This window comes from Lepus europaeus, chromosome 5 (assembly GCF_033115175.1).
Source record: "Lepus europaeus isolate LE1 chromosome 5, mLepTim1.pri, whole genome shotgun sequence".
Classification (NCBI taxonomy): Eukaryota; Metazoa; Chordata; class Mammalia; order Lagomorpha; family Leporidae; genus Lepus; species Lepus europaeus.
In genome coordinates this window covers 123,189,114-123,261,202 of record NC_084831.1, presented here as the reverse complement: position 1 = coordinate 123,261,202, position 72,089 = coordinate 123,189,114, and the positions used below count along the sequence as shown (strand labels likewise).

The 72,089-nt window shown below is 43.2% G+C and overlaps 1 protein-coding gene and 1 pseudogene across 1 annotated transcript; one reads left to right on the top strand and one right to left on the bottom strand.

The window, feature by feature from the left end:
• Positions 1–31,326: 31,326 nt before the first annotated feature.
• Positions 31,327–35,367, bottom strand: CD1D (CD1d molecule). The gene is made up of 6 exons (XM_062193677.1): positions 35,133–35,367; positions 34,189–34,455; positions 33,618–33,896; positions 32,452–32,730; positions 31,589–31,685; positions 31,327–31,487 (listed from the first exon to the last, which is right to left on the bottom strand). The coding sequence occupies exons 1-6, from the start codon at positions 35,191–35,193 to the stop codon at positions 31,466–31,468; spliced, it is 1,005 nt and encodes a 334-aa protein (XP_062049661.1). The 5' UTR covers positions 35,194–35,367; the 3' UTR covers positions 31,327–31,465.
• LOC133759216 (synaptosomal-associated protein 29-like) lies at positions 35,192–57,893 on the top strand (annotated as a pseudogene).
• Positions 57,894–72,089: the final 14,196 nt, after the last annotated feature.

Sequence of the window (72,089 nt, the reverse complement as noted above, 5' to 3'; positions counted from 1 at the left end):
AACAACAACAACAATAACAAATACTAAAAAGGATAAAGTATTACATTGTACATCTAGAGCCAGGACAAGTCAACTTTTATAGGTCTAACTCGTTAATTTCAGTGACTGTCATGGTTCTGTCTTATTTCTGATAATCCTTCAACATGGGAAGAAAGGAGATGTCTTTCTCCATTCTGCCTTAGAAAGCTATTGTGAAGGACAGAAATGTAACATTCATGTTGAAGCCTAACGCTGGGTGACAAGGGCAAGGAACTTGAAGAAACTTGGATTCCAATTAGCATCATGGAACTGGCCTTTGAATACCTATCTCTGCACTAGTATTGTGTGAAAAATAAAGTTTCGACTTTATAAGCAATTATTATTTGGACCATTTCTGCTTTATGCAACTGCACCTAGTCCTATTTAATGCATATCTTAGTTTTTGCCAATGCAAAATACATACAAATCTCCATATGCACTTCAAGAGCTGCAGCAATCATCCCTATAAATGCATCCTTAAATTCTGGTGCTTTCATAGTCAAACATATTCCTAAGAGTGGAATCTCTGTGTTGAAGAATCTGTGAATTTTTCATATGAAAAAGGTTTTCCCAGCTAGCTTTCCAAAAAGCTAATTTTAAAATGCTTTATTCTTCTCCTTTACTATTGCTGATTTTATCAGTTACAATGAAAAGCTCATTGTTTCATTTTCATGTTTAGACTATAATGAGGTTGCTTATCTTTTCTAATGTTTATTAGCCATTGTTGATTTTCTGCTCATGAGCTATCTTTTCATAATCTTTACCCATTTAATGTTCAAATGTTGACATTTTTCTTACAAATTGGCAAGAAATCATGATCCTTATTAATATTAGTTAATACTATCTGTTAGTTATATTTTCAATCTGAATATTTTTCCAAATTTATTGTTGATTTATGTCCTCTATTGCGTATATCTTTTCAAGCTTTGTAATACACGCAAATTTGATTTCATAATTTCTGATTATCTATTTTGGTAAAAAGAACATGTTCAAAACTTTCAAGTTTTTAATGTATCTGGAATTATTTATATTTATACTAGGAGATCAGTTCAAATATTAATTTTACTTCTAGATGCATATCCAGTTCATCTCTCCATTTTTCTTTGTACTGAAATAACAACTAATGTATGTATTAGTTACCATGTATATTGAGATCTATTTCTTAACTTCCTATGCTACTCCCACACTTTTCTATTTGTTGATTTTTATTTTATTGGCATAGTGCTTCAATGTAAATGGTTCTGGTTTTAATATTTGGTGTGTCCTGATAGATCTAAGAGTCAAAGGAATCACACAAACAAGATTAATGTCTGCTAATACTAACTGATAAAACCAAAAAAAGGGAGAGAATGATCCAACATGGGAAGTGGGATACACAGCAGACTCATAGAATGACAGATGTCCTAAATAGCACTCTGGCCTCAGAATCAGCCCTTAAGGCATTCGGATCTGGCTGAAGAGCCTATGAGAGTATTTTAGGCATGGAAAGCCAAGACACTCTGGAAAAAAAGAAGAAGAAGAAGAAGAAGAAGAAGAAGAAGAAGAAGAAGAAGAAGAAGAAGAAGAAGAAGAAGAAGAAGAAGAAGAAGAAGAAGAAGAAGAAGAAGAAGAAGAAGACCTAAATGAAGGATCTCAGCGAGTGTGATCCCAGTGGAAAGAACGGGGCCATCAAGGTAGGAGGTACCTTTCTCTGAAGGGAGGAGAGAACTTCCACTTTGACTATGGCCCTGTCGGAATAGGATCGAAGTTGGCGAACCCTAAAGGCTTCCATAGCCCTGGCAACTCATGTCTAGAGCCTAGGGAGATTACTGACGCCATACAAGAGTGTCAAATTGTTAAATCAACATCAAGAGTCACTGTGTACTTACGTCCCATGTGGGATCTGTCCTTAATGGGTTGTCCAAGGTGAAGTAATGATATAGCTAGTACTGAAACAATATTTTTACACTTTGTGTTTCTGTGTGGGTGCAAACTGATGAAATCTTTACTTAGTATATACTGAAGCAATCTTCTGTATATAAAGATAATTGAAAATGAAAAAAAAAAAAAACAACCTGGTGTTAAATTGGAAATGGCATAGAAAACTAATCAATCTTTTTTAAAAAATATCATGCAGGATCTCTGTCATTAATGTGATGTACACTGTTATTTAATGCTATAGCTAGTACTCCAACAGTATTTTTTCACTTTGTGTTGCTATGTGAGGGCAAACTGTTGAAATCTTTATATATACTAAACTGATTTTCTGTATATAAAGAGAATTGAAAATGAATCTTGATGGGAATGGAAGGGAGAGCGAGTGGGAAAGGGGAGCGTTGCGGGGGGGGGGGGGAGTTGTGGGGGGGAAGCCTTTGTAATCCATAAGCTGTACTTTGGAAATTTATATTCATTAAATAAATCAATATATATATATAAATAAATATTAAAGTAAAAAAAATATATTTGGTGTGTCAGATCCTCCATTCTCATCATTATATTTTTTCATATGCTGGGGTCCTTTTAATGCTGCTTAGAATTTCATGTGACTCACATATTTAAAGGATTCATTGATATTTGATTATCTAAATGTCCTAAACCTGGGATAGAATGTCTTTTCATTAATTCACAACATGTTTTTGCCCTTCAGAGGCCAAATAACACATTTTTATATTTCTAAGTATTTCATGCTTTTGTCACTTTTTTATTTTTTTTTTAACTTTTATTTAATGAATCTAAATTTCCAGTGTACAGCTTATGGATTACAATGGCTTCCCCCCCCCCATAACCTCCCTCCCACCCGCAACCCTCCCCTCTCCCGCTCCCTCTCCCCTTCCATTTGCATCAAGATTCATTTTCAATTCTCTTTATATACAGAAGATCAATTTAGTATAAAGATTTCAACAGTTTGCACCCACATAGAAACACAAAGTGAAACATACTGTTTGAGTACTAGTTATAGCATTAAATCACAATGTACAGCACATTAAGGACAGAGATCCCACATGAGGAGCAAGTGCACAGTGGCTCCTGTTGTTGACCCAACAAATTGACACTCTAGTTTATGGCGCCAGTAACCATCCTAGGCTGTCGTCATGAGTTGCCACGGCTATGGAAGCCTTCCAAGTTTACCGACTCTGATCATATTTAGACAAGGTCATAAAAGACAGAGTGAGGATAGTAACCAATGATCCTAAGAGTGGCATTTACCAGGTTTGAACAATTATACAGCATTAAGTGGGGAAGAGGACCATCAGTACACACAGGTTGGGAGTAGAGCCATTGGTGGTAGAGTAGAGGTTATGATTACAAAGGAATGAGGCCCAAGTGCACTAGACAGGTCCTAGAACAAAGGACAGAGTCATTATTAGAGGAGCTAAGAAAGGTGCTGTCTAAGCTACAATTAAGTTTTCTGATTGAGAGGCAAATAGAACCTGATAGAAGGGGCTTAATAATAATCTGGTGGGCTTTAGGCCTTGTAAATTCAGAGGCCCAGACCTATCTATCTCTTCACATGGGGTATATCCTAAGGGAGGTGTGAACCTCCTAGGGGAAGGCACTCTGTTGACTTTCATTACTTGGCTGGCCTGGGAGGAGAGCTGGCCAGGTAAAGGCAGGGGGCATCTCTAACAAGAAATTGACAGTTCTGCCTGCAATGTTGCTGACCCTACTTGACCATCCCCTCAGCTGCAGTGGTCACTTTGGAAGTTGGGCTGAGTGAAGGGCTTTTCAGCTTAGAGCCAATAAGATCTGTGGCTCTGACCTGGGCATCCTTCGACTCCAGGGCAGGTCCATTTCCAGTGATCCAACTCTTGGCAGAGCTGCCAGGGCTCTTCACAAGCTGACTTCTGCTGAAGCCCAGACTTACCACATTGAAAGCCACTGCAGTGGACTGGTCTGTTGGGTCTCCTTGAGGGCAGATCACTGTACAGATCAGCCATTAATAGGCCTGCCACCCATTGCTTCTGATGCCAAGCTTTCTTTTCCTCCTGGTTTGTGTTAAAGCAGACTAGAGGATGCAAGTCAAGGGAGTGCCCGTTTCCCATCTCTAATCTTCGGTGGCCTGAACTACAAGTCTATAGTCACAGGCATGTTCTGTAGTAGTTTTTCTAAGGTAGACAATGCCCATGAGGAAAATTATATTCTCACTTGAAAACTTTCTTTCCCTTTGGTCTGAAAGGGAGGTTTTTTCTACTTACTGTATACTTCGCTGATGGCGAAGTGAATCTAGCTATGAGATTATTATTTGAGTTCTTATTTTGGCTATGCTATTGCAGAAAAATGTTAGCCATCTCTTTTATAAGGTCTAAAGATTAAATTGTGCATCCTACAGATTCCTTCATAATAGAATTAGTTTCCTACCTTGAAGAGAATAGAGAAATGAAAGAACAAGTTGGGCTTAGAATAGAGAAATGAGGGAGCAAGTCCTAGATCGCTTGCTGACAATAGCAATATCACATGAATACTTAGCAAACCGTTTCAACCATTAGATAACAACTTAAGAAAACATTTACCAGAAGGTCCAATGCCTTCTATAAATTTTAAGAATCATGTATTTGAAAACACCTCTTAAATATCTAACATGGTGTAGTTTGTTTAGCCAGTAAACTTAAGCACAACCATCTAAAATGTTTTTAGTTTCTTTCTACCAACAAGTCTAAAACCTATGATACACAGATTCAGGTCCCACAAATTAAAATGTATCTTTGATTGATTTTAGCAGCTTAAATTTATGGACAATCTTATCTATAAGCCATTTAAAATAAAACTCTTAATAAAATTTCCCCATGTGGACATACAATATGTACACACATATAATATAGCATAATAGACCAATATAGCAATTTTAATAATAGCTTTTAAAATCTTTAACTCTTTTTGTAGATTGCCAATTGATTTGAATTGCTTTTTCTTTTTAGTAACCTCAGTTAACCATACTTTCTCTCAGTTGGTACTGTTAATACATTATTGGCTTCATCTGTTTACAGAGCCATCCCAAAGTACTGAATACAATAAAAGTGGCTGGAAAAAGTCCATAGGAACCTATAGGAGGACAGCTAAACACAGAACCAACAACGCTTTAGTTTTATGAGCAGCAGATCATATATAACTGTGGATGACAAAAGACTTTAAGTTGCCATGTTTAAAATTATAAACTCATCAACCAACAAGAGGCACTTGCTTACTTCACAGTATTTTTGAAAGCACCTGTAGGATTTTACAAGTATTTAACCCTTTAAGCCTCTGGGGCTTTCTCATTAAGATAACTATCATGTCTAGTAACACAAGATCATTAGACTTTTTAATTCTCAAACATTTGTATTAATAGCATTTTCCATTATAGAAACTTAAAGTCTGGTACCACATCACATCTTGACAGTCCTTCTAATATACTCCAAATAGACTGATTAGTTGGTGTCTCTATAAGATGAGAGACATAGGTCCTTCGATTTTTTCAGTTGGGCCCAAACTGGAAAAACCAAAGTCCAGGATTTACTGGAAATTTTAGAGACCAGATTGTTTGAAACTTTGATTTTTTGAATGCCTGTCAAGAATGCCAAGAAGGCTCAAAATCCAAAATATCTGGTTGAAATAAGATTCCTTAAAATCATGACATAACATAGACCAAATTTGATCATTGTTACAAGGTGATTATTCAAATTTTTGAAAAAAGCACATATTTAAATAACCCATAGCTCTTAATAAAAATTCAGCTGTTTTTGAACAATTAGAATTTAACAGACATCAAGAGAACATAATAGATTACTTTAACACATTGCTTTAACAGAGCATCAGAGTTTAATTCTATGTCAAAGAGAAATTGAGCTTCCTGTGATCTTTTGCTGTGAGGTTTCCTTCCTTTACCTTCTTTCATATTGGTGACCATGTTTCTGTGTTTCTGTGTGTAAGACATCTTTAAGCATCTTTTGCAGGGCAGGATGAGTGGCAACAAATTCTTTCAGTTTCTGTTTGCTATGAAAAGTCTTAATTTCACCTTCATTCACAAATGAGAGCTTTGCAGGATATAGTATTCTGGGCTGGCAGTTTTTCTCTCTTAGTACCTGGGCTATGTCTCGCCATTCCCTTCTAGCTTGTAGGGTTTCTGATGAGAAGTCTGCTGTGAGTCTAATTGGAGATCCTCTAAGAGTGATCTGACGTTTCTCTCTTGCACCTTTTAGGATCTTTTCTTTATGTTTCACTGTGGTGAGTTTGATTACAACATGTCGTGGTGAGGATCTCTTTTGGTCATGTTTATTAGGGGTTCTATAAGCTTCCTGTACTAAGATGCCTCTGTCCTTCTCCAAACCTGGGAAATTTTCTGCTAGTATCTCACTGAAAATGCCTTCTAATCCTTTCTCCCTCTCCATGCCTTCAGGAACTCCTAGAACCCGAATGTTGGGTTTTTTAATAGTATCCTGTAGATTCCCGACAATATTTTTTAGATTTCTAATTTCTTCTTCTTTTCTTTGGTTTGCCTGTTTCCTTTCCTGTTCTCTGTCTTCTAAGTCTGATATTCTCTCTTCTGCTTCGCCCATTCTGTTTTTAAGGCTCTCTAATGTGTTTGTCATTTGTTCTATTGAACTCTTCATTTCATTATGATTTCTAGTTACTATCAGAGTTTCTTGTTCCACTAGTTGTTTCATTTCATTTTGATTCCTCCTTAATATTTCACTTTCACGAGAGAGATTTTCTATCTTGTCCATGAAGGATTTCTGTAGTTCAAGAATTTGTTTTTGAGAACTTCTTAATGTTCTTATCAATTTTTTGAGATCTGCTTCTTGCATTTCTTCGATCTCATCATCTTCATAATCTTGAATTGGGGTGTCTTTTTCATTTGGGGGCGTCATAGTTTCTTCCTTGTTCTTGTTAGCTTGGTTTTTGCGTTTGTTGTTTGGCATGTTGGAGATATTTGGTTTCTTCACTGTGGTGTTGTTTCTTGTTACACTATGGCTCTATATTAAGTGGACTGTCTGCTTTCAGTGGAGCCTTAGAGGCGTGAGATGAGTGTGGACTGAGAGCTGTGTTTGGTTCCTCAGGGTTGAGGGTGTGTCAAGGATGACACTCCCAGGTTAGGTGTGGTAAATCTCTCTTTCTTTTTTTGATTTAAAAGGGAAGTAATTCCGCACAGCTGAACGTAATTGGAGGTAGTTAGCAGGCAAATGATATACCCACAGGAGCCAGAGATCAGAAGCTCTTTCCCAAGGACCACACAGGGAATCTCTGCTGCCCTCAGTGTGGGCTCCAATTCTCCTGCAGTCTCCCACTGGGTTGCCAAGTTAGATGCTAATCTCCTGTTATTTCACCCCTCCCCACAGAGTCAGGTTTTTCTGCTAGGCTCAGGGCCGGTGCAGACCTGAGGTCGCCCTGCTTATGACGTATGTCCAAAATGGCGCCTGCTCTGTCTTGCTCGCCTTTGAGAGGTGAGCGGAGAGAAACTTGTGTCCGTATCAGTCACTTTTTTTATTTTTTTTCTCTGTCTTCTAGTTAGCCTGGTGAACTTTTCCCCATGGAGTTTCAAGCCTCGTTCCCTCTAGCCTCCTCTTTCCGCTTGCCTGCTGGTATCTCGGGCTATGGAGGTTCGGCTCACCTCGCGTTCCAGCGCTGGTGCGTTGAGTCTGCCGCTGGTGTCCCGAACTTGGGCTCCCACGCTCTCCACGCAGGTCCACTGTGAATCACTAGTTCCGGAAGAGTTTCCTCTGCTGTTTCATCCCCTACTCTTCCTTGACCCTGCAGTATCTCCACTTATATTAAACTTTCTCTCCCCCCGGACTAAGTGTGCTTCCTGCCTATTCCGCCATCTTGCCGCCTCTCCCTGTCACTTTTTTAAAAGACTATTTATTCTCATTTCCATTTCTAGTTGGTCTAGTTATTGAATAAATTTCCTTTATTTTTTTAAAGATTTATTTTATTTAATTGAAAGTCAGAGTTACAGAGAGAGAGAGAGAGATCTTCCATCTGTTGGTTCACTCCCCCAGATGGCCACAGCGCCGATCTGAAGCCAGGAGCCTCCGCTGGCTCTCCCACACAGGTGCAGGGGCCCAAGGACTTGGGCCATCTTCTACTGCTATCCCAGGCCATAGCAGAGAGCTGGATTGGAAGAGGGGCATATGAAGCTCCTGGCTCCTGGCTTTGGTCTGGATCAGTCATGGCCATAGAAGCCATCTGGGGAGTGAACCAGTGGACTGAAAATCTCTCCCTCTCTGTCTCTCCCTCCTTCTCTGTAACTCTGATGTTCAAATAAATAAATAAATCATTTAAAAAGAGAGAGAAAATTGTAGCTCATTCTAAGAAGGGATGAAATAATGTTGAAGGTAAAGCCTACAACAGCAGGCTATCATCAATGCATGAGGGAAAAATCAGTCTTGTGCATGCCCTAAATGAAAAGGACTGATGTTTAACAGCAGAAATAATAACCAACACCAGAAACATCTCACTGGGTTCAGCTTAAACAATTTGGACCAAAAAGTTGCAGTGGAGTACATTTGCTGTCACTAGATGCCAAATCTGTTGCATACAGAACAACTGCAGATAAAATAAGAAATTTTGATGGAAGTTTTAAGGAAATGGGGTCAAGGTTGTGAAGGATTTCTTCAAAACATTGCAACAAGTGATGAACAATGCCTTTACCAGAACAATCCTGAAGACAAAACAGACTCAAAGCAATAGCTGCCAAGACATGGAATCAGTCTAGTCAAAGCAAAAGCAAACTAGCCAAGAATGAAGGTCACAGTTTTTTGAGATGCTCAAACTATTTTGTTTGTTGACTTTCTAGAGGGCCAAAGAATGAAAATATCTACTAATGTGCCTGAGAAAGCAGTGAAAGAAAGTCCCAAGTGCTTGGACCCCTGCATTCATGCGGGAAACCAGGGACGAGCTCCTGGATCCTAGCTTCAGCTTGGTCCAGTCCCAGCCATTGCAGCCATTTGGGAAGTGAACCACTGATGAAAGATCTGTCTTTCCCTCTCTCTCTGTACCACTGCCTTTCAAATGAGTAAAATGAATCTTAAAAAAAAAAATACCCCCCAGTGAAGCTTCACCAGAGGGTCTTTCTCCACAATGATGATGCTTGTCAAGCAAGAGTAATTTTGCTAGAGATTCAACAGGAAACCATTAGGGGTCCACCTTACAGTTCTTTTCTTAATTTTATTTAAGGTATACACATTTCATGTATTTCTTATATATAAATCTAAGAACTTAGTAATACCTCTCACCCTAAGCTTCCTCCCACCCAAATCCCACTCTTCTTTTTCCTCCCTCTCCTATTCTCACTCTTCATTTTTACATATATATTTTCAGTTTACTTTATGCTGATAAGATTAACCCTACACTAAGTAAAGAGTTCGACAAATAGTATGAAGAAAAAAACACTGTTCCTCAACAATCACCAAATCTCAAACTGTCACTTTCACTCCAATATGTTACATTTTAGGTACTCTATCAGTTACCACAGATCAAAGAAAACATAATGGTGGCCGGCGCTGTGGCTCAATAGGCTAATCCTCTGCCTGCGGCCCCGGCACCCCAGGTTCTAGTCTCAGTCAGGGCGCCGGATTCTGTCCCAGCTCTCTGCTGCGGCCTGGGAGTGCAGTGGAGGATGGCCCAAGTCCTTGGGCCCTGCAGCTGCATGGGAGACCAGGAGAAGCACCTGGCTCCTGGCTTCGGATCAGCGCAGTGTGCCAGCCGTAGTGCGCCAGCCGCGGCGGCCATTGGAGGGTGAACCAACGGCAAAAAGGAAGACCTTTTTCTCTGTCTCTCTCTCTCACTGTCCACTCTGCCTGTCAAAATAATAATAATAATAATAATAATAATAATAATAATAATAATAAAACCAATTCCTGGAGCAAGGACAGTCTATTCAACAAATGGTGCGTAAGCTGTAAGGTAGAGGACTGGTTTCAGCTTCTGCACATGGAAATCCAATTTTTCCAGCACCATTTTTTGAAGAGACTATCCTCGCTCCAGGGATGATTTCAGCTCCTTTGTCAAAGATAAGCTAGTTGTAGATGCATGGATTGATTTTTGGAGTTTCTATTATGTTCCATTTGTGGACAAATTTATTTTTTGCTGGTACTAAGCTGTTTTATTTATAATTAACCTGCAGTAAGTCTTGAAATCTGGTATTGTGATGTACCCAACTTTGTATTTGTTGTATAAGATATTTTAGCTATTCAGGTCTCTTGTGTTTCCATATGGATTTTAGCATCATTTTTTCTAGATCTAGAAGAATTTCCTTTGTGTTTGGATTGGGATCACATTGAATCTGTAAGTTGCTTTGGGTAGTATTATTATATTAATTCTTTAATTTCTTTAATTAATTTTTTATTTCTTTCTTTATTGTCTCTTTTTAACAGATTTTGTGTTAAAGTATATTCTGCCTGATAGGATGACTACACCTGCTCTTTTTTGTGTTAGCATAGAATGTATTTTTTCGTCCTTTCACTTTCAGTGTGTGTGTATCTTTGCTGGTGAGGTGTGTTTCTTATAGGCAGCCAACAAATGGGTCTTATTTTTTAATCCATTCAGCCAGACTATATCATATCCTTAAGCATCTTTTGTAAGGCTGGACAAGTGGTGATAAATTCTTTCAAATTCTGTTTGTTATGAAGGATCTTTATTTCACCTTCATTCATAAATGAGAACTTTGTAGGGTACAGTGTTCTGGTTGACTGTATTTTTCTCTTAAGACCTGGACTATATCTCTCCATTCCTTCCTAGCATGTAGAGTTTCTGATAAAATTTCAGCTGTGAGCTGAATTAGAGATCCTCTGAAAGTAAATTGGCATTTCTCTAGTGCACATTTTAGAATCTTTCCTTTATGTTTTACAGGGAAAGTTTGACTACAATGTGTCATGTTGAAGATCTTTTCTGATCGTGTCTATTAGGAGTTGTATGTGCTTATTGTATTTGGATGTCCCTTTCTTCCTCCAAATTGGGGGATTTTTCTGTAATTATTTCACTAAATAGGTCTTCTAGCCCATTCTCTCTTTCCACACCTTCAGGAACTCCTAAAACCCATATGTACAGTCATTTGAAAGTACCAACACTGTTTATTGCTTGTTTGTTTGTTTGTTCTAACTGAAAAATTTCCGAAGATTTGTCTCCTAACTCGTATAGTCTTTCTTCTGTCTCACCAAATCTGTTATTAAGACTTTCCACCACGTTTCTTATTTGATCTACTGAATTCTAAATTTCTAATATTTCATTTTGATTTTTCTTTTTTTCATTTGACAGGTAGAGTTATAGACAGTGAGAGAGAGAGACAGAGAGAAAGGTCTTCCTTCCATTGGTTCACTCCCCAAAAGGCTGCTATGGTCGGTGCTGTGCCGTTCCGAAGCCAGGAGGCAGGTGCTTCTCCTGGTCTCCCATGCAGGAGCAGGGGCCCAAGCACTTGGGCCATCCTCCACTGCCCTCTTGGGCCACAGCAGAGAGCTGGACTGAAAGAGGAGCAACCGGTACTAGAACCCACCACCCATATGGGATGCCGGCACTGCAGGCAAAGGATTAACCAAGTAAGCCACAGTGCCGGTCCATTTTTTACTTTTCTTTAAAATCTCAATTTCATGGGAAAATTTTTATTTTTGCCATGTATGGTTTAATTCGTGAATTTTCTTCTGATGGCCTCTGAAAAATTCTTGATTAATCTTCTGAATTACATGTCCAGTATTTCATCAATCTCTTCATCTTCATATTTTAATATTGAAATGTTGTTTGGTTCCTTTGAGGGTGGTCATGGTGTCTTCCTTATTCTTGTTTCTTGAGTCTCTGCATTTATTTTTAAACATTCGTGTAGATACTTGTTGGTTTTTTCCTTTGATGGCTTTTATCTTTTTTCTTATTTTTACCTTTTTTTTAAACTTTTATTTAGTAAATATAAATTTCCAAAGTACATTTTATGGATTACAATGGCTTCCCCCCCGCCATAATTCCCTCCCACCCGCACCCCTCCCATCTCCCGCTCCCTCTCCCATTCCATTCACATCAAGATTCATTTTCAATTCTCTTTATATACAGAAGATTGATTTAGTATATATTAAGTAAAGATTTCATCAGTTTGCATCCACACAGAACATAAAGTGTAAAGTACTATTTCAGTACTAGTTATAGCATTAATTCACATTGGACAACACATTAAGGACAGAGATCCTACATGAGGAGTAAGTACACAGTGACTCCTGTTGTTGACTTAACAATTTGACACTCTTGTTTATGGCATCAGAAATCTCCCTAGGCTCTAGTCATGAGTTGCCAAGGCTATGGAAGCCTTTTGAGTTCGCCGACTCTGATCTTATTTAGACAAGGTCATAGTCAAAGTGGAAGTTTTCTCCTCCCTTCAGAGAAAGGTACCTCCTTCTTTGATGGCCCGTTCTTTCTACTGGTATCTCACTCACAGAGATCTTTCATTTAGGTTTTTGGGGTTTTTTTCTTTTCTTTTCTTTTTTTCTTTTTTGTTTGTTTGTTTGTTTGCCAGAGTGTCTTGGTTTTTCATGCCTAAAATACTCTCATGGGCTCTTCAGCCAGATCCGAGTGCCTTAAGGGCTGATTCTGAGGCCAGAGTGCTGTTTAGGGCATTTGGATGGCTTTTATCTTTAAAGTATTCCTCTGTGGCTTAGTGGAGTGTCTGCTCTTTCAGTGAATACCCAGAGGTATGAGCCAGGTGTGGCCAAGGAACTCAGGTCAGTGCTCCAATGTGAGTTGAGTATCCATGGTAACACCCAAATCGGGGTGTTAGATCAATTTTTTGGCAGAAAAGAGAGCCTGATAACCTCTGTTGGTGTAATCAGACCCTCACATCCTCCCCTCCAAAGTGATCAATGCCTGGGTGTTTGCCCACAGTGGATGCAATACTCAGCCCTGCTGCCATATGAATCACACAAAGGATCTGTGCAGTCCTCAATGTGAGCTCAGAGCCCATTGAAATGACCCACTCTGGGCAATAGGGAGCTCTGAGCTTCTGGAGCCACTCCCACTGATTGCTCAGAGACCCAGCTACACTCTGTACCCTCTCATGCACTCACAGGGTTCCCACAGTCATGCGGTACCGAGGATCCACTCCACCCCTTTAGCCTGTCCCATCCACAGAGAAGCAGAGAATTTCCCAGAGAGAGCTGCCTATGGGTTCTCTGCCTGGGCAGTTTGAGCCCCGGAGCCTATGACATGTTGAGCGGCTAGGGACACCTCCCAATTCTACATGGGTGCCTAGCCTCTTGTCAGTCCTTCCAGCCAGATTCAAAGTCAGTGGCAAATACAGATTTTTCCCCTCTGCTAGAATCTCTGAATCACACACATGCAAAGAGCTGCTGGCTGAATGTTGCCTTCTCCCCACTGGTTGCCAGGTGTGTGCACCTGAGCTGCTGCCCCTGGTACTGTTGATAAGATGGTGTCTTGTCCCAGCCGGATGTGGAGCATACCCACAAGAGTTTTGCAGCTGCTGCTTCTCCCCAAAATGTCACCTGCTCTCTCATAGCCAAATTACCAGGCCCTATTACTGGAGGTATGGGGAGAGAAAAATATGCACCTTTTTTTCCACTGGGTCAGTGGGTACACTATCCCCCTTATGGCTCCAGGCCAGACTCACACCACACTCTCTCTCCAGCTCTATCACCAGTGTTATGGGCTGCTACAGTCTGATTTCACCTCATTCTCCAAAACTGATGCTTTCTTCAGCTCTCAGCTGCTGGGGTCATGTGTTGTGTCTGTGTTTGTGCTGCACGTCTGCACCTTCCACACCAATTGATGGTGTTCCTCTCCCCTCTGTAGAATTTCCACTGTGGTTTTCTGACTCTCCCCTGAGAATGTACTTCCTACACTTTTTTTTACTATTTACCCCTAGCTTAGAGCAGTTCACCCTTCCCTATTCCACCACCTGGAAATCTCCACCTTACAATTCTAATTTGTCTCCGTCTAACTTCTTTTTTATTCCTAATTGTTAAAAATATTAAAAGGTTTTCTTTGCTTAAGTATAAAAAAGACTGCATTGACATAGTTAAATTCTCACAACAATCCTTGTTTTAGCAATGAATTGAATGTCTGATATCTTCTTTTCCAAAAGTTTCTTGAATTTAATAGATCTTATCTTAAAAAAAGTTATATTTTTAATTTTTATCTGTAATTCCATGAACACGTTGAAGGCCCCTCCACCCCAGAATATTTCACTTCCCTCCATTTGTATTTGTTTTCCTGGAACTCAAAGAAACTCATCTCAGAAAACTCTAACAATACTGTTTTACCCTCTGTTACTTCCATCTGCTAACCACTTTATAAATCACTCTGTAGTCATCTTTCAAACTGAGTTCATTTTAGTCCACAGGAATTCTTAAAGTCAATTTTAAATTCTGAGTCTGTCCCAAGACATTGAATTAATTTTACCATACAATCATGGCAATGGCCTCAAAATGCATTGGTGTCAGCGCTGTAAGCTTTAATTTATTCAGGATGCAGATGTGTGCCGCAAGATGAATCCTGCACAAAACCAACAGGTAGTAGGTATATGTTAAACTTAGGTTATGGATAATCAAAGGTATGAAATATCACTTTATTTTCTGTATTTAGTATAATAAAGCATCATTCTACAATATAGTGAGGCAAATATAATCTTAGTTTTCTCTGGTTCCTGCCTCCAATCTCCTGGAGTTACAGTTCTTATATTGTAGCTCTGCTGCACATTCATTAAGCACACAGATTATTGTTAAAATATCTACATCACTTCCTGCACAGCCTCTTAAGAACCAGTATTCTTTCTTTATCTGTTTTTAATTTTTTTAAATTTATTTGGAAGGCAGAAAGATAGAGAAAAACAGGAACATTCAGAGATCTCTCACCTGTGGTTCACTCCTTAATGCCCACAACAGCCAAAGCTGGCCAGGCTGAAACCTGGAACCTGAATCTCAATCGTGATCTCCAATGTGCGTGGTAGAGACTCAACTACTTGAGCCATTACCTGGAAGTATAGTACACTTCTAGAATGTACTATAACAGGAAGCTATAATCAAAAGTGAGGCCAGAACTCAAACCCAGGCTTTCCAATATAGGATGAGGGCATCCCAAGGGCTGTCCTACCTTCTATGCCAAACATCTGCTCATCAGTATCCTTTCTGACATTTGTATGATACAATTATGAGTATCAGGGGCCAGCAATGTGTCATAGCAGATGAAGCCCCTGCCTGTGATGTCAGCATCTCATATGGGAGCTGTCTTGAGTCCTAGCTGCTCCACTTCGGACCCAGCTCCCTGCTATTGGCCCCGGGAAGGGCAGTGGAAGATGGCAGGTTTCTCTTGCCTCTCACATGGGAGATCTGGGTGATGCTCCTGATCCTTGGCTTTGGGCTGGCCCAGTCCTGACTATTGTGGTGATCTGGGGAGTGAACCAGTGGATAGAAGATCTTTCACTCTCTGTGTGTCTCTCCCTGTCTGCGTGACTCTGACTTTCAAGTGAATAATAAATCTTTTATATATACATATATATATACATATATGCATTATACATATGTATATACATATATATATATATATAAAAGATTTATTTATTCACTTGGAAGTCAGAGTATATATGAGTTTTACATCTGTGGTCCAGTAACATATCATAGTCTTCTATCTGGGATCTTGCCACCTCCCTGGCAGTGCAGCTGGACTGAAAATAAGGCATGTAGCATGTTTATTCTCTAAGAACTTACAGATATCTATATCCCAACTAGAAAGGCCTAGTTTCTAGTCCAGAAAAATTATTTCCTGCTCTCTGCTTTGTCAAGACTTTCTGTTTCTGCCTTAATATCCTAAACCCACTGTAATCTCTAAGGGTTGAAAACATAACTCAGAATGACTGGAATGCTAAATCTGTTTTCTATCTTGCCACATCTCCTTCTGAGGAAAAGAAAAATGTGTAGTTAATTTGCATCACGTATTGGCCAATTTTTCTTACTTTGAAGAAATACCCAACATAGGCTACTTAGGAAGGAAGGAGATATATCTTGTTTATGGTTTTGAAGGTTCAGCATCCAAGATCAGGTGGGTTCCACTGATTGTCATCTGGTGAAGCCAGCAGATGGTAATGCCAGAGTGTGTATGAAAGAAGTATCACATGGTGAGCCAAGAAACATAGGGAACAAGTAAGGTGCACCCAGGCTTTTATAGCAACTCTCCAATAAGAACTACTTTTTCAGGGCATGCCTCCAATGATCTAAGGCCCTCTCAGTAGGCCTACCTCCTAAAGACCTCAATCAGGCTAAATTTCTGCAGTCTTACTGCCATCAACTTAATGACTTTCGCATGAGTTCAGGTGCCATATCCTGTTCAAACCACTGTATTCAGTGCCTGGATCCCTGAATCCCAGGTCCTACTCACATACAACATACACATGGATAAGGGGAAGAAAAGTTCTGGGAGTAATGCTCCAAAACTCCAGTAGTCACAGGGTGCAGGAGATCTGTCCTGTGCCACACACATTGCCCTGACCCTAACTATGATACTAGTAGAAGCAGAATACAGGTGCCCTCCATGACTTCACTGCCAAGTATGGTGCTGGGTGCTGGAGGGGGAGGAAAGGAAAGCAATGTGGCTTCCCTGCTCCAGGCCCAACAGTTGCTTAAGCCCCAGTCAGCTCTCCAGGCTGAAGCAGAAGTCACTGGGTGTCAGCCGGCGCTCGGCTCAATAAGCTAATCCTCCGCCTGCGGCGCCAGCACACTGAGTTCTAGTCCTGGTCGGGCGCCAGATTCTGTCCCGGTTGCTCCTCTTCCAGTCCAGTGGAGGATGGCCCAAGTCCTTGGGCCCTGCACCCGCATGGGAGACCAGGAGAAGCACCTGGCTCCTGGCTGCGGATCAGCACACCGGCTGCAGCTGCCATTGAGGGGTGAACCAATGGAAAAAAAAGTCAGTGGGTGTCTATGGAATTCCCTCTCAGCTAAAATTGCATGGCAGTTTCTTCCTACCTTGAGATGCTAAGATGACGGTTCACAGTTGGCAGCTGGCTACACAACTTGGCTGGCTGAAACTGTATCTCTGTTTTCTCTCCTCTTGTCTCATGGAGTTTTTATTGTTGTTTTATTTGTAGTTGATTTTGTTTTTTGCTTCGTCACTGAAAATTTGCATCTGTCAGACCCCAAGGAACATACTCTTTCATTTGGTCTTTTCATATCCCAGAGCAGTTAAGTTAGTGTGGCTATACCTATTCAGCCATCTTGAATTCTCTTTTTTTAATTATCTAATTTTTTTTTTTTTTGGACAGGCAGAGTGGACAGTGAGAGAGAGAGAGACAGAGAGAAAGGTCTTCCTTTGCCGTTGGTTCACCCTCCAATGGCCGCCGCGGCTGGCGCGCTGTGGCTGGCGCACCGCGCTGATCTGATGGCAGGAGCCAGGTGCTTCTCCTGGTCTCCCATGGGGTGCAGGGCCCAAGCATTTGGGCCATCCTCCACTGCACTCCCTAGCAAAAGCAGAGAGCTGGACTGGAAGAGGGGCAACTGGGACAGAATCTGGTGCCCCGACCGGGACTAGAACCCGGTGTGCCGGCACCGCAAGGCGGAGGATTAGCCTAGTGAGCTGCGGCGCCGGCCCTAATTATTTAATTTTTATGAGGTGAACACATTTTGTACATTTCATATTTGCAGATTTAAGAGCATAATGAGATATTTCTCATCCTTGGTTAAATTTATTCAAAGGTACTTAAATTCTTTTAGATATTGTGAATAACACTGATCTTACAAGTTCTTTCTCAGCCATGGCATTGTAGGTCTATACAAAGACTACTGTTTTTGTGTGTTGATTTTATACACTGCAACTTTACCAAACTCTCTTATGATTCCAGTATTCTCTTGGTAGAGTCTTTTGGATCCCCTATATATAGGGTCATGTCATATGCAAACAGGGATAATTTGACTTCTTTCCAATTTGTATCCCTTTGATATTTTTTTTTTTCCTAATGGCTCTGGCTAAAACTTCTAGAACTATGTTGAATTGCAATGGTGAGAGTGGGCATCTTTATCTGGTCCTGGATTTTAGTGGAAATGTTTCCAACTTTTCCTCATTCAATAAGATGATGGCTGTGGGTTGGTCATATATTGCATTGATTGTGTAAAAGAATGTTTCTTATACATCCAATTTACTTAAGATTTCATCATGAAAGTATGTTGTATTTTAACAAATGCTTTCTCTGCATCTATTGAGATAATCACATGGTTTTCATTCTTTAATTTGTTAGAATGATGTATCACACTTATTGGTTTACATATGTTGAACCATCCCTGCATACCAAGGATAAATCCTACTTGGCCCGGATGAATGATCTTTCTGATGAGTTGATGTATTCATTTGGTTAGCATGTTGTTGAGGATTTTTGCAGCTATGGTCATCAGGGATATTGGCACATAGTTCTATTTCTTTGTTGTATCTTTTTCTGGTTTTTGAGTTAAGGTGATGATGACCTAATAGAAGGAATTTGGGAGGATTCTCTCTCTTTCAGTTGTTTTGAATAGTTTGAGAAGTTTTGGAATTTTTTCTTCTTTGCAAGTTTGGTAAAAGTCAGTAGGGAAAAAGAGAAAAATATCATTTGTTTTCCCTGATCGGTGACAACTGAGCACCAAAGGGGAAACCTGTTAAGTGAAATGGACACTATAAGCAACAATGAACTGATCAGCTCCTGTCCTGACTTTAGATGTACAATGTAATACTTTATCCTTTTTAGTATTTGTTGTTGTTGTTGTTGTTCTAGTACTATTGGTTGAACTCAGTAATTAACACACAATTATTCTTAGGTGTTTAAATTTTAACTGAAAAGTGATCCCTGTTAAATCTAAGAGTGGAAAAAGAGAGGGAGGAGATGAACAATTTGGAACATGCTCAATCGGACTGGCCGCAAATGGTGGAGTTAGAAATGTGCCAGGGGATTCCAACACAATCCCACCAAGATGGCATGTACCAATGCCATTGCACTAGTCCAAGTGATCAATTTCAGCTCACAATTGATAGCTCTGATAGGTCTAAGAGTCAAAGAGATCACACAAACAAGACAAGTATCTGCTAATACTAACTGATAGAATCAAAAAGGGAGAGAAAGATCCAACATGGGAAGTGGGATACACAGCAGACTCATAGGATGGCAGATGTCCTAAACAACACTCTGGCCTCAGAATCAGCCCTCAAGGCATTCAGATCTGGCTGAAGAGCCCATGAGAGTATAGCAGGCATGGAAAGCCAAGATATCATGAAAAAAAAAAAAAGACCTAAATGAATGATCTCTGTGAGTGAGATCCCAGTGGAAAGAACGGGGCCATCAAAGAAGGAGGTACCCTTCTCCGAAGGGAGGAGAGAACCTCCACTTTGACTATGACCCTATCGGAATAAGATCAAAGTCAGCGAACTCTAAAGGCTTCCATAGCCCTGGCAACTCATGACTAGAGCCTAGAGAGGTTACTGACGCCATGAACAGGAGTGTCAAATTGTTAAGTCAGCAACAGGAGTCACTGTGTACTTACACCCCATGTGGGATCTGTCCCTAATGTGTCATCTAAAGCCAAGCGATGCTATGACTGGTACTGAAACAGTATTTTTATACTTTGCGTTTCTGTGTGGGCACAGACTGATGAGGTCTTTTCTAATTATATACTGAAGTGATCTTCTGTATATAAAGAGAATTGGAAATGAAAAAAAAAAACAACCTGGTGTTAAAATGGAAATGGCATAGAAAATTAATTAATTTGAAAAAAAAATTATGTAGGATCTCTGTCTTTAATGTGCTGTACATTGCTATTTAATGCTATAATTAGTAATCCAATGGTAGTTTTTTCACTTGATGTTGCTATATGGGCAAAATGTTGAAATCTTTACCTAATATATACTAAACTGATCTTCTGTATACAAAGAGAATTGAAAATGAATCTTTACATGAATGGAAGGGGAAAGGGAGCGGGAAAGGGGAGGGTTGCGGGCGGGAGGGAAGCTATGGGAGGGGGGAAGCCATTGTAACCCATAAGCTATACTTTGGAAATTTATATTCATTAAATAAAAGTTTAATAAAAAAAAAAGTCAGTAGGGAAGCTATCCAGTCTTGAGTTTTAGGAAGGTCTTTATTACTGATTCAATCTCTGTCTTGATTACTGTTCTATTTACATTTTCTATGTCTTTATGACTCAATTTTGGTATATGATATGTTCCAAAAATCTATCCATTTCTTCCAGATTTTCTAATTTGTTGGCATATAATTTTTTGTAGTAGTTTCTGATGATTCTTTTTATTTCTGTGATATCCATTATAAAATTTCCTTTTTCACCTCTGATTTTATTAATTTGGGTCTTCTCCACTTTTCAGTTAGTTGGGAAAATGGTGCATCAATTTTGTTTATTCTTTTCAAAAAACCAGCTTTTCATATCACTTATCTTTTGTAGCATTTTTGTTTCAATTTTGTTTATTTCTTCTCTAATTTTAATCATTTCTTTCTTCCTACTAATTTTGGGTTTGGTTTGCTGTTGTTTTTCTTGGTCCATGAGATACATTTTAAAGATATTTATTTATTTATTTATTTATTTATTTATTCGACAGGTAGAGTTACAGACAGTGAGAGAGACAGACAGAGATAAAGGTCTCCCTTCCATTGGTTCACTCCCCAAATGGCTGCCATGGCCAGCAAGCGCTGCGCCTATCTGAAGCCAGGAGCCAGGCACTTCCTCCTGGTCTCCCATGTGGGTGCAGGGGCCCAAGCCCTTGGGCCATTTTCCACTGCTATCCCAGGCCACAGCAGAGAGCTAGACTGGAATAAGAGAAATCGGGACTAGAACCAGCACCCATATGGGATGCCAGTGGTGCAGGCAGAGGATTAACCCAGTGAGCCATGGTGCCAGCCCCAAGATGCATTTTAAGTCATTTACTTGGTGCCTTTCCAATTTTTTTATATAGGCACTAACTGCTATAAACTTCTCTCTTAACACTGCTTTGACTATATCTCATAAGATTGGATATTTTGTGTCATCATCTTCTTTCATTTCTAAGAATTTTTTTGCTTCTCTTGTGTTTTCTTCTATTACCCACTGTCCATTCAGCCAAATGTTGTTCAGTTTCCATGTATTTGCTTATTTTCTAGAATTTCTTAATTCATTAATTTCCAGCTTCATTCCATTGTGGTCAGAAAAAATACATAGTATGAGGCCGGCGCCATGGCTTAACAGGCTAATCCTCCGCCTTGTGGCGCCGGCACACCGGGTTCTAGTCCCGGTCAGGGCGCCGGATTCTATCCCGGTTGCCCCTCTTCCAGGACAGCTCTCTGCTATGGCCCGGGAGTGCAGTGGAGGATGGCCCAAGTGCTTGGGCCCTGCATCCCATGGGAGACCAGGAAAAGCACCTGGCTCCTGGCTTCGGATCAGCGCAATGCGCCAGCCACAGCGGCCATTGGAGGGTGAACCAGCGGCAAAAAGGAAGACCTTTCTCTCTGTCTCTCTCTCTCACTATCGACTCTACCTGTCAAAAAAAACCACATAGTATGATTTTGATTTTTTTAATTTACGAAGACTTGCTTTATAGTCTAGCATTTGGTCTATCCTAGAGGAAGTTCTATGCACTGATGAAAAGAATGTGCATTCTGCAGCTGTGGGAAAAAATGTTCTGTAGAGATCAATTAGGTCCATTTGGTCCATAGTGTAGATTAGCTCTGTTGTTTCTTTGTTGATTTTTTTTGTCTAATTAATCTCTCCATTGATGAAAGTGGGCGTCCAAGTCCCCCATTATTATCATATTGGAGTCTGTTTCAAGATGATGTAGATAAGGAGGTAATAATTTTTTACTCCAGGTTCTTGTCATGCACAAAGAAAAATATTCCAAGGGCTGACACAAATAAGGTGCACAAAGTGATCAAACTTATTTAAAAGGTGAGAAAATGAACACACACATATACACATGACCATGGGTTGTACCACACAGAGAACTACCCATGAGTGGGGAGCAGGCCAGAATATTTGCCAAAAGGAGAAAGGTGGAGGAGGAGAAAGAGAGAACATCTGGCACTTCTCCAGCCATGGTCTTTCTCAGAAGAGAGCAAGAGAGAGAATGCTGGCCTCCTTTACAAGGTCCTAGCAGTGCCTCTCCAGGCTTCTGGCAACCTGGAAATTATATGGCACCTCCACAAGTTTCACAGGGGTCCCAATTTTCCAATTTTCATGGTGTTCCTCCTTAGGTCCTGGATGAAGCAGGTGCATCTCAGGAAAGGAGGCATTTTGATTGACAAGTAGAAGGATAGAATTACATGAGGGCATGTGACTTCCAGCTCAGCAATCATAAACTAACTTTGCCTATTTATTTCATCAAAGGTAGACAAGCATACTGATGCAAGCATACTGATTATGTAGTTCTCACTATTCAGGTTCATTGACTCATGTGCACACAGATTGAGAAACACAAAGGAAGGGTAAACAGAGGAAGACAAAGTTTACTGAAATAAGCTGAGGGAAAGCTTCCAGGAAATCAGCCAGGAGGGGCTTCTTCAGCAGATAAAATCCTTTGAAAGGAAGTGAGCTGGGGGTTTTATACTCTTGGCAAAGTACGTACCATGCCCTTTAAGAAAAGTTACCCAGGGTTCATATCCCATATGTTTGTTGGTTTTATCATCCTGCTGTCTTGCCTTCTTATCTCCCATTTCTTCCACTTGTTCTGTCTCCATGCTCGGGTGTTCTTATCTATGGTGTCCTAATTTATGATCCAGGGCCAGTTTCCCTCTATCTTGTTATTTACAGGTCTGGGTTTTCATACTTTATCATGTTAATTTTCAATTCTTCTGCCTTGTCTTTAAAAGACCTGTGTCTCTAGACATAGGCATTTTTTGTCCCTGGCTAGTTACCCCCACCCCAAAATTAAAATTAACCATTCCCTGTTTCTATCAATACTAAGAATAAAACAAGTCTCAATGATTTCAAAAGAATAAAATCACAGTTTTCTGACCATAAGGGAAATAAATTCAAAATCAATAACAAGGGGTAGGTATTGTGGTATGGCATGGCATGTTAAGTCGCTGCTTGGGGAACTTGCATCCTGTATTGGAGTGACTGGGATCTAGTCCCACCTCTGCATCCAATTCAGCTTCCTGAGGCAACAAATGATGGTTCAAGTACTTGAGTCCCTGCCACCTATGTGGCAGACCAGGATGGAGTTTCTGGCTCCTGGCTTCTACCTGGTCCAGTCCTGGCTGTCGTAGGATAAACCAGTGCATGAGTAAACTATACATGGAAGAGTCTCTCTCTCTCTCTCTCTCCTTCCTTCCCTCCCTCCCTCCCTCCCTCCCTCTCTCTCTCCTCTCCTCTCCTCTCCTTTCCTCTCCCCCTTTGTGCCTTTCAAATAAGTAAATAAAAAGACATAAACTTTAAAAAATTCATAATTGAGCTATACATGGGAAACCACCAAATTTTTGGAAATTAAATAATATACTTTGTACAATTTTTTTTAATTTTGTTTATTTATTTGAGAGGCAAAGAGACAAGCACAGAGCAAGCTCCCAAATTCCTACAAGACTCAGGCTGGGCAGAGTCAGAGCCATGCAGACCTCCAACATGGGCACCAAGAACCCTATCCCTGGAACCAGCATCACTGCTTCCTGCATTAGCAGGAACTGGAGTCAGGAGGTGGAGCTGAAAAATGAACCCAGGTGCTCTGATGTGACACAGGTGTTTTTATTACTCAGTTAATCACCTGCTCTCAATGCATACTATCAAACAACTTATGAGTCAAAAAGCTAAATATGCATTCCAACTTATAAATTGCACTCCTAAATGTTTACTCAATATAAATAAAAAAGACTTTTGTAAATGTTTTTAGCAGCCTTGTTCATGACAACTTAAGAGCACACACACCAAATTTCATGAATAGGTTAACTGATAAATTGCAGTATGTCCATATGAGCAGATGTTACACAAAATGAAAAGGAATGAACTACTGATAGATGTAAAATGGTAAGTCCCAAAAACATTGAGCATTTTCTTGTATATAAGTTATAACTCAATTAAGTTTATTTTATTCAAAAAAATTGTTGAGCAACACTGATAAGATTTTGTGAAGGGGTACTCAAAAACTGAAAAACAAGCACAATTCTGTTTAGATGAAATTCTTAAATTGCTGAAACAGAAAGAGAAAATAGATCGTGGTTGTCAAAGGCAGTGTTGAGAACATTGTTTAACTGCTAGGAGGAACAGTTATTAATTTGGTTTACCTTGGGCATTGGAAAGGCAAACACTGGAACAGTCTTCCGGAGAGAAAGGTTATTGCAAGATGGACAAGTAAGGATCTAGGAGCAATGCTGAAATCTGACTCTCCAAACAGCTTCACAAGAGATATTTATTACTCAGGGAGTGAAGGGCAGGGATTAAGTATGGGAGTTGACTGGTCAGCTAAAGAAAGGGAGTTCTTGAGCTCCCTGTACAGGCACAAGTCAGCTACATGCCTTTCTATACATGAAAGGTTCAAAAACCGGTGGTCTTCGTATGGTCAGTGGGTAGGAATTTTGACTCAAAATATCATAAATTCACCTACCAAGCAAGCAGTAGTACATGTGCCGTTGGCCATCTGGTGGTCCTGACAGATTTCAGCAAGCTTAAAGAATTTCAACAGTTTCTTGCTGTTCTGCAAGGTAAGCTCAAAAAGTTTCCATTAATTCTTCATTTCTTAATCTTGTAGGGTACTATTTCAGAATTTGAGGGAATTGAACAGTTTCTATGTCTTATGGCAAAATGAGTAGATAAATGGGTATATATATATTATATGTATACATATATATTAGTTAATAGTCACTGAACTATATACTTAAACTAGGAACATGCTCTCATATGTAAGTTATTCCTCAATTAATTTTTTTTTAAATTACTGAATAGCACTGGTAAGATTTTATGATGGGGTCCTCAAGAAAGACATACATTCCTTTTTTTTAAGGTTTATTTATTTATTTTGAAAGTCAGAGTTACATAGAGAGAGGAGAGATAGAGAAAGAGAGGTCTTCCATCCGATGGTTCACTCCCTAATTGGCTGCAACGGCTGGAGCTACGCTGATCTGAAGCCAGGAGCCAGGAGTTTCTTCTAGGTCTCCCACAGAAGCGCAAGGGGCCCAAGGAGTTGGGCCATCTACTACTGCTTTCTCAGGCCATAGCAGAGAGCTGGATTGGAAGTGGAGCAGCCAGGACTAGAACCGGCGCTCATATGGGATGCCCGCACTTCAGGCCAGGGCCTTAACCTGCTGTGCTACAGCACCAGCCCCCATACATTAGTTCTTAATGGGTCACAGTTTTCATGGTAGGAGGGGCAATGAAACAATGTTTTAAAAGGATAAGATGTTGGCATCCAAGGAGGTTTAGGGGCAACAGGGAGTCCTCTATCTAAGCTCTCAATGTTTGATATTTAAATCTATGAAGCAAACTGAATAACAGGAGAAAAAAATGCACATCTATTGCATGCATATTTATGTATAGGAATCTCACAAAATAAAAGAATCAAAGGGCCAGACCAGTTGCAGAAGGAAATAGGGGCTTGGTGCGTTCACAGGGAAATGGCCACAAGGCTGTGGGACAGCATGGGAAGGAAATGCATGGTAAAAAACACAGCTGTCTTATTTATTATGCAGGTAACATCTCTCGAACAGCAGCCCTCAGACAAACAGGTCATATACTGTGCCAGTCTCTCTGGGCAGACATGTGGACCTTTGGTTTCTTTTCTGTGATATAGGTCCATCTCCTCCAGGTGACGAGAAGTCTGGGGAAGCAATACATGACAACTGAATTTGTTCTGGAGGAGCTAGTCTTTCAGAAGATAAAGGAACTCTCAAATCCCTTTAATTTCATGTAATCAGCCTACCAATGTGTCATATTTTGGGGCATCATTGTCTGAGCCCCAAGCAGCAGTAAACAGGAAAAAGAAGAAGTAGAACATCACTGAAAAAGGAAATACATACAGGTTGTCACTGGAGCAAGGGGATTGCAAATGCCCACCGAATGATTCTGGGCTCTAAAAGGTGGCAGTGGGGAACTCAGGAAGATTTGTACAAGAAAATGTCAAATATATTTAGGAAGATTAGTCCAGCAATGCTGTGTAGGGTGGAGTGGAGGAGGAAAAGGCTCCTGCAGAGTCTAAGGGAGAGGTAGAACACAGTAAGAAGAGTTAGTTTCAGGGAACAGTTAATTCAGGTGCAGAAACAAAGTGACAGGAGAGGGCACATGGTGAAAAACCGCAACCCCATACAACAATTAACTTGGGAGAGGTTTTCCAACCAAGGAAAAAGCAAAATTGTATCTTAAGAAGGAAGCAGCACCCAGCAAAAGTTTTTGTTTTCCTTAAACTTCATGTACTCCCTATGATCCACAGAAGTCAGAAGGTTAAGGACACTATGGATGGTAAAACAAAGCGCATGCATGGGTCTGAGACTATGTCAGGAAGGCACAGGTGGGAGGCCCAAGCCTAACAGAGCCAGACGCCTCTTCTGAAGTGCAGCGCAGTGGAAAATCACCCTCTGAATCAGGAAGGAGCAAAGGTGCAGGAGCTGTTATTAGATAATCCTGATTTTCCCCAGAAAGGGTTTTCTGCAGGGTGAGAAGCAGGAGGATACAAACATATAAGAAGTCGCCCAGGATCAGTAACATCAGTAAAATCATTAACAGAAGAATTAGGCTGGCTTTCCCAAACATGACGGAATAGCAACAGGGCTGTCTGCTCCAGGCTAGGCAAAATTAGTAGGGAAAAAAGTGGGGAAAATACAGTGTCAAGCAAAGGTTCCTGGGAAAACCACAGTAGGAGGTCCAGCAAAAGCAGCAGAATCAGCCTGGACCTGTGTGAAAGGCGCAGACACACAGCAACGAGCGCGGACACAACAAAGGACCCAGCAGCCTGGATTCAGAGAAAGCCTCTACTCTGGCGGGCAAGGTGAGGTCAGACTGCGCGGGCCCACGCCTCTGTGGATACATCTGGAAGGAGAGCCTAGGGGACTGCACTGCCTTTGAATCAGCCGAGAACCCTCAAGGAAGGAGAGGTGGAAGTGGCACATATCTCTCTCCGCATCTCCCCCCTCCACATCAGCGCCCTGTGGCCAGCTGCGGGAAGGCTGGCGCCATATTGGACAAAAGCAGGTGGCAGCTGCTCCAGCTCTTGTGTGGGAACCCTGCAACTAGCAGGGAGAGTCTCCATCCTATCAACAGGCTCAACCACAGCAGCTCGGGTGCAATTGGCTGGGACTGTCTCCACCTTGTCACCAGGGCAACAACAGCGACTCCACTGCGCCCACACAGCAGCGAGTGGGGTGGGGGAGCCATCCGGATGGAAGAGAAGTGCTGCCTGTGGGAACTGTTGTGTACACCCAGCACAGCTGTGAAGAGAGTGGGGCTATGGCCGGCAGATATTGTGCATGTAGGTGATCCAGAGACTTAGCCAGAGGGAAAAATCTGTGTTCCCCACTAACGTTGAGTCTGGCTGGGAGGATTGGGCTCAATCCACCTGGGTGGATCACACATGGGCAGCAGCTCTGGGAACCCTTCCGTCTCTCTGTGTACAGAACAGACTAGCAGGGAGGACTGGATCCTATTGCACTCCCTGACTATGAGAGCCTTGGGTGCTGAGACCGTGAAAACACTGTGACTGTGTGAGAGGGTGCAGGGTGTAGCTGGGTCTCTGGGCAATCACTGGGTGCAGCTCTATACCCACTGAGCCCCTTGGTTGCCTGAGGCAGCTCATTGCAGTGGGAACCCTGCTCACAGTGAGCAGATATTTGTGCAGTTCATATAGCGGCACAGAGGAGTGTTGAACACACTGGGGGCTAACACCCAGGCACTGTTCTGCTTACAGAAGAGGAGGTAAAGGCGTGATCACACCAACAGAGGTGGCCATTCTCCCCAGTTCTGCAAACAAGAAATCTACCATGTCCAATTTGGGTGTTACCCTGGATATCACTCCACTCTAGAGCACTGACCAGAGTTCCCTGCTGGGTCTTAGTCCACCCATACAAGGATGGACTGGGTCCGAGGAAAGGTAAGTGCGCCGCTCACCCGTTCCCCAGCCTCCCAATCCCGGAGACAATCAGACGCAGCGGGGAGCCAAGTCTAGCAAGGACTCATTTACTTCCTGAGAAACAGAACCTTTTATAGCACAAAACTGCAGAGTCATTGGGGCAGGGCTAAGGACCAACCAATCACTTAAAAATTCACCTTACGGGGGGATTTCTATAGGACTAGCCATATGTCTATACACTTGTTACTAGTTTTGTTACCTCCCCTCATGTTGCGCAGCCAATCAGTTTTAGTGGTAAACAACTTTGGATTCCGCCCACCTTACTTCCCCTGGGCTCCATCATGTAACTAATTTCCCCACAGTTCCCTGGCCACATGCAGCACACACCTCTTGGTATTCACTGAAAGTGCAGACATTCCACTAAGCTACAGAAGCCTACCTCAAAGCTAAAAACCATTAGAGGAAAAACAACAACAACAACAATTAACTCCACAAATACCTAAAAATAAAGGGAGAAATTCAAGCAACAAGAATAAGTGAGGAGAGATTCCAAGATGTAGCCTAGGTAGAGACGTGATGCATTAGACTAGGGATAAACAGTGAAAGAAATGGGTGTACGAAGTGTACTTTCAGGGGAACTCTGGAGAGAAAACCACACTGGAAATCCCACAAGAGGAGGAGGAACCCTGTGGACCTGTGTGGAGGATGTGGATGCACAGTACAGACGCAGGCACAACAAACAACTACAGTGGCCGAGAGCCAAAGCAGGTGGCAGCCTGGAGAGGGAGGTGAGATCTGACTCCAGCAACCCATGGTGATATAACCAGAGGGAGAGTATGGTGTGAGTCTGGACTGGAGCCCTGGGGGTTAGCAATTGCTAGCGATTGCCCCGTGGAAATAGAAGGGGCAAGTAGGTCTTGTCCCACAACTTCACCACAACAGCACTCGTTGCCTGGCTAAGAAATGGCAGGTGCCATTTAGGTCCAGGCAGCAGCTGCACAAGCCTTTGTGTGCACGCACAGCAACTGTCTGAAACAGGAAGCCACCTTCGCAGCAGTACTGGCGGCAGTAGCCAAGCAACATTCAGCCAGGGGCTCTTGTGTACCTGTGTGATCCAGTGATTCTAGCGGAGGGAACAATCTGCAGTCCCCACTGACTTTAAGCCTAGCTGGGAGTTAGCTGGGCAATCACATAGGACAGTGAGGTGTCCTCAGCCTTCCAGGATCAAGACATTCAGGCAGAGCTATCTTGAAAACATCTGTCTCTCGGTTGGCTGGGCAGCCTGGCAGGACAAACAGAAACCTCTGCACACAGCGACTGTGGGAGTTGTGTGTGCTGAGATCGTGGGAACCCAGCAGTTACATGAGAAGGTGCAGGGAGTAGCTGGGTCTCAGGGCAATCACTGGGAGTGGCTCCACATGCTCACTGTGCTCACAGTGGGGACTGCACAGACCATTTGTGCAGTTCATACGGTGGCACAGAATACACTGGGGGCTAACACCTGGCATTGCAATCTACCATGCCCAACTTGAGTGCTACCCTGGATACTTGCCCCAGTTGGAGCACTGATCAGAGGTCCTTGACCACACTCACCACACTCCTCTTGATATTCACTAAAACTGCAGACATCCCGCTAAGCCAAAGAGCCATAGCTGAAAGACAAAAGCTGTCAGAGGAAAAAACAAAACTCAACCCCAAAAATGCCTAAAAACAAACACAGAAATTCAAGAAACAAGGACATAGAAGACATAATGACACACACACACACCAAAAGGGACACAACAACATTTCAATATTAGAATGTGAAGATGAAGAGATTGAGAAAATGCCAGAAACAATTCAAAAAATTAATCACAGGACTACTCAAAAGCAATCAGAAACAAATCCAAGAACTAAAGAAAACCAGACATGCTATGAATGAAAATCTTTCCAACAAAATTCATATTGTAAAGTGAAATCAAAATGAAATATTAAAAATGAAGAATTTTGAGCCAGCACTGTGGCATAGCTGGCAAAGCTACCACCTGCCATCCCAACATCCCATATGGGCACCAGTTCAAATCTCAGCTGCTCCATTTCTGATCCGGCTCTCTACTGTGGCCTGGGAAAGCAGTACAAGATGGCCCAAGTCCTTGGGCCCCTGAACCTGTGCAGGAGACCTGGAAGAAGCTCCAGGCTCCTATGGCTTCGGATCAGCACAGCTCCGACTGTTGTGGTCATCCAGGGAGTGACCCAGCAGATGGAAGACCTCTCTCTCTTTCTCTCTCTCTCTCTCCCCTCCCTCCCCCCTCTCCCCCCTCCCTCTCCCTCTCCCTCTCCCTCTCCCTCTGCCTCTCTGTAACTCTGTCTTGCAAATAAACAAATAAATCTTTTTAAAAAAAAAAGAATTAAATAGATCAAATAAAAAATGTGGTGGAAAGCCTGAAAAGCAGTCTTGTTGGGGCAAAAGAAAGAATATCAAAACTAGAAGACAAATCTTTATAAATTTTTCTATAAGACCAAAAAAAGAAGAAAATAGAAGACTTAAAAACAGTATTGTAGGTATATCGCATACTATTAAGCAACCCAACACATGGTATGTAGGAGTTCCTGAATGTATAGAGAAGAGAGAGTAGAATAGAAAACCTATTTAGTGAAATAATTATAGAAATCTTTCCTAATTTGGAGAAAGAAAGGGACATCCAAGTACAGGAAGCACATAGAACTCCTAACAGACATGACCAGAAAAAATCCTCACCATATTGCAGTCAAACTTTCCACAGTATAGCATAAAGAAAAGATTCTAAAATGTGCATGAGAAAAATGCTGGATTAGTTTCAGAGGATCTTCGATTAGACTCACAGCTTACTTCTCATCAGAAACCCTATGGGCTAGAAGGGAATGGCAAGATATCCTAATCTTGATAGGATAAAACTGTCAACCCAGAATACTGTATCCTGTAAAACTTTCATTTATGAGTGAAGGTGAAATACAGATCTTGCATAACAAACAGAAATTGAAAGAATTTGTCACCACTCATCCAGCCTTACAAAAGATGTTTAAGGATATGCTACACACAGAAACAAGAAAGACGGTCATTATTATGCAAGATTGTGAAGGCAGAAAATCCCCCAGTAAAAGTATAGTGCCAGACCCTTGAAGTCAATATTTTAAAATCAGGGATGTTCCCAGAAATTGTAGGCTACAGCCAACGCAGGGACCAACTCTACCATTGAAAACAAGTGGCTTCAGCTACACCCTTTGGATAGGATATGTGCTTTCCAGTCCACAGCAGATTCCCATAAATGAGGACCACACACACACTGACACCATAGTCCTTATCTGCTTTCCCGGGTAGACTCTTGTTTTTACAGAAGCAACTTGTAGTATAATAAAAATTTATTTTTCGGTAAATATTAGGAGGATGCTGCAAGAGCTGCCTTCTGATTGCTCTCTGCTTCTTTGAGGTACTTCTCTTTTCACCCTCAACTGCTGAGCCAACTAGCACTGAAGTTCTGGGAACCTGAGTTCCTGAGTTCCAGAGATGCAGTTGTCACAAGATGCCTTGGTAGGAGCTGTGAGGGAACAGAGGAGAGGGACCATTAAAGAAAAGGGGAGCAAAGAAAGAAGGGGACAGAGGCTGAGGGAGAGAGGAGACTGGAAAAGGGAGACTTACCGGCGCCTCCTAAACCAGAAGATTAAGCCTGCACTGAGCCCGAGTAAGGCCAGGACCACCAGTACCACGATCAAGTGCACAGAGGTGTGGCTCCCAGCTGCATTAGAGAAACAAGAGATGTCTCTGTGCACAAGACCCCTCACTGTATCAAGACCCCCTGCTCTGAGCCCTCGCAGGGTAGTAGGTGCCTCTCATTTCCTCCGTTGGAAGCTCCTACTTCTATGCCTCATGCGTCTAGATTCCCCCCCCACCAGTTTTACTCAGGGCCTGGGAACCCCTAACTCAGTTCCCTTCAGCACACGATGGTGTGGGCCTAGAAGGGAAGAGGAGCAGCTCTGCAGGTGGGCCAACCTGAGTCTAAGCCCAAATTCTCTCACTTTCTTTGTGACTCCGGGCAGGTGCCCATCTTAGCCTCAGATTCTTCCTCTATAAAAAAAGGATGCACCTTGTTCAAAGGACAGTGGTGATTGGAGGGAATGCTGCATGCAGGGTGGTCAGCCTACAACGTGGAAGTGCTCAGGAAGCCACTGTTTACCGACCTTTCTGAAGTCCCTGGTCCCCTCTCAGCTGGGAAATGACTCTTCTTGGGATTCTTTTCTTGCCACCTAACTTTAGGATCTCTGAAATTTTGGATTTGTTTCCTCGTGAATATAGTGCACCTTATCTCCATCCTTTCTTTTAAGTCTCTATTTCCTTCCCATATTTGGAATCCCCTCCTCCCTTTGCATCCTGGCCTGGCCCAGAGTCTCCTTCCTGAAACTCTTCTATCCTGGGTGTGTCAAGCCCATCCTTTCCCCAGTGCCCCTTCGCTGCAGGAGGACCACCTCCTCCCATTTCCAGCCTGGACCCCAGTTCTTTCTCACCCCAGTAGAGGACGATGTCCTGGCCTCCTAGACTGCTGTGCTTCACCCGACAGGACAGGCCAGACGCCTCCCCAGCCACCACGTCCAGGGTAACTCGGAGATACCACGTCCCATCAGCATTAGGCAGGACGTCACCTTGTCGAGTGTGTGGCTGCTCCTGGTCTCCCCGCATCCACATCACCCACACAGGCTTTGGGTAGAAGCCAGAGACACGGCACACCAGCAGCAGACGGCCAGGCCCAGGGCTGGGGCCACTGGACAGCCAGGCCTCGGGCTTCACTGTATCCAGCAAGAGAATGGGGGAGGTGACCATGAGGTTTATTCTGCATTTGAGGCTCTTCCCGCCCTAAGGTCCACTTTCAGAGACAAAGCCCCTCATGCCTCCAGCCCCTTTGAGTCCCTTTCTCCAGGACAGCCTTCCCCCGATTCTCATTCCCCTGCCCTGACCAAGGTGTCCTGGAAACACCCCCTCCTCCTTACAAATGTTGCTTTGTTCATCTGTCTTCTCCTCCTCCAGCAGGGATCCTGCCTGCCAGCCCCCATTCTGACCTTCAGTGTTTACTCAGTGCAATTCATGTCCCCCATGAGGTGTTCCATTACTGTCTGTGGGATGAATAAACACCCTCATGCCTTTTTTTTTTTTTTTTTTTTGACAGGCAGAGTCAACAGTGAGAGAGACAGAGAGAAAGGTCTTCCTTTACCATTGGTTCACCCTCCAATGGCCGCTGCGGTGATTAGAGGGAATGCTGCATGCAGGGTGGTCAGCCTACAACGTGGAAGTGCTCAGGAAGCCACAGCTGTCTTTGTTTACCGACCTTTCTGATCCGTAGCCAGGAGCCAGGTGCTTCTCCTGGTCTCCCATGGGGTGCAGGGCCCAAGGACTTGGGCCATCCTCCACTGCCTTCCCGGGCCACAGCAGAGAGCTGGACTGGAAAAGGGGCAACTGGGACAGAATCCGGCACCCCAACCGGGACTAGAACCCAGAGTGCTGGCGCCGCAGGCGGAGGAGTAGCCTAGTGAGCCGCAGCACCGGCCCACCCTCATGCTTTATGAATGCCCTCCTGGGCCCTTCTCTTCCTCGGATGCTCAAAGGGAAGGGACGCTTGGAATGGAAAAACCCAGATGAAGCCCCCGAGTGGATGTGGGGCTAAGGAAGGCAGGCTGACCTTGCTTCTTCAGTTCTGATCTCCCCGCCTCAATGAGACCACTGACAAATTGGGGACAGGTGTTGTTCAGGAGCTGCTGTATCATTTCTCTTGTCCCTTGGTCCAGGTTGAGCTCTTTGACAACAAACTTTACAAACGGCGGAGTCCCTGGAGCTGCCTCCCACAAAGTTCCTTGGAAACTCAAAACATGCATTCCTTGATAGGCCACATGGAAGAAGCTTTCTGAGGCATTGCCAGGGTGCATCTCACAGCCAGCAAACACCTGAAGCTCAATCGGGTCTGTGGAAAGGATTAGAGAAGAGTTCAAAAGACTGGAAGTAGGGAAGCAGAAGAAATTGGTGTGGATGTTATAATGGGGACTTGGAGTTTAGAGAAATGAGTGTGGGTGGCTTGGAGCAGGCAGGATGAAGGGATATTTTGAGGAGTCAGAGGCTAGGACATCACCAGGCAGAAGCAGCAACAGAAGAGGTGGGGAGATGCTCATCAGGTGAGGCCACAGTCTCTCTGCCAGGCTTCTGCATCCACCCTTTCCCTTGGATGGGGCTGCCCAGGATCCTATCCCTTTACTCACAGGTTAGCTTCAGCAGTTTGACAAAATCCCAAATGTCCCTGGTGAAACTGAGTCGATAAACCCAAAGCTCATTCTGCACCTGCTCCCACTGCTGGAGGTTGAATGTGCCCTGGGACCAGGGCTTCAGGAAGCGGATGGTGTCTGAGTCATCGCTCCAACTGTGCGTCTGCAGCTCCCCCAGCCACGCCAAGCAGTCTGTGCGTGCCTGGCTGCTGTTGACAAAGGAGGAGATCTGCAGTCCATGAAACGGGAAACTTCTTTGCAAGACTGGGGGGGAAAAGAAGAAGATTGGATGGCGTTCTGGCGAAGGGGTAGCTGCAACCTGACACTCCAGTATCCGCTATGAGCACCAGTGCAGTTCAGGCTACTCTGCTTCTCATCCAGCTCCCTGTTAATGTGTCTGGGAAAGGAACTAGATGATGATCCAAATACTTGGGCTTCTGTTCCCCAATAGACAGACACGGATGGAGTTCCTGGCTCCTGACTTGAGCTTGGCCTAGCCATAGCCTTTGTAGACATTTGGGAAGTGAATCAGGGGGTGGAAGATATTTCTCTCTCTCTCTCTCTCTCCCCCCTCACCCCCAATCCCAACCCACTGTGTCTGTAACTACTTTTCAAATACATAAGTCTGGAAGACAAAGACGAGGAGGAAGGAGAAAAGAGGAAGAATGAGGAGGAGAAGGAAAAAGAGGAGACTGGAGAGGCATGGCAAATGGTCGGGAGCGCCAAGAGTGTAAGGAGATGAAAACATCAGCTATGGGCCGGGCTCCCTCTCCTGGAGAGCGCAGCTGCTCTCTGGCGGGGCTAAGCAGTGCGCTCTGCGCTCCCGGGATGAGTCCAATCTCCCTTGGGGCCCCAGCTAGCATCCCCTGTCGCGCCCGCTCTCCTCCAACGAACTTTCTCCCAGCTCCCTGCGCATACCCGTGCGCCCTTGTTCTACTTACGCTCAGAACCTCCCGAAACTTTGTGGAGCCCCCAGAGCAGCAGGAACAGCAGGGGGCCCATGTTGCTGGGCGTGGGCGCGGAGCGAGCTCCCCGCTGGAGCCCTCAACCTCCTCGCTGCGCTGCCCCCACCCCCAAGTCCCGACGGCCCCCGCCCGGCCCGCTCGCTCCAGTTATTGAGCTCAGACTGGGGCAGCACTCCCGCTGCAGCTTCCCGGGAACTTGTTTCTCCTGTCAGGTGCCCCTCGCCTGTAGCGCTGAGCAGTGGCTCGGGTCCAGGGAGTCCTGGCGCAGCTGCTTGCTGCAATAAAGTTCATACCCCGCTTGTCTCCACCTCCTGTTTCCGGGCGGAGGCTGGGAGCGAGTATGGGAAGTTTCCCAACTGTGGTTTCACTTTAAAAATAGACACGGCGTTGTGTCCTTTGTCCAATTTCGAGCTGCTGAAAAATCAAAAGAAAGTAGAAAGAAAGTCCTTGGTTCACCCTGGCTGCCTGCAGGGGAAAGCCTGGTTGATTTCAACTTTCATTCCACCTTTCCGTCTTCCAATGTATTTTTTAGTTACCTGAAAATAGGTCTTCCAATATTTCTACAAGTGCGAGTATCACATTGATAATACACCAAAAACTTTAAAATTCATTTTTCTCGGTCATATATTAAGACGAGTAGACCAAGTTGGCCAAGATTCTTTACAACTTTCCGTTGAGGGACCCCCCCCCCTTTCACCTCCCTTTCCACCTGTCAGGGTCCCTTCTCTCCCCTCCTCCTCCTCTCACCCGTGCTGCCTAGCCGCTCTGCCTGCTCACTCATTCACCCTCCAAACATGAGCCTCCGTTATAAAAGGTGTACCTGGACAGCCAGCTCTCCAGTTCCCACGCTAAAAATGAGTGACAGAAATGGAAAGGGGCGGGGGAGAGGGGGTGCAGTTAAGAGAGTGCTGAACCTCCGACCTCAGAAAGACCCCCCCCCCCCTTTGGCGAGTCAGAGCATTGAGAACACGCTCTGTTCCCTCTCCACTTCTTTGATCTGATCTGTTGCCGACTTGCCTCTAGTTTACTTCTTTTTAATTTTCTCTCAGATGGGCTCCCTTTACATTTCCAGCTTCATCACCCAACCTTGTGCCTGATCTCCTGAAACAGCTTTCTTCCAGAACAAAGTGGTTGGCATGACCTACAAGATCATGCCTGGCCCAGCTCTAGTCCACGTTTGAAGGCCATCTTGCACCCCAGTCTCACTTCCTCTGCACCTTAGCCTCACTGACACGCTTTCATTTCCTCTAAACTGCAAAGCTTCTTCCTGCCCACGGTCTCTGCACAAACACTTCTCTCAGTTCAGAAAGTTCCTGACCCTTTCCTCCCATTGCCTCCCCTCCTGCCTATGCCTAGTCATTTCCCTCTCAGAGTTCAGGCCCAAAGGCCACGTTCTCAGACCTCCAGACTGGACAGGACAACTGGGGAGTTCCAACTTCCACTCTTTGTACACTAACTCACTTTGTGAACTTTTCCTCCCCGCACATGTAGAGCTCATCATTACAGAAATGTTGACAGCTTGTCTCCTTCTGTGGCCTCTCCTCAGTCGGCTGGAGAGATGCCAGAATGCCAGGGTCATGCTGCTTATTCAGATTCCCTTGTCTGCCAATACTAACATGCTCCCGTCCACGGCAAACACCGTGGTAGTTAGAGCCCTGGAGAAGAGGGCTTTGCCCTCATGCTAGGCTGGGATCCTGGAAACAGCCCAGTCTAGCCAACTTATTATTAATGTCTCCCCCAAACAGTATGATGTACCATGGAAAATTTGTTTTGTTGCAAATAAGAGGTTAGATGATTAAATTAAGATAGAAATTGTCCAAACAGTGGATAGGAGGGAAGCCATAAGGATAGAAATGAAAGGGAAAATGATTATATGAATAATAGTACAATATCTAAGTTTCATTCTTCAAATTTTCAAGCTCCCCTTAAGAACTTGAACAGTTCTGTTTAGTTACGTGTATCAAAATTTTCAAGTGCTAACATTCTTGCAGACTAAAAGACATTAAGCTGCCACATGAGACAGCCTCATTCCATAGCGGTATGCATGGGTTTGAGCCCCACTCTGCTTCTGATCCAGCTTCTTGCATCCACATGGGAGACCTGAATGGAGGTCTTGGCTCCTAGTTTTGGCCTGGCATTACACCAGCTCTTGTGGGCATTTGGGACGTGAACCAGTGGGTGGAAATATTCATATTCATTCTCTCTCTCTTTTTCTCTCTCTTTCAAATAAATAACATAAATAAAAAGACAATAAGCTGTTTCTTGCCTGTTTTTTTTTTAATGAAAAAAAAGCCAGACAGTATAACCTCCAGTTAAGTTTATCTGCAGCTATGCATTTTTTTTTTCCCAAAAGGTCAGCTGAATTAGACACTTTTTGGCTATTACAGCTTCAACTGCTTTCTTCTAAGAAGACAGGCTCTGAATCCTGGATGTGTTGCAATGTATTATCTAGAAAGAACCTTTCCAAGCAAGACAAATGCAGAAGACCAGTACACAGGGAGTTGGTCATTTACCCAAAGTCTCCAAATAGGCCACTATAGATACTGATTGATCTCGCTTAAATGTAGAATCTAAAATAGTCAAATTCATGGAAGCAGAGGATAAGATAGGAGTTTCCAGGTGCTAGGGGGAGGAGAAGTAGGGTAATGATGGTCAAAGAGGGCAAAGTTTCCATTATGTAGCACCTATAACTTATGGTGATGTAATATATAGTATGATGAAGACAGTTAATATTGTATTATATGTTTGTGAGTTGCTAAACAGATAGACCTCAGATGAAACCTCACTCCTTCACACTCACAGACACACGTGCCCATACAATATAGCAACAAGTAGAAGTAATGGGCAAGATAATTAGCTTGATTGTGATGATCATTACATAATATATGCATAATAAAAATATCAAGTTGTATACCTCAAATAAATTAAAATGTTATGTGACAATAATAGGCAAATAAGACTGTTTAAAAAATATGCCCAAGATTTTGGAAAAAAAATCTCAGCCCACAGTACTTCCCACTAGCTGTGGCCCATGCCCCTAGACTAATAATTTCCTACACTTCTAGAGAATTTTTAGTTTCCAACAAGCTTTCAAATGTACCATTTGTTTAACCCCCACAGCCATTACACAAGATAGGGATTACTAACTTCATTTTGTAAATGAGGAAAACAAATGAGACAGAGCATGCCGCTCTCTAATCTACATACAATTAATGGATGACATGGGGATGTAGCTAGAATTTTGATCTGACTCCTTTGCCCAGCATACCTCTTTTCTCCAACCCCCTCCTCTTAGGAAGTGGGTAAATGGCATAGCTGTCGTGGTTTCTTTTAACGTTGAGAGCCTACTGATCATCACAGCAGAGGAAAACGTTCTAGGATGGGAGGTGTGTAGGACTAGCATGAAAGAATTACAAATGATTTGACTAAAAATAGCCAAAAATGTAATTTATCATGGAATACATAAGCACAACCATCTTCAGAGCAGTGCAAGGTATTTTTTCCTCTTAGAGAGGAATAATGCGTGCACCTGCTTACCACTGCTGATAGCCATCTGGGTTCAAAGTTTCCTTTCTCTCTGGATTGTTTTCTGTTTAGTTCTGGTGGCCATATGCTGACTCATTTAGTTCTCTGTGTACTCCTGACATTACTTTTTACAAAAGTTGAATTATTTTATTGATTTGAAAGGCAGAGAAGAGAAAGAGAGAAAGAGAGAGAGAGAGAAATCCTCCATCTGCTGGATCACTACCCAAATGCCTACAACAGGCAATGCTGAGCCAAGAACTCCATCTGGGTCTCCCACATGGATGGCAGAGACTCGAATACTTGAGCCATCACCTGTTGCCTCCTAGGTTATGTGGTAGTAGGAAGCTGAAGCATCCCAAGTGGAGGTAGAACCCAATGCTAGGCACTCTGATATGGGATGCGGGTGCCCCACGTGTGGCTTGATCCACTATTCCACAACAGCCTTCTGGCATTATTTTTTTATTCTCTTTACTACTACTTTTATTGTTTACTGATACTTTTATTGTTCAATTGGCTGGCTTGGTTTAGCTTCTGAAGAAAACTTTCCCATTGGTCTACAAAGTACTTTGGTTTGCTCTCACTGATTTATGTAAATCATACAGCATCTCACTATCTGAAATTAACTGGCTAAATTTGTTTTGCTTGCTAATTTTCTGATTGACTGCCTCTTATCTTAATAATGTAACCTCAGTGCTTAAAACACTGACTGGAATTTTGAAATCAATAAAAACTTGTTAAATACTCTCCCAAGCCCATTTCTTATATCTACAGCTCTTCTAATATAAACAGTTCATATTTAATCCTAGTAAACATCCTACAAATGTCCTTCCTGGTTTATTCACTACTGTATCCAGTACAAAGACTAGCCCCTGGGACAATTTAGGCACTCAGATGTGTTTCAAAGGACTGAAAGTAGGTAGCATTAATACTCATTTTACTGCTGATAAAAAATAGTGTAGAAATTTTTAATAGCTTCCCACCAGCCAGTATATATTGACTCTACAATTATAACTCCAATCCTCTCAAATTTCATGTTTTTTTGCATTGTACTGTGGGTTTTCCCTCATATTGTCCCCAGGGAATACCTGAATACACTGCTGGGGTGGGAGGCTCTAAAATGGAGAAAGGATAAAGTGAAAGAAAGCCAGGGACTTCGACCCTAGAGACACTTGGGACTCCTCCTCCTCTGGGAGAGTCAAACCTAATACATATAATGAGTGTGGCTGTTAAGAGGTGATAGAAAATGTTGTAAGGGAGAATGAGAGGGTAAGTGAAAATAAAATTGTATAATTTGGGTAATAAGGCAACATCAGAAGCACAACAAGCATTGATGGGGAAAACAGAAGGCTAGGGAGCCATGAACACTGATGGATACACCTTTTACACAAATGTCCTGCAGTTAAACACATTATGCGAAGGACCTACAGCAGAATCAGAGAACCTAAAGCTTGGATCCAAAGATCCCCACATCGCTTCTGTAGCTCTGCAGTGGACAGATACCTACTACACACAGTATATTGAAATAGGTGCTGTGTATACCAAGCAGCAACCCAGTTTAGATCCTGACCTAACAATTGAACTCCTGACCACATGCATAAGTGCATGTATAACCATATTCACAACAGCATCGTGTATAATGGCCCTAAACTAAAGCATTTATCCTCTCAAGAGTGGTTTTCCTTCTTTAAGTGGAACCCTGTGTTTTTCTTAGTTTGGGGATGCTCTTCTGTGTTATCTTCTTGATGGCTGCTTTTCCACATGGTGTCCTCTACATCTTTTTAGTTTGATTTTATACTTTCCTTGTTTTTATCTCTAAATGCCTTTTGAGGTAATTTCTTCAGAGCTCTCTACGACTTCACTAATTTTATCTTCACTGTCTCTATTGTGCCATTTAAATTGTCTGTTTTTTGTGCCAGGGGATTCCAATACAAGCCCATCAAGGTGGCATGTACCAATGCCATCTCACTAGTCCATGTGATCAATTTCAGTTCACAATTGATCACACTGATAGGTCCAAGAATCAAAGGGATCACACAAACAAGACTAGTGTCTGCTAATACTAACTGATAAAATCAAAAAGGGAGAGAACAATCCAACATGGGAAGTGGGAGACACAGCAGACTCATAGAATGGCAGATATCCTAAATAGCACTCTGGCCTCAGAATCAGCCCATAAGGCATTCGGATCTGGCTGAAGAGCCTATGAGAGTATTTTAGGCATGGAAAGCCAAGACACTCTGACAAAAAAAAATAAAATAAAATAAAATAAAATAAATGAAAGATCTCTGCAAGTGAGATCCCAGTGGAAAAACGGGGCCATCAAGATAGGAGGTACCTTTCTCTGAAGGGAGGAGAGAACTTCCACTTTGACTATGACCCTGTCAGAATAAGATCGAAGTCAGCGAACCCTAAAGGCTTCCATAGCCTCAGCAACTCATGACTAGAACCTAGTCATGACGCCATAAACAAGAGTGTCAAATTGTTAAATCAACATCAAGAGTCACTGTGTACTTACGTCCTATGTGGGATCTGTCCTTAATGGGTTGTCCAATGTGAAATAATGCTATAACTAGTACTGAAACAGTATTTTTACACTTTGTGTCTCTGTGTGGGTGCAAACAGATGAAATCTTTACTTAGTATATACTGAATCGATCTCTTGTATATAAAGGTAATTGAAAATGATTTAAAAAAACTTGGTGTCAAATTGGAAATTACATAGAAAATTAATCAACTTTTTAAAAAAATATCATGTAGGATCTCTGTCATTAATATGCTATACATTGTGATTTAATGCTATAACTAGTACTCCAACAGTATTTTTCACTTTGTGTTGCTATGAGAGGGCAAACTGTTGAAATCTTTACTTTATATATACTAAACTGATTTTCTGTATATAAAGAGAATTGAAGATGAATCTTGATGTGAATGGAAGGGGAGAGAGAGCGGGAAAGGAGAGGGTTGCGGGAGGGAGGGAAGTTATCGGTGTGGGGGGGAAGCCATTGTAATCCATAAGCTGTACTTTGGAAATTTATATTCATTAAATAAAAGCTTTAAAATAAAAATAAAAATAAATTGTCTGTTTTTAATAGTAGTGACAAATTTCTCATTTCTTGAAGATTTGATTCTGTTTTAAAATTCTCATGTATTTCATCACACCATCCTATTTTTCACTCCTTATTTCCCTCCTTTTAGTTTGCTAAACACTTGAACACTTTAAACATACTTATTAGCTCTTTCACATTGTTTCATTACCTCTCACACTTGGGATGTGAATTTTCTAGAGTCTGCTAACTCTTTTCACAATGTAACTCCTTGTCCTTTTTATCATGCCTTCATCTTCATAGGTTTTCTTAATATTTTGTATTTTCCTCCCTTGGGAGTCCTATCTGCCCTAGTTTGTGGAAAAATCCATATAAAAATATTATGCATTTGTTTCTGCCAAGGTCATTCAAATGTCAGTGACCCTGACAGCTTGTGGTTCACATTGTTTGTAGACAACAAAACATGGAGAACCTAAACCAGTGAATATTACAGTCCCGGAGCTCTAATTCCTCAGGGGTCTTACCTATCCATCTCTCTATCTCTCCCATTTTACCCAAGGTCTTAGCACATTTTCTCATTATTTCCCAGGGCCAACGGACAAAAGTTTCCTTATCCTTTTGTTATTATACCTGTTAGATGATCCAGCTTTATGGGGGAAGGAGATCCTCTTTTACAATGAATCATTTTCGCTGTTCTAAAAACTCTCCTGTCCCTTCAAGAACATTATAAAAGCAGTCCCTAGAATCTAGGCAAAACTAAAAGCAAAGCATCCATGAGCTTCCAATCATCTGCTCACTTATACAGTTCTGTTTTTCATGCCTCTGAATACACACAGGTTCCTTTGAGCTTCATTAGCAGTGTTGCTTAAAATTTTTAGGTTACTTTCTCTGAAGGGAGGAGAGAACTTCCACTTTTATTATGGCTTTGTCTAAATAAGATCAGAGTTGGCGAGCTCAAGAGGCTTCCATAGCCTTGGCAGCTGGTGACAAGAGCCTCGGGTGATTACTGACATCATAAATAAGAGTGTCAATTGTTAAATCAACAACGGGAGTCACTGTGCACCTGCTCCCCATGTAGGACCTCTGCCCTTAATGTGGTATACTATGAGAAATAATGGTAAAACTACCACTCAAACAGTGCTCTATACTTTGTGTGTCTGTGTGAGTGCAGTCTGTTGAAATCTCTACTTAGCATATACTAAGTTGATCTTCTGTATATAAAGATAATTGAAACTAAATCATGATGAAGAATGGGATGGGAGAGGGAGTGGGAAATGGGATGGTTGCAGGTAGGAGGGAGGTTATGGGGGGAAAGCTGCTATAATTCAAAAGTTGTACTTTGGAAATTTATAGTTATTAAATAAAACTTAAAAAGAAAATCATATAAAACCTGACACTGCCAAAAAATTTTTTTAAAAATTTTTAGGTTACATTGCACTCAGTTTTTCAAGCCTTTGAAACATGTATTGGGATGTTTGGGATCTCTATTTTCTTACCCTGGCTCATTGTCAGAAATTGTTCACTATTCACTTTACAATGACATCTTATCCAGAAGAGGCCATTCAGAATGGGGAAAGGTCTTAAATCATGAAAGTAGGAAACAACTTAAGGGACTGTAGATTTCCAGCCAGTATGTGAACTTCTGTCATAAAGAAATGGGAAATCATTTGCTTCCTAACTGCTTCATTTAGTGGCATCAAGTCCCATGTGTGAATTTATCAGAAGACAAATTTTAGGTCAACACAAGAGTGAGAAAATTGTTAGAGGTATCCAGCAAAGGATGGTCTGAATCCTTGTGAACTCTGCTAATACAGATGTCCAGTTCAATTTAGATGATTATCTGCCAAGTGTGTGATTGAAAAGATTACCATGTGGAATTGTATCTCCAGCAGTTCTAAGGACTTTAATTTTTTGACAAAATTCTAATCTTATGAGCTCATATTTCATGGTCTGTGGTTCAACTAGCCTGCAAATCTGCACTGTTACCAGACGGACATCAATCTCCAATGAAATGGGCCAAAATCCATAGAATAGCCAAAGACGTGGGAATGCACCTTTCAAATAGAGACAGGGTGCACCTACCGTTTTATAATCTTCCCCAATTTTCTCCATGACTCACAATTTACAAAGTAAATGCTTTTGAAGAATAAACACCATGCCACCAAAACCTGGCTATATCTTCCAGGTTTTTTTTAAACTATATGTTGCCCGTACTATTCTCAGTGAGAGAGAGAGAGAGAAAGAGAGAGAGAGAGAGAAAGAAAGAGAAAGAAAGAGAGAAAGAGAGAAACTCTATAAAAGGGCTGGAGCTGTGATGTAGTGGTTAAAGCTTCCACCTGTGGTGCCAGCTTTCCATATGGCACTGGTTCAAGTCCCAGCTGCTCTACTTCCAATCCAGCACCCTGCTATGGCCTGAGAAAGCAGTAGAAGATGGCCCAGGTCCTTGGGCCCCTACACTCATGTGGGAGACCTGGAAGAACTCCTGGCTCCTGGCTTCAGATGGGCTCAGTTCCAGCTGTTGCGGCCATATGGGGAGTGAACCAGAGGATGGAAGACTTTCTCTGACTGCCTCTGCCTGTCTGTAATTATGCCTTTCAGATAAATTAATAAATATTTTAAAAATAATAAATAAAACTCCATGCAGTGGCATGGAAATTGAGTGCCTACCATGATTTCTCCAAGAGACCCTGGCTGTGACCTCCTCAGTCAGTTCCTGTTTCACCCACAGTCCGCAACCACAGTGTAGGTTCCAGAGAAGATGAAATGTCAAGCAAGGTTCAAGTCAGTGAGAGAAATTGAGTATGGGGAAGTGAACTTGACTCTTAGAGTAGTGTTTTAATTGCTAATGTTTGGTGAGCAGTTTCTACGTGCCAACACTCACCAAGTACTTTACATGCTCTTTTCCCTTTTGATGCTCACAACAGCTCGATATGTTAGGTACCGTTTTCTTTTTTTTTTTTTTTTTTTATTTGACAGATAGAATTAAACACTGAGGGAGAGAGAAAGAGAGAAAGGTCTAGAAAGGTCTTCCTTCCATTGGTTCACTCCCTAAATGGCTGCTACAGCTAGCACTGCGCCAATCTGAAGCCGGGAGCCAGGTGCCTCTTCCTGGTCTCCCACACAGGTGCAGGGTCCCAAGCACCTGGGCCATCCTCCACTGATTTCTGGGCCACAGCAGAGAGCCGAACTGGAAGAGGAGCAACCAGGACTAGAACCCAGAGTCCATATGGGATGCCGACATGGCAGGCAGAGGATTAACCAAGTGAGCCATGGCACCAGCCCCATACCATTTTCAATCACAGTTTACAGATGAGGAAACCAAGTCTTGGAAATGCAAAGCTGTTAATTTAACAATTGATGTCAGTGATCACCTGAGGCTCTAGACATGAGATGCCAAGGCTATGGAAGCCTTTTGAGTCCACAAACTCCATCAGTATTTAGACAGGGCCATAAGCAAAGTGGAAGTCCTCTCCTCCCTTCAGAGAAAAGTACATCCTTCTTTGATGGCCCCTTCTTTCCACTGGGGTCTCATTCACAGAGATCCTTCATGTAGAACATTATTTGCCACAATGTCTTGGCTTTCCATGCCAGAAATGCTTTCATGGGCTTTTCAGCCAGATCCAAATGCCTGAAGGCCTGATTCTGAAGTCAGAGTGCTGGTTAGGGAGTTTGTCATTCTATGAGGCTACTGTGTGGACTGCTTCCCATGTTGGAACATTCTCTCCTTTTTAATTCTATCTATTATTACCAGACACTTGATCTTATTTATGCAATCCCTTTGACACTTAACCCTACCTATATGATCAATTCCACACTTAATATGATCACTTTAGACACATAAAATGGCATTAGTACCACCGAATTGAATTGGATGTTGAGTCCTATGGCAAGTTTTTAGCTTTACCCTAGAGGTAAGTCCATGCTGACATCACTTTTTAAAAATGAAGACACTGTGGACTGGAAGAGCCTAAAAAGAGGAATTGTTAGAAAGCTTTCCCATTTTATGGGTGAGATATTTAGTCTCTCTGAGCCTTGGTTCTTGTTTATGAAATGAGAATCTTGTATGAGGTTTATACAGAACATTAGAAAATACGTATAAATCACCTGCACATAGCAGACACTTGTTATGTCTGAGTCGCAATCTAATTTTTCTTGGTAACACAAATCCAGCTTCTCCAACCTACCAATTCTATCTCCAGGCTAATTCCAAGTCATCCATTACTACTTCTGCCATTCATCCAGGAAGATGCTGCTACCACAACTTACCACCCATTCTTCCATAGAAAAACACATTGCTCTCACCACATTGCCATTGTCTACCAAGTTAGTCTTTGAGTTCCTGGAAAACAGGGATCTCTGATGCTTATATCCTGCACTGGAGTATCTGAGTTCCATACCTGGCTCCAGTCACTGACTTTGCCTCTCAAATAACTATTTAACAATATATATATATAATATATATATATTATGGATTTTATATATATATATATATATATATATATATATATATATATATATGCCAGGCCCTCCCATCCTTAGGGAAAAAAACCTGGGGGACCCTAGAAAGTCTCTTATGGCTATTAGATTAGATTATGACTCTCCTCTATTTAAAGTAGCATTGGAGTCTGGCGCTGTGGCACAGCAGGTTAAAGCCCTAGCCTGCAGTGCCAGCATCCCATATGGGCACTGGTTCAAGTCCCAGCTGCTCCATTTCCCATCCAGCTCTCTACTGTGGCCTGGGAAAGCAGTAGAGGACAGACCAAATCCTTCGGCCCCTGCACTTGCATGGAAGACCCTGAGGAGATTCCTGGCTCCTGGCTTCAGATCAGCTCAGCTCTGGCCGCTGCGGTCACTTGGGAAGTGAACCAGCAGATGGAAGTCCTCTCTCTCTGGCTCTACTTCTCTCTGTAACTCTGTCTTTCAAATAAATAAAATAAATCTTTTAAAAAAAACTTGATTTTTAAAAATAAAATAAAGTAGTATTGCCTGGTTTTGTTTCAATTGTCTTTTTTCAATATCCCTTAAAAATATTCCAGGCATGGCCACATTTCTCTTGGTTTTATACTCTAAACCCTTATATACCAATTTTTCTTACTGTTTGTCTTTCAAGACTGAAAATTCATCATCTTTTTAGCCTAAGCTCATAAGATCCATTCTCTTTACCGGATCCTCCAAATGAATATCTTTAAATTCCCTCCCATTCTTGCAGGGCTACTCAATCCTCTACCCAGATCCACCTCCTTCTCTCCTTGACTCTGCCTTTCCCAGCTCTGTGTCAGCACAGATTTGTCCAAGACAGGGAACTCCTCATTGTGCTTGGAACTCTTTCAGTTGCAGCAGCACAAATACCTTCAGAAAATCAGTGTAGAGAATCCAAAATCCATTCATTTCCTGGCGTGGGGCTGGAAATTCGAAGAGGGTGACCAAGAGACTTCTGAGTTCCTCCCAACTTAAAATTTAATTATTTTATAGCTATGATCTTGTCTATGCATAATTAAATTTGGAAAATTTTTATATGTAGTATTTTCCATTTTATATGTAGTACTTGCTGTTCTTGAAATATCATTGTTAGTACATCAAATGTAATTTTTAGAATATCAAATATTAATAATAGCTTATACTAATTGTTGTGTTATTATGTTTGCCTTATTACAGGTATTTGTTTACAGGACTACTTTTAACTTTGCAACCTACAAACTTCTGTGAGAAATTCCTTCTATCTGAAACCCCCCTCACTTTGCCGATTGGATACTGAGAGAGTTTAGTGTAATCTATGAATTTGGGGCACCTGACAAGGCGATTGATGAAGCACTGGCACATCACCAGTCCCTCTGTGTCCTGGTTTTCCCAGGATGTTTTATCTACCTTTTTCAGAGGAGGTGATAGATGATAGAACTACTTTGTATTAAAAATCATATTTTTCCTCTGACTACCTGGAACATCTGAAATCATTTCTCTTCCATTAAAATAGGCATTCATTGGTGCCAGCATTGTGGTATAGTGGGTAAAGCAGTTGCCTGCAATGCCAGCTTCTCATATGGGCATAAGTTCCTATCCTGGCTGCTACACTTCTGATTCAGCTCCCTGCTAATGGCATGGGAAAAGCAGAATACACCCCACATGTTTGGGCCCCAGCCACCCACATGGGAGACCCAGATCGAAGCTCCTGCCTTTGGCCTGGCCAACCCTGGTCATTGCAGCCATTTGAGGAGTGAACCAGCAGATGGAAGATTCTCTCTCTCTCTCTCTCTCTCTCTCTCTCTCTCTACCTACCTATCTCTATCTCTCTGTTCTCTGCCTCCCTCTGTAGCTCTAACTTTCAAAATAAATAAATATTTTTAAAATAAGTATGCATTTTTTACAACCTATATTTGGTGTCTCTAAACAGTTCCCTCGCTGTAATACAACTACCCTCCAATATTTCTGTGATTCAAACTTTCAGCAGACTTTAATAGAAAAATCTGTTTATATGCTTATAAAACAAATATCCGAGCAGGTGCCGCGGCTCAATAGGCTAATCCTCTGCCTAGTGGCGCCGGCATACTGGGTTCTAGTCCCGGTCGGGGAGCCAGATTCTGTCCCGGTTGCCCCTCTTCCAGGCCAGCTCTCTGCTATGGCCCAGGAGTGCAGTGGAGGATGACCCAAGTGCTTGGGCCCTGCACCCCATGGGAGACCAGGAGAAGCACCTGGCTCCTGGCTTCGGATTAGCGCAGTGCGCTGGCCGCAGCACGCCGGCTGCAGCGGCCATTGGAGGGTGAACCAACGGCAAAGGAAGACCTTTCTCTCTGTCTCTCTCTCTCTCACTGTCCACTCTGCCTGTTAAAAAAATATATATATTCGTATAAAATAAGGAAGAGAGGGAGGGATGAAGGAGAGAGAGAGACAGAGAGAATGAGAATATGAAAGCACACTGGAGTAGACCTGACCTGAAGTTCTACTTCCCCCTGAACGATATTCTCAGGCTAACCACTTCCTCTCCCCACCCCTAGCAGTGAGCTCTCCTCCATATCAGCATTGTATCATGCACAGAAGTTCATTTTATCTCCCTCCTTGTCTCTCACCATGTCTTTAAATGATCTACCACAGAATCCCAAATATAGTCTTTTACCCCTGGACTTACCTATTCCTGGCATTAAACTTTTCCACTGGATACATGTCTCATTAGAGACTTCTATTAGTTGTCCTCATTGCTATCTCTCCCAGCACTCAGAACACTGTCCAGCATTATTGAATGAAGGTTGAATAAAACTACTGCTTGGTGTTTAAGGACAAGTGTATCTCATTAACCAAAAGAGTTTATTTGCAGAAAATTTAGTGAAACTGGCTTAATGACTATCAAAGGCTAGCTTCACACTGATTGACAATGCTATTCTAGGATGGTCTGGCTAAACATATTCTAGGATGTTCAGACTAAACTTGAATTGGGAAGTTCCATTTTCTCTTTAGGTTAAGTTGCCTAATAAAGTGCACAGATGCTAATGATCTGATATCAAACATTCATATGTAAAGAAAAAATGTCATATAAAAGAACTTTGTGATTCACCTTTTCCTACAGTCAAGAATTATCACCTAGTGTAATTGTTTGATGATTGCCTTTTTTTTTTAAGCTTTATAATATAAGGTTAAACTCATGAGAAGTTAAAACAATCTTCATAATACCAATCTGATACCAATACCTCCCATCTGAAGCACAGACCCACCAAAATGGTTGTATGGATAAAAATGTGCATGCAAATTAACCTTATTTTTCCTTTTCCCAAGCCTGTATATGAATATAAAATTCCAAATTTGTATTACACATGCAAATTATAAAAGTGGAAACATATGTTTCATATTAAGCCTATAATTTAAAATTTCCAGTTGCCAGTTAAGAAACTGTGGTAGATTCAAAATAAGTACAGGAAGCAGGTTTTTAGGCTAGAGTTAAGATCCTACATTCCATATCAGAGTACTTGGGTTCAATTTCAAACTCTATCTTCTTGCCTATGCAAACCCTAGGAAGTAGCAATGACAGTCCAAGTGATAGGGTTCCTGTACCCACGTGGGACTCCTGGATTAAATTCCTGACTCCTGGCTCTGGCCTGGCCCAACCCCAGCTGTTATGGGCTTTTGGGGAGTGAATCAGCAGATAGGAATGCTCTCGCGCGTGTGTGCTCTCTCTCTCTCTCTCTCTCTCTCTCTGGGGAATCCTGACCAATAAGAGGTCCACAAAGAGGGAGGAAGCAGCCAGTAAGACTAAGTGCATATACCTATGCTTGGTCTTCCCTGCCAGGAGCTAAGTACTAAGAGCATACTCCAAGAGGTAGGAAAAAGACTAGGCACCTGCACCTTAACTGTGTTGCCACCCCTGATTAAAGTGAGTGAAAACAGTTGCTCTGCAGCCCCTAGCTTTGAACCATGTCTTCTATGCCTGAATTTGGAAGTGAGCTTTTACAAAGAACATCCACTAACACTCTCAAGGCCAAAGTTTGAAGAGAGGGCAATGGTCCTTGTCACCAAGACTGCTGAGTAAGCCTAAGAGGAGGTAAAATATCATGATAGGAGGAAAGAAATTTTCCCTACTAACAGCCATGCTAATTGCTTTTAACTAATTTCAACTAATTAACCATGCTAATTGCTTTTTACTGACTGGCAGGGACCCTGTGTTTTTAAAGAAAAACGACTACGAAGGAGAGTAAAGTTTCCCAAAAAGCAGAAGCAGACGCAGTCCGCTTACTCACCCTTCTGACGATGATCTGAGTCACTGGGTCTGAGCCACTCGATCTGATTCATGGAACCAACAACGTGATGGGAGTTCAGAGTAGTTCTTTGCCACTCAGTGACAAAGAATTAAAATGCCGGCAATAAAGGGGCTTGAGCAAAGCAAGTGAAAGTAGATTTTATAGAGAAATAGAGATTCCTGCTCGCCAAGAGGGGTTCCCAAGGGAGAGGTCCATCAAGGTCTAGGTATTGGAGCTTAAATAGGAAGTGCATATCAATTGATTGATTCTTCTATATAGTTTCAATGCAACAGGAGTCTGCTTTGTTTTTGCTTGTCTCTTTGTGTAGTGGTCATGTTTCCTGACCACTTAACAAACACTACCACTTCAACCACACGGGAGATATGACAGGTGGGAAATATTATTGACCTGACTAGTTAAGGCAGATCATGCCTACCTGAGCAGCTGCTAAGCTTTGAGACATGTGCTTTGAGATGTGTTTTTGTATGATTCCAGAGCCTAGTTTCTTATTTGGTTACCTATGGGTATGGGACCCATTGTGTTCCCTATCAATCTTCTCATTTTCTTAGGGCAATGTCTTTTGTCTCATCAGAGGATAGCAGGTTTCATACAAACACCTGGTTCCTTATTCCCACAGGGGCCTTTCTCAACTGCCTAATAACCCTTCTAACTCCTCACATTTGTAGCATGTCTTTAAATATAACATATCTTTAAATTCCATTTTCATTCAAACTTTTGGAAGTCCCCTCATATTCGATATATGAACACGTGCTGAACAAAAGTACCCAATATGTGCATGATTAAGCTCCTGGTTCCTCTCCAGCTTCAGATCTATCTTATACTAGTTTTCTCATCTTAGTCACTGGTATTTCCATTCCTATAGTTGTTCAGGTACAACCTTTGGAACCATTTTTTACTCCTTTCTTTCCTCTAGCCCACAGTCCAACCCATCAGAAAACCCATCAACTCCACCATAAAAATACAGCCAACATCTTACTGCTGTTCACCACCTCCACCATAACTACACACAAAATGCCAAGTTGGACTCTGCAAGCACTCAGTTTGATGACTTCTGTGTAAGCCCTCAATGGAGTAAATGTTGAAAATTTGGATGTATATAAATATGTCAACTTCCTCCTAATTGGTCATTGGCTTTTTTTTGCTTTTGACAAAAGCCTACAGTACTAATTATGTAACTGAGAACACTTAATTTTATTGGTCTCAATTTCCCCCACTTGTAAAGTAGAAGTATTAATATCTATTTCAGAGTTTTATAAATAATTTAAAAGTTGATTGACAGCTTCAACAAGTTTATGAAAGACAATATGCATTATCTTTCAATTTCACTTTTCCATGAGCTTTTTGAAACCTCCTCATGTGTGAAGAGTCTAACTTGATGTCTAGTACAAATCCCCAATGTAACTGTTTTATCATTATATGCAGGGGCATAGTAAGAAAGATGTTTAGCCTTTGTTCTCAGTTCCTAGCAGAGTTCCTAAAACCCTTGGAATTTTCTGAATGACAATGATCATAAAGAGAATCTTTTGTTCTAATAAGGTAACTCTGGTGGGCCCCTTAATAACCTTAAAATAAAGGAGGTAGTCACCAGCTTTGATTAGAAGCTTGAAATTTTTAGTCCAAGCCCATCCCCAATGTCTGTGGAGGAGTGACTACCTTGAAGATTGACTCAATCATCAATGCCCAATGACCTAATCAGATCTACATAATAAGACCTCCATGAAAACCCCTATATGACAATGTGTGGGGAGCTTCTAGATTGGCAAATACACCCACAGGAGGATAGCAGACCCAACTCCAAGACAAAGGTTCCTGTGCTAGAGACCCTTTCAAGCCTTGCCCCAAGTGCCTCCTCACTTCTTTATTTGTATACTTCATAATGACCTGAAACAGCATTTCCTGAATTGTTCTAGAAAATTATCAAACACACAAAGATGGCAAGACAATTATTGACTATGTAGCCAAGTCAGACAGGAGTATCGGTAACCTGGGAATCCAATACTTGTGACTGGCGTCTGAAAAGGAGGCAGTCTGGTGAGATTAAGCCCTTAAACCTGTGGAGTGTCAGAGAGTTGGAGAAGTAGTGCTCTCTGGAAAGACCCCATGTATTTGGTCAGTGTGAGAAAAAAAAAATACATATCCATTTAATTATAATACATTATTGTATGCATGAATATAATCATGAGGTAAGAGCTTACAGGAATTGGGGAGACTTAGTTTTAGCTTCCAGACCCAGCCAAAGCCCTTCAAAATATAACAACAACCTAATCTGTAGAATTAAGGAGTTAATACATACAGGGAGTTAAAGCTATAAGTCAGCTGACCTTAAAAATCAAAGAAATGTCCTGAATTATTCAAGTGACCTGAGTGTAATCTCAAGGGTGGTTAAAAGGCTAAAAGTGCAAAGGTTAAAGATGGCAGCACCAGGATTTAGCCCAACGTTCCTGGTTTGGGAAATGGAAGGAGCAGTCATGGGCCAAGAAATGCAAACAGCTTCCTTTAAAAAAAATTAATTTATTTGAAAGTCAGAGTTACAGAGAGAGAGAAATGTCCCATTTGCTGCTTCATTCTCCGAATGGCCACAACAGCCAGGGCTGGGCCAAGCTTAAGCCAGAAGCCAGGATCTTCATCCAGGTCTCCCATGTGGGTGGTAAGAGCTATCTTCTGCCACTTTTCCCAGGCCATTAGCAGGGAGCTGGGTCAGAACATGGACCTCGGGGACACAAACTGGCACCCATATAGCATGCAGTCATCACAGGCAGCATCTTTACCTGCTATGCCACAACACCGGCCCTGCAGACAGTTTCTAAAAGCTAGGGGAAAAAAAAGCAATTATTCCCTGGTGCTCTTAGAGGGAACACAAACTGCCGGCACCTTGATTTCAGTGCATGAGACTCATTTCAAGTCTCTTACCTCCTAAACTCAAAAGCAGATAACTTGATTGTTTTAGGTCATTCAGTGCTTGCCTGCCTCCAGTACGCGGCAGACTGTCTCTCCCTACACTTTACAGCCCTTTTTAAGTCATGAACCCAAATCATGTTTAATGTGATGTCAGCATCACATTAAAACACACCAACAGATAGGAATATAAAGTGGTGTGGCCACTGTGGAAGACAGTATGGAGATATCTCAGAAATCTGAATATAGACCTAGCATATTCCCAGCCATTCCACTACTGGGAATCTACCAAACCCAAAAGAAACCAGCATATGAAAGAGTGATCTGTACCCCCATGTTCGTTTCAGCTCAATTCACAATAGCTAAGATATGGAATCAATCCAGATGTCAATCAATTGTTCACTGGATAAAGAAATTATGGTATATGTACACTATGGAATACTACTCAGCTGTTACAACAAAATGAATCCAACTGGAAACCATTATACTTAGTGAAATAAGTCAGTCTCAAATAAACAGACACCATATATTTTCCCTGATCCAAGGTAACTAATAGAGTACCTAAAATGCAATGTATTGGAGTGAAATAGACATTTTGAGATTTGATGATTTTTTTACAGCCCTTGTGTCTTCTGTTGAGTAACATACTATTTGTTGAACTCTTTTACTTAGTATAGGGTTATCCTTACAATCATTAAGTAAACTAAAAGTAGATCTTTGTAGAAATTAACAGTGGGAGAAGGAGGAGAAAGAAGTGTTGGAGCATGGACAGGAGGGAGTGTAGAGGGGGGAGCATCACTATGTTCCTAAATATGCATATATGAAATACATGAAACTTGTATAACTTAAGCAAAAATTTTAAAAAATCAGCACCTTCACATTATTCACAACCTTTCACCCTCTCTCTTTTCCCACTTTCTCTAGATGTGCACAATCAGTAATGGCAGGGTAAAGTTAAATCCTGCAGAGATCTGTGTCAGCCAGGATGCTGACCTCACCGTGAGGAAGCCCGGTAGCTGGTTCCCAGGTAACATAATCTTTCAACCACCTCAACTACGGACAACAAGGCTGCTTCCATCTCAACTATAAGCAATTATACTTCATTTACTCGAACCCTACTGCTTTATCAATAGGATAGATTCACAGTTTTGGCAACTGTTCCTCAAGGAGTGAGCTTTATGTCTTAAGCCACTGCGTGCCTCTCCCTGCCATTTTGATGACATCCCACGTGGGAATGAGAGTTGGAATGTAACGTACCTCCTTAAGCAATATTCAAGTCTGTTAGCTGTTACCAGATGTTCTGTAATTTTCGATAAGGTATTGATTTGCAATGTGATTGATGACCGCACATAAATCTGCATTGTTGGAGTCAGGGCATTGTGGTGCAGTGGGTTAAGCAAGCCACCACCTGTGAGGCTGACATCCCATGTGAGTTTCTGTTTGGGTCCAGGCTACTCCATTTCTAGTACTGCTCCCTGTCAATGCACCTGGCAAAGCAACAGAGGAGTGCTTGAGTGCTTGGGCCCTTGCCACCCACATGGGAGACCCAGATGGAGTTCCAGGCTCCTAGTATCAGCTGCAGCTTGTGGCCAGTTGGGGAGTGAACCAGCAGATGGAAGATCTCTCTCTCTCTGTTTCTCCCTCTATCTCTGTCTCTCCCTTCTTTTCTGCAACTCTGCCATTCAAATAAAATAAATAAATCTTTATTTTTAAAAAGTCTGCATTGTCGGGGGCTGGCGCCGTGGCTCACTTGGTTAATCCTCCTTCCGCCTGCGGCACCGGCATCCCATATGGGCGCCGGGTTCTAGTTCTGGTTGCTCCTCTTCCAGTCCAGCTCGCTGCTGTGGCCCGGGAAGGCAGTGGAGGATGGCCCAGATGCTTGGGACCCTGCACTCACATGGGAGACCAGGAAGAAGCATCTGGCTCCTGGCTTCAGATCGGCACAGCACCAGCCATAGCGGCCATTTGAGGGGTGAACCAACAGAAGGAAGACCTTTCTCTCTGTCTCTCTCTCTCTCACTGTCTATATCTCTACCTGTCAAATAAATTTTTTTTAATTTTAAAAAAATAAAGAAAGTAAATAATATAAAAAGTCTGCATTGTTTTAAACCAGATTCGATACATGCACTACCACTATAAGAAAAGTATAAAGCTTGTAAACAAACTCAGGCTCACAGAATGGCCAGCTCAAGCAACTGACTATTTGTTTCTTGGTTTAAATCTCAGTTTGACTAGCTAAATAATTGTTACTGTAAATTTTTCAACCAGACGCACATGAACCATTGCTAGCCCAAACAGAGATGTTTTCTAAGTGTAGCATATTTGATTTTTAAAAATTAAAACATGTAAAATGCCTCATTAATATTTTTAAAATATTGATTGCATAGGCCGGCGCCGCGGCTCACTAGGCTAATCCTCCGCCTTGCGGCGCCGGCACACCGGGTTCTAGTCCCGGTCGGGGCACCAACCCTGTCCTGGTTGCCCCTCTTCCAGGCCAGCTCTCTGCTGTGGCCAGGGAGTGCAGTGGAGGATGGCCCAGGTCCTTGGGCCCTGCACCCCATGGGAGACCAGGATAAGCCCCTGGCTCCTGCCATCGGATCAGCGCGGTGCGCCGGCCGCAGCGCGCCTACCGCGGCGGCCATTGGAGGGTGAACCAACGGCAAAAGGAAGACCTTTCTCTCTGTCTCTCTCTCACTGTCCACTCTGCCTATCAAAAAGAAAAAAAAAAAAATTAAAAAAAAATAAAAAAAAAAATATTGATTGCATAAACAAATGATCATGTTTAATATATGTGACATTAAATATATTTTTAGTTTTTTGGGTTTTTTTATTTATTTATTTTTTTGACAGGCAGAGTGGACAGAAAGAGAGACAGAGAGAAAGGTCTTCCTTTTACCGTTGGTTCACCCTCCAATGGCCGCTGCAGCCAAGCGCGCTGCGGCCGGCACACCGCGCTGATCCGAAGCCAGGAGCCAGGTGCTTCTCCTGGTCTCCCATAGAGTGCAGGGCCCAAGCACTTGGGCCATCCTCCACTGCACTCCTGAGCCACAGCAGAGAGTTGGCCTGGAAGAGGGGCAACCGGGACAGAATCCGGTGCCCCAGCCGGGACTAGAACCTGGTGTGTCAGCGCCGCAAGGCAGAGGATTAGCCTATTGAGCCACGGCGCTGGCCATGTGACATTAAATATATGTTTAAAAGTAATTGTTCCTAGCGGCACCGGCACACTGGGTTCTAGTCCCGGTCGGGGCACCAGATTCTGTCCCAGTTGCCCCTCTTCCAGGCCAGCTCTCTGCTGTGGCCCAGGAGTGCAGTGGAGGATGGCCCAGGTGCTTGTGCCCTGCACCCCATGGGAGACCAGGAGAAGCACCTGGCTCCTGCTTTCGGATCAGCGCGGTGTGCCGGCCACAGCGCACCGGCCGCGGCGGCCATTGGAGGGTGAACCAACGGCAAAAGGAAGACCTTTCTCTCTGTCTCTCTCTCTCACTGTCCACTCTGCCTGTCAAAAAAAAAAAAAAAAAAGTAATTGTTCCTGATCCTTTTCACTTTATAACACAACTATTGGGAAAATTTCAGATACATACATGAATGCATGCACTATATTTCTATTAAATAAAGCTATTCTAGACCCATTCTAACTTTTTAAAAGATTTATTTATAACCAACTCCCAAAGTTGCGGAGGAGTTAATGGGAGGCGCATGGTGCGGCACCGCTCCCTTTTCTCTTTCCCAGACCAGCACTAACACAACACCACATTGGCCTACCCTAAAAGCTGCAATCCGTTTGACAACCAGGACAATGTGGAAGACAGGGGTGCCTGGCTGGCCCCATGGAGGAATGGCCATGACCTCTCCGACCAGCCCGAGGCACCCGTGGACTGGCGGCAATACCTGCTGGTAGGAGGTGCCATACAGGGCCAAGGCCACGGCTGCCAGCACCACTAGGTCCCTGTCCCTCGGGTATGAATCCGAAAAAGTCGGGGTCGCCTCCTCCGAGGAACTCGTCTACCAGTGAGGAATCTTGGAAGGCACAGAGCAGATGGTGGACAAGATGGATCAAGATTTGAAGACCAACCAGAAGCACATCAACTGCCTTAAGAGCGTGTTAGGGAGCCTCATCGATTGCTTCAAATCCAAACCAGCAGAGACACCCCTGAACAGAATGGCACCGTCACCACCCCCCAGCCCAACAGCAGATTGAAAGAAGCCGTAATACTAGGTTGTCTGAAGGACACAGCCCTGGGGATGCAGATGGAAACTGAGGAACAAGATGACATTGTTGACCGGCTGACAACCAGAGTGGACAAATTAGACATCAACATAAAAAGCACCGAAAAAAAAAAAAGTTCGACAGCTCAAAAGACAAAACGATTTCCACTCCATGCTCCATGGCACAGACTTGTGGGAATTAGTCACGATACTTCAGGCCCAAACTTCTCTGTCCATTGCCCATTGCATCTAACAACCACGACCAATCAGTTCTCATCAACCAACTGCCTTCCAACCGCAAATGGGATTAGTGAGTCCATGGACTGAAGTATTTTATGTAACTTGCCTGTCTTTTGTTGGATTAATGAAGCCAATCACCACCCACCCACCCACACACACACACACGCTACGCTGTTCTTTTTTTTTTTTTTTTATCCTAAATACACACAAAGAGACTGGCCTCACTTTTCTAGAAGTGTATCCCTGAGGCCTATTTTAGAGGGCCTCTAGTGTCTCATCTTTTTGTTCAGACCCTCTGGTTCAAAGGCCTGGGCCGTGGGACTGTTCCTAAGCTGCACACAGCCCAGCTGCTGCCTCTTGCTGGGTCTTCCCCGGTCCACATGCCCACAAACTGGTTGCTGATGCCACGTTATAAAGTAAAGCTGCTTGCACTTCTACCGAGAGAGAAGGAAGACCTGATGACTATCATGAGAGAAAAGATACCCTGCCCTCGAGACAAGACACGTCTCATGGACACACGCAGAGGTGCCAGGCTCAGGCACCATGGATCTTGATACCACAGATGAGACACTAAACTCCTCATTCTTGCCCCATGGGCTCTGTGAGACAGATTTCGCTTTCCACAGTTGCACTGGAAACAAATTGTGCCTTTCATGAACAACAAAAAGAAGAAAATGCTTCTTTAAAAAAAAAGATTTATTTGTTTATTTGCAAGTCAGAGTTACACAGAGGGAGGAGAGGCAGAGAGAGAGAGAGAGAGAGAGAGAGAGAGACAGAGAAAGGGAGAGGGAGAAAGAGAGAGAGAGAGAGAGGTCTTCCATCTGATGGCTCACTCCCCAATCGGCCACAATGGCCAGAACTCCTCCAATCTGAAGCCAGGAGCCAGGAGCTTCTTCCAGGTCTCCCACGTGGGTGCAGGGGCCCAAGGACTTGGGCCATCTTCTACTGTTTTTCCAGACCATAGCAGAGAGCTAGATCAGAAGTGGAGCAGCCAGGACTGGAACTGGCGCCCATATGGGATGCTGGAACTACAGGCAGCAGCTTTATCAGTTATGCCACAGCACCGGCCCTGAAAATGGCTTTTCTAACATTAGGTTGGAATATGTTAAAATGTGCTACAAACTTTAAAAACAAGTGCATTCTCCTTGGAAGGAAATTTTCTAACATGAATTTGTGACCTAACAGCAGTGGAGTTGCTTTGTGAATGTTTTTTGCATTCTGTAGGCATTCTGAATTTAACTTAGGTTGCAAGGAGGAAAAAAAAAATCAGTGCATTTTAATCTCTCTAATTGCCTCTTATGAACTGTAGTTTTTAAGTGTACAATACACCAATTGACTTAAAATCATCACACTTTGCCCATATAGGCCTTTTCTGCAGAATTTTAAATTACCAATGATGTGAAGCATCCTCACCTTGATGAATAAAATGTCTTGTGTATGCAGTGATGAGCCAGTCATTAAAACCACTTGTGATGTGGAGGTAAGAGTGGGGTGTAGAGGAGCTCTTTGCTCAGAGTCTGGATCAGAACAGCTTGTATCCATCATGCTTTCATTCAACAATGACCACAATTCATACAATGAAATGTGAAGTTGTTTTTTAATCAGGAAAAAAAGATTTATTTATTTATTTTGAAAGTCAGAGATACAGAGAGAGGGAGAGAGAGAGCATCTTCCATCCTCTGGTTCACTCCCTAGATGGCCACAATAGCCAGCACTGGGCCAGGCCAAAACCAGGAGCAAGGAGCCAGGAGCTTCTTCTAGGTCTTCCATATGGGTGGCAGGGCCCCCAAACACTTGAGCGATCTTCCACTGCTTTTCGCAGGCTAATAGCAGGGTGCTGGATCAGAAGTGGAGCAACCAGGACACAAACCAGTGCCCATATGGGATGCTGGCATTGCAAACATCCTCTTTACCTGCTACACTACAACACTGGCACCCTTCTAACTTCTAAACTTAGAATTAATCATATAGAGCTAAGCCTCATCAAATTCTCACCTGATGCCTTGCTTCACTTCTTGGTAGCTATTGTCCACCCAGTGCCTGAGATTTAAACACTGCCAGCCCTTCAATAAACTCTGCAGTGACAAGAACAGGAAATCTAATTGTGGACAGCAATGCTGCTTCCAGGAAATTATGCTTGACTTACTCAAGCCCTACTGCTCTGTCAATAGTGTAGCCTTACAATTTTAGCAACTCTGTTTTGTTTTATCAGTCCCACTTGACATTCACTAAGTATCTGCAGGAGGGAAAAAAAAGCAAGCACTAAAATGTGATTTGTTCATTTACTATTACATTGTGGTCCTCTCCCACAGCCTTGTTTAAACCTTTTAAGTTTATAATTTAAAAATATTTTATCAGGACAGGCCTTCAGCCACGGTTAAGATGCCACTTGGTGGCCCACAAACCTATCAAGAGTGTCTGATTGAAGGCCCAGCTCCATTACTGACCCAGCTTCCTGGTAACATGACCAGGATAGTAGTGGTTTAAGTTTGAGTCCCTGTCACTTACGTGGAGTTCCAGACTCCTATCTTAAAGCTGACCCAGCCCCAGCCATTGCAAGCATTTGGAGGGTTAACCAGTGTGTGGAAGATCTCTCTGTATCTCTCTCTCTCCCTCATTTTCTCTGTCTGCCTTTCAAATAAAAGTGAAAAAATTAAAGTTTTTAAAGATTTATTCTAGGTTTTTTTGGACAGGCAGAGTTAGACAGTGAGAGAGAGAGACAGAGAGAAAGGTCTTCCTTCTGTTGGTTCACCCCCCCAAATGGCCACCACTGCCAGCACGCTACACCAATCTGAAGCCAGGAGCCAGGTGCTTCCTCCTGGTCTCTCATGCGGGTGCAGGGCCCAAGCACTTGGACCATCCTCCACTGCCCTCCCGGGCCATAGCAGAGAGCTGGACTGGAAGAGGAGCAACCAGTACAGAATTTGGCGCCTCAACTGGGACTAGAACCCGGGGTGCCGGCACCGCAGGCAGAGGATTAGCTTACTGAGCCACAGCACCGGCCAATTTATTCTAGTTTTATTTGAAAGGCAGAATGACAGAGAAAGAGGGGCAAAAAGAAAGAGATCTGTCCATTTGTTCACTCCCTAAATGGCTGCAACAGCCAGGGCTAGGCCAGGCCAAATCCAGGAGCCAGGAACTGCACCCTAGTCTCACATATGGCTTAGCAGGGTCCAAAGTACTTAAACCATCATCTGCTCCCTTCCCAGGAGCACTGACAAGGAACTGGATTGTAAGTGAAGCTGCCAGAACTCAAACTATCACTACAATACAGAATTCCAGTGTTGTAAGTAGTGGGTTAACCAGCTGCACCACAACACTGGCTCTATAAATATATTTTTTAAAAAAAGCAACAGGCAGGGCCAGCGATGTGGCACAGCAGGCCTCCAATGCCAGCATTCCATATGGGTGCTGATTGAAGTCCTGGCTGCTCCATTTCCAATCCAGCTCCCTGCTAATGTTCCTGGGAAAGCAGTGGAAGATGGCCCAAACACTTGGGCCCCTGCCACCTAGGTGGGAGACTTGGAAGAAGCTCCTGGCTTTTGTCTTGGACCTGGACCAGCCCTGGCCATTGTGGCCATTTAGGGAGTAAACCAGCAGATGGAAGATTCTCTCTCTCTCTCTCTCTCTCTCTGTCTCTCCCTCTCTGTAACTCTGCCTTTCAAATAAATAAATAAATTTCTTTTTCAAAAAAGGCACCCTAGACATTTTTGAGAAAAAAACATTTTATCAAACATAGCTGCATATGTTATCTTTTAAATGTTTAATATGTGCAGATCAAAGTATTGAAAGAGAAACCTCTAAAATGTTAACAGTGTTTTCTGTTGGTAAAAATATAAACAGATTTTTGTTGTTTCATCATTTCATGTCTTCCACAATATCTGCAATTTACATTTACTGCTTTTATAATCAAAGGGGGGAAAAGAAGCTTCCATCTATCACCAGTCAAGCCTGATAAAGTACAGCAAGTAAAATCTGTTTCCCATAGCTGTGAGAGGAGAAAGAATGAGTTTTCTGTAGGTTTTTACTTTCCTAATCCAACAACCAAATGAAACAAGTCGAACTGCTTGCTGAGGGGTAGACGTTCAGCACAGTTGTTAAGATACTGCTTGAGATGCCCATGTCCCACGTCGAAGTGCCTGGGTTCGAATCACAGCCCCACTTCTAATCTAGCTTCCTGCTAACATGCACCCTGGGAAGCAGAAGGTAATGGCTCAAGTACCTCCCACATGGGAGACCTAGGAATGGCACTGTGGCACAGCAAGTTAAGCAACTGCCTGTGACACAGGCATTCCATATAAGTGCTACTTTTGAGTCCCAGATGCTCCACTTCCAATCCAGCTCCCTGCTGATGCACCAGGGACAGCAGATGATGGCCCATGTACTTGGGCCCCTAATACTCACATGGGAGACTGGGATGCAATTCTAGGCTCCTGGTTTCAGTCTGGTCTGGGCCTGGCCATTGCAGTCATTTTGAGAGTGACCCAGTAGATAGAAGATCTCTTCCCCTTCCCCCTGCCTCCCCTACCCTATCTCTCCCTCTCTGTAAACTCTGCCTTGCAAATAAAATACATCTCTAAAAAAGAAGAAAACTAACCCAGAAAATTCCATCTTGGGTAGCACTGTTCTCTTTCTTGCTTCTCCTTCCACTGTACAGTCAGCCTCCTTTTCTAACAACTCCTTTCTCCGATGACACTGTTATATGACTCACTGGGGATGAATCAGAGGAAGACATGGAGTGGAACCCTCAGGGAATTCCCAACATGAAGGTCAAACAAGAGTTAACTGCAGTTGCAATAAAGCTGAGGGTGACCTCAACTATCAGCTAGTCCAGTCCTTTCATTTCACAAGTGAAAATGAAATGCATAGAGGGAAACTGTTTAGGGATTATCTGAATTCCATTCCTGAATCTCAGAGAAATTTTTCTGACATGAGTGACAAAAGAGAAAAGAAATACCAGTAAAAACTGAAGTCACAGTAGAGACGGTGGTGTTGCAAAGAATTAGGCAGGTGGATGAAGAGTGTGTGCCTTGCTCCAGGCACCCGCATCTATCAGAGAAGACATGTCAGAATCAAAAGCTGGAAAGATGGAAGAAATTGAGCACAAAGTGCCTCCTAAATTGGGACTTCACACCGTAGTGTCATGATATGCTGGGTAACGGTATGGCTTCCCAAGATGAAATACAATCAAATGAAACCAGGGCCCCCAAACTAAAGACGTAAGAGCCTCTTCTTAAGCTTCTTCATCTTCTCTTAAGAGGTGATCTCTTTCCAAAAGTTGCTTATATTTTAATACCAGAAGCAAGCAAGAAACTATTCCAACAGAGAAATTCTATCCATTAATGCTAACTCAACACCTAAAGAATTTTTATATTTAATTTCATAAAAGAAACTCAAGGCTCAAAGAAAAATGCACAGGTAGCTCTGGCAGATTTTGGTATAAAAGCAAACATCTGTATCAATACTTTTCCATGTCATCAGTAACAAGATGGCTAGGTTTAGTAGAAGATGGCCCAAGTCCTTGGGCCCCTGAACCTGCTTGGGGGACTTGGAAGAAGCTCCTGGCTCCTGGCTTCAGATAGGCGAAGCTCCGGCCATTGCAGCCAATTGGGGAGTGAACCAGCGATGGAAGACCTCTCTCTCTCTTTCTCTCTCTCTCTCTCTCTCGCTCTCACTCACACTCTCTCTGTAACTCTGACTTGCAAATAAATAAATAAACCTAAAAAAACAAGTATTTCTTGAGCATTGATTATATGCTAGGTACTATGAACACAGTGGTGCTTAGGACATCATTTATGCAAACATGGCACTTACTCTTGAGGTGGATATACAATCTAAACCTGAAGATATAATACAGCATAGCTAACTACTAAAGTAGGGGCAAACAAGACTGAGGAAAGCTCCCTAACAGAGCCTGGAGTGTGAGAGGTCAGGAGAGGCTTCCTAGCATGAAGGTAACCAGAAGACAAGGCAAATGCCACAGCAGGAAGGCACTGCGAACCAACATCTTCTCACTCTTGGCTAATGTCTTTTCCACTTTCAAAAGAGGAGGATAAAAGAAACTCAGGTTGAGACAGACCAGGGCCAGGACCATAATCACAAACCTAAGTACACGCAAATATGAGAACACAGGAGAAAGAACCTAACTCAGAAAGTGGCAGAGGTATGTTTAGGCCAAATAATGGAGGTTGAGAAAAAATAGTGGCCATGAGTGGGCCTTTGGCATAGTGGTCAAGACACTGGTTTTGATGCCTGTATTCCATATCAGAATGTCTGGGTTCGAGTTACAGCTCCCTCCCAATTCCAGCTCCCTTCTGATGCACTCCCTGGGAGGCAGCAAGTGATGGCCCAAGTACTTTAGTTCCTGCAACCCTGTGGGAGACCTGGACTATGTTCCCACTACCACCTTTGGCCTCTCTCTGCCTTTCATATGAATATATATATATATATATATATTTAAATAACTAATAACACATCCTCAAAAAATTCTTTGTAACAAAATTGGTCAGAGGGCTGGGGGAGGACACAGTGACGGTACAGTCACAGACGACAAGTCTCTTCAGCTGAGACAGAACCAGCCTGGAGTCCATGGCCCAACTCCTCCCCTGCCATAAACTAGTCGGTATCTACAGAGTCAACTGTCATTCTAGAAGGCCCAAGAATTTCCTCTCCAATAATTTCTTTGATGTTTCCATCTGGTTTCCTTCTCCCTAAAACATGGCAGAAAAACATGTGTTCTCTTTTTTTAGTCACAACTTTGATAATCCTTTATTCATAAAGAAAAAACACATAATTTTAAATGTATAAAGGTGAAAACAGACAAAATTAACTTTAAAAGCATGATTATAAAACATAACACTACCAAAGGAAAAACAGCATTCAAAATTTGAAAACAATGAAGTTTTATTTATAAGTATATATAGAGAAAGCAATTGGGATAAAATATCAACATCACTTTGTCATCATAGGAAACGTATTTTTATCAGTATAAACTTAAAACAATTTATTCTAATTGACCTAGTCAGGCAACTTTTCCAAAAATGCTTGTTGCATGAAGTCAACTCTGAGTGAAATGAAAATTACTCCTGTCATTGCTGACAGCAGTTTCTCCAGTGCTGCAGAAAGGTGGAGCTGTGCCAAACTTTTCTCAAATTTGGTAAATTCACAGGCTTTCACCAGCAACAGCACTGGTGCTGTCGAAGTGAAAAGTGCATTTATCATATTGACATACATATGGGATTTCTCTTTCAAGTGGATTCTCTTGAGACCAGAAAGAGGACAGCATGCCAGCTGAAGATTTTTCCACACCCACTGCATCTACCCTAGGGACAATGATTCCTAGGCACAGTCATGCCTTAGGGGAAGTTTCTGACACACTCTTCTTGGTGAGGTGATGACTTTATCTTTCATTGCCTTCCTGTTGCTGAACTTTTTCCAGCTTGGAGGCTGTACTGTATCTACTATAACATTTCATACCCTAGAAATTTTCTGTCAGTCAAACCTGAGTTTGAAAAAAATATATATCCCTAAAATACACATTATTACTATGAGAATCCAACATTTTTCACCTAAGAATTCAAACAAAGAAAACCAAAATGAGGAATGGCCAGTCATCACTACACATTTTCGATGGTAGCTTTCACCTATTGTGTCACTAACTACAATTTTTTTCTTTTTCCAGAGAGAAAGAAAAGCGTATTTTTTGCTTTAAAGGACATAATCAGATTCTGAAAGTCTTTGAAAATACAACCAAGGCTATTGATTTCTAAAATCAGACAGATGTAAGATTTTAACATGAGATACTATTAACCTCTTCTATATCCACTTCAACTGGTGCTTCTTTTTAAGGTTGATTATTTCTTTTTATTTGAAAAGCACGGTTGCAGAGAGAAACGAAAAGCCACAGAGAGAGCAATCTTCTATCCATTGGTTTACTACCCAAATGGCCACAACAGCCAGAGATGGACCAGGCTGAAGCCAGGAGCCAGAACTCCATTTCAGTTTCTTACAGGGGTGTCAGGGGCCCAATCACTTGAGCCACCTCCCATTGCTTTTCCAGGCACATTGGCAGGGAGCTTGATCAGAAATGGAGCAGCCAAGAAGCAAAGCAACGCTCACAGGGGATACCAAAGTTGTAGGTGGCAGGTTAACTTGCTGTGCCACAGTGCCTGCCCACGATTTGTAGTTTTTTTTTTAAGACTTCTGACATCTCTTACTCTGTTTTGTTCCAAGCAAAGTTAAATGACTCAAAGTTTCCATAGTATGATTCAAACTAAAATCACCTTATATTTAGTATGTCAATTTAATAAGCCACAATCATATTTGGTTGTTTATCTGGGCTTTAAGCTGGAAGTATTTAAAACCAAGTAAAAGAAGCTTAAATGGTTTTTTTAGGATTTATTTACTTGAAAGAGTTAGAGAGGAGAGGTGGGGGGGGCGGGGGGGAGAGATCTTCCATCCAATGGTCCACTCCCAGTTGGCAGCAACGGCCAGAGCTGTGCCCATCTGAAGCCAGGAGCCAGGAGCTACTTCCGGGTCTCCCATGCTGGTGGGATGCAGTGTCCCAAGAGACATCTTCACCTCTAGGACAAACCCCTGCCCTTGCTGTGTGTGTTTAGACAGAGTTTTGAAGATGCACCCCTGGGAATTCCACTCCTCCCCGTCTCTCTCACACCCTTTAAAACCCACTGAGCAGAAAAAGGCTTACAAAAGGGCACTTCATATGGAAGGAACAGAATGGGCCAAGCCACAGAAATGGGGAAGCAGCAGGAATGTTGGGACGTTTTGTGAGTAAACGGCGTTCAGGAAGCCCAGCTCCTAATTCATCAGCTCCACGGACTTTCCAAAGACCTTCCTGGCTTCCTCTTGGTTGAAAATCATTGCCCACCCTGCTCTGCCATTCCAGGCCCTCTGCCCCTGGCTCATCTTTCTCTGAACCTGGTTTCCCATTGTTCCCTGCCCTGCCCTCACTGGCAGTGTGACTGGCTCACTGCTCCATCACGAGCCCCCTCCACTCTTAGGTCCAGGCTGTTTCTCTAACATTGCACCTGCTTCAGGAAGCCCTGCTTGACTGTTCCAGCCTGTGTGCTTCTTGGATTCACAATGCCTGGAGCATCCCATCAGTACCTCCTCCTGGGCTTTCCAGAACACCCTGGTGATATTGGTGGCCCAAGGGAAGCTCCAGGCCCCACCTGCACAGGGTGCTCCCTGAAGGAGGCAGCATTTCACTCCTTTTCCCTGCCGTCTCCCTCTGCTCTCTGTCACCCACCGATGCTTTATGAAATTGGTCCTTGATGGCTTGGGAGCAGCAGACCCCTGTGAAGGTGCCGGGGAGCAGTCCTAGGAGATAAGAGAGGCAGACACAGGACTCGCCCAGCAGGGAAGTCACTGCTCTCCACCCCCACTCCCCCAACAAGAGAACACCACAAATACATACTAGTGGCATATTAGGGGAAAAAGATTTCTGATAAAGAAGAACTTGCAGGGCCTGGTGTTGTGGTGTAGCAGGTAAAACTGCTGTCTGCAGTGCCAGCATCCCATATGAGTGTTATCCCGGCTGCTCCACTTCTGAACTAGCTCTCTGCTATGGCCTGGCGAAGCAGTGAAAGATGGCCCAAGTCCTTAGGCCCCCGTACCTGCATGGGAGATCCAGAAGCAGCCCCGGGGTCCTGGCTTCGGATCAGCACAGCTTCAGCCATTACGGCCATTTGGGGAGTGAATCAGTGGATAGAAGACCTCTCTCTCTCTCTCTCTCTCTCTCTCTCTCTCTCTCTCTGTGTGTGTGTCTTTCTTTAATTCTGCCACCCATGTAGGAGATATGGATGAAGTTCCTGGCTTGTGATTTCAGCCTGGCCCAGTCCCAGCTGTTGTAGGTATTTGGGGAATGAACCAGAAGGTGGCATAGTGGGCAGAGCCACTACCTTATTCTCACACCCATTTGGGTGCGTTTGTGTCCTAGCTGCTCTACTTCCAACTCAGCTTCCTGCTAACGGCCTGGGAAAAGCAGCATAAGAAGGCCTGCGTACTTGGGTTCCTGTCACCCACACGGGAGACCCAGATGAAGTTCCTGGCTCCTTGCCTCCACTTAGCTCAGCCCTGGCTATTGCGACCATCTGGTGAATGAACCAATGGATGGAAGCGCTCTCTCACACTCACTCTCACTCTGTGTGTCTCCTTCTCTCTCTGTAACTTTAACTATCAAATTAATAAATCTATTTTAAAAAGAAAAATAACAATAATAATGTAGTCAGGAATTGCAAATTTTGTATTTCCAAATCTAGTGAGTAAGGATATTATGGAATATGAGAATGTTGAGGCAAACAGAAGTGTGATGGGGTGGGGTGAGATGTTTGGAATTCTAAGATCAGGAATTCTCAACTGAAGGGTTTTAAGAAAGAGACATAGTACAGCAGGTCGAGCCGCTGCCTGCAGTGCCAGCATCCCGGTTGGGCACCAGTTTGGGTCCCAGCTGCTCCACTTCTGGTTCAGCTCCTGCCTGAATCTGGGAGGTGCACCTGGGAGGGCGGTAGAGGATGGCCCAGGCCCGTGGGCCCTATGCCCATATGGTAGATGGGGCAGTTGGGGGAGCTCCTGGTTCCTGGCTCCTCGCTCCTGGCTTTGGATCAGCCTGGCTCCAGCCATTGCAGCATCTGGGGAATGTGCTAGCGGATAAAGGATCTCTATGTATGTGTCTCTCTCTTCCTGTAACAAGCAAGAGAGACTTGGTTATATGTGTGGTTAGTAACAATCCCTCAGGCAGCAGTGAACTGGCTGCCTTCGAAGAGAGATGAAAGCAAGATCAGATAGGAACCCAAGCGATAATTTAGAAGAGACATGTAAAAGTCAGGATTAAGGTGGCATCCTAGAATGATTCATTTTGCTATGAATCAACAGGAGCCAGAGTAAAGAAGAGGGTAGATTTGGGAGTCAGATGAGGAAAGACACTCAAAAACAGTAGGACACAATTCTGGGAACTTGTAGGACACAGTTTGACCAATTGGTTGATAATATATAAAATGGTCCAAGAGGAAATTGTAAAAAGGGAAGAACCCGCAGGCACCACGGCTGACTAGGCTAATCCTCCGCCTTGCAGCGCTGGCACACCGGGTTCTAGTCCCAGTCGGGGCACCGATTCTGTCCCAGTTGCCCCTATTCCAGGCCAGCTCTCTGCTGTGGCCCGGGAGTGCAGCAGAGGATGGCCCAAGTGCTTGGGCTCTGCACCCCATGGGAGACCATGAGAAGCACCTGGCTCCTGGCTTTGGATCAGCGTGGTGCGCCGGCCGCAGCGGCCATTGGGGGGTGAACCAATGGCAAAGGAAGACCTTTCTCTCTGTCTCTCTCTCTCACTGTCCACTCTGCCTGTCAAAAAAAAAAAAAAGGAAGAATCAGGCCAGCACCATGGCATAGTGGGCTAAGCCTCCACCTGCAGTGCCAGCACCCCACATACACCCAGTTCTTGTCCGGCTGCTCCTCTTCCAAACCAGCTCTCTGCTATGGCCTGGGAAAGCAGTGGAAGATGACCCAAGTGCTTAGGCCCCTGCACCTGTGTGCAGACGCAGAAGCAGCTCCTGATTCCTGGCTTAAGATCGACCCAGCTCCAGTTGTTGCAGCCATTTAGGGAGTGAACCAGCGAATGCAAGACGTTTCTCTGTCTCTTCCTTTCTCTGTCTGTAATTCTACCTCTCAAATTAAAAAAAAAAAAAAAAAGGAGGAGGGCCAGCGCCATGGCTCACTAGGCTAATCATCTGCCTGTAGCGCCAGCACACCGGGTTCTAGTCCTGGTTGGGGCGCCAGATTCTGTCCCGGTTGGCCCTTTTCCAGTCCAGCTCTCTGCTGTGGCCCGGGAAGGCAGTGGGAGGATGGCCCAAGTGCTTGGGCCCTGCACCTGCATGGGAGACCAGGAGAAGCACCTGGCTCCTGCCTTCGGATCAGCGTGGTGCACCAGCCGCAGCGGCCACTGAGGGGTGAACCAACGGAAAAGGAAGACCTTTCTCTCTCATGAAGAACACAGCGAATATTGTCAAATCCTAGAAGAGTTCTAAGACAGGACTGAGGAGTACACTGAATTTGATGATTAAATTTAATCAGACCTAAAATTTAGCAGGTTACACATGAAGCCATGAACCTGATTACACTGGGTAGACAACAGAAAGGAAAGCAACTCAAGAATTTTGCTTGAGGCAGGCATTGTGGCACAGTGAGTTAAGCTGCTGCTTGGGACATCCACATCCCATACTGGAGCATGGGTTCAATTCCCAGCTCCTCCCCTTTCAATTGGCTCCCTGATAATGTGCCTGGGAAGCAGCAGATGATAGCCCAGGTGCTCGATCTCCTGTCACCCACATGGGGAAGCAGGGATGGAGTTCCTAGCTCCTGGCTTTAGCCTGGTCCAGCCCTGGCTGTTGTGGCCACTTGGGGAGTGAACCATCAGATGGAAGATCTCTGTTTCTAGCTGTCATTCTGCCTTTCAAATAAATGGATAAATCTTCAAACAAATAACAGTTTCGGAAAATAAAGAATTTTGACTTTAAGGAGTATGGCTGCAAAAAGGCAGGAAAACAACAGGGTGGTGGGTAATTAACTTGGGTCCTGCTACCTATAAACACCTGTAAAGCACCATGGGAAGAGCTTTGTCTTGGCTGACACCTGAGCCTGCTGTGCTGCCTCTAGAATCCTGGTGCGGAGCCACTCCTCTTCCCAGGTGTGCCTGCCACGACGGTTCTGGCCCGGTTCTGGAGGCACACTGCAGCGCACTCAGACTCTGCCTCCTGGCATACAGCTGGGCCTCTGGCCAGTAAGCAGGGGGTTCACAGCTACCTGGGGCCTCGAAATCAGCTACCTCCAGTTATCAGGACAAGTACGATTCTGGTAGAGGCCATTAGGACTGAGATTCCTGCTGCAGGAAGGATTCCAAGCCTCAGATAAGAATGACCTCCCCACCTAAGAACAAGGAACTCCCACTGAGGACTGGAGGAGGCTGGCTTCATCTCCTCAACTGGTTCGTTTCCTTTATGACCTGAACCAGTTTTCTGGCTGAGCCCAGGGAAGGCACTTTTGTCAGGTTCAAAGGAGAAAGAATGAACCAAATCAATAGGAAAAAACTGACACATATGTGAGTACATGAATAAATGAGTGAATTATTCAAATGTGAGTACATGAATAAATGAGTGAGTGAATTCTATTCACCCTTCCCAATCTACAAAACAGACAAAAAGCACGTTTCCTAATTGGCCTCTCCAAAGTTCTGTGCCAGCATCTGTGCTCCCTGCAGGGACGCTGGATGGATAATAATGTGATTTGTGACTCCTTGACAACTGTTCTGGCCATCTTCCACCTGAGATCCTCATAAAAGGTAATGTTTATGCCACGTATTTTCCTCAAAGTGTGACTTGTTTCAGTCAAATGACCAGGGTTTCCTCAGATCAACAAGGAGTCAATACAAAAACACGTTCTTGACCAGCATGCGACAAGCAGTGAACAGGAATGTGGGTGTGGAAAGCTTCCAAAAGGAACCTAGCATGAAGGACGCCATCTATGCTGTTGCCAACAACTGGCACACAGTGACTGAAGACACAGTGGTGCACGTGAGGCGCAACCTCTGGCCTGTGAGTGCATTCAGTGATGATGATGAACAAGATGGTGACACTGACAGATTCTACACATAAAGTGGAAAAAAAAAAAAAAAGTCCGACCTCCCCACATACACAGGTCCATCAGTAAACTGGAAGCGGAGGAGTCCAAAGTTTTTAACATCAACAGCGAGGCTCCAGTTGTTCATTCACTGACTAATGGTGAAAACCTGAACCGGTTCTGAATCAAGGCGATCTTGGCAATAGTGACAGTGAAGACCATGTTGACAGCACTGCAGAAGCAGATTCCTGTAGATGACCTGATGACACTTGTGATGGGGCTTACTGAAAGGCTAAAACAGCATGCATTCATACCAGAGCAAGGCTTCATGCTAGTTTATAAAATCAAATATTGAGTTATAAGATAAACACCATTATTCATTCATGAGGCAGACGACTCTGAAGAAAACATTTTTTTCCTTTTTTTAAAAGATTTATTTATTTATTTGAAAGTCAGAGGTCTTCCATCCGATGGTTCACTCCCCAATTGGCCACAACAGCTGGAGCTGTACCAATCTGAAGCCAGGAACCAGGAGCCTCCCTGGGGTCTCCCATGTGGGTGCAGGGGCCCAAGCACTTGGGTCATCTTCCACTGCTTTCCCAGACCACAGCAGACAGCTGGATCAGAAGTGGAGCAGCTGGGTCTTGAACTGGC

Bases quoted from the DNA above. Each gene is read 5' to 3' on its own strand.
- CD1D (XM_062193677.1), bottom strand. From the start codon at position 35,193: ATGGGCCCCCTGCTGTTCCTGCTGCTCTGGGGGCTCCACAAAGTTTCG. The intron at 34,456-35,132 runs GTAAGTAGAACA...TTTCCCCCCCAG, and splicing joins AGTTTCGGGAGGTTCTGAGC to TCTTGCAAAGAAGTTTCCCG. The intron at 31,488-31,588 runs GTAAGTCTCCCT...GTTCCCTCACAG, and splicing joins TTCTGGTTTAGGAGGCGCCG to CTCCTACCAAGGCATCTTGT.